Source organism: Dermacentor variabilis, chromosome 4 (genome assembly GCF_050947875.1).
Source record: "Dermacentor variabilis isolate Ectoservices chromosome 4, ASM5094787v1, whole genome shotgun sequence".
Lineage (NCBI taxonomy): Eukaryota > Metazoa > Arthropoda > Arachnida > Ixodida > Ixodidae > Dermacentor > Dermacentor variabilis.
The window spans coordinates 74,222,979-74,283,926 of record NC_134571.1 but is presented as its reverse complement, the minus strand read 5'-3'; the positions used below and the strand labels follow the sequence as shown (position 1 = coordinate 74,283,926).

At 45.0% G+C, this 60,948-nt stretch overlaps 3 protein-coding genes across 4 annotated transcripts; 2 read left to right on the top strand and 1 right to left on the bottom strand.

Annotated features, from left to right (window-relative positions):
• Nucleotides 1-316: 316 nt before the first annotated feature.
• On the bottom strand, nucleotides 317-25,754 carry LOC142579382 (elongation factor 1-beta-like). 2 transcript variants are annotated; one of them, XM_075689501.1, is made up of 10 exons: nucleotides 25,606-25,754; nucleotides 25,150-25,265; nucleotides 24,715-24,804; nucleotides 15,408-15,495; nucleotides 13,619-13,731; nucleotides 8,603-8,683; nucleotides 8,447-8,510; nucleotides 7,174-7,299; nucleotides 737-852; nucleotides 317-403 (listed from the first exon to the last, which is right to left on the bottom strand). In XM_075689501.1, exons 2-10 carry the CDS (start codon nucleotides 25,252-25,254, stop codon nucleotides 365-367), a joined length of 822 nt encoding a protein of 273 aa, XP_075545616.1. In that variant the 5' UTR covers nucleotides 25,255-25,265; nucleotides 25,606-25,754; the 3' UTR covers nucleotides 317-364. The 2 variants fall into 2 exon arrangements, with proteins under 2 accessions (XP_075545616.1, XP_075545617.1); XM_075689502.1 differs by lacking the exon at nucleotides 24,715-24,804 and having other exon boundaries at nucleotides 25,606-25,753.
• A 125-nt stretch (nucleotides 25,755-25,879) lies between these two features.
• LOC142579381 (O-glucosyltransferase rumi homolog) lies at nucleotides 25,880-31,664 on the top strand. The gene is made up of 2 exons (XM_075689500.1): nucleotides 25,880-26,679; nucleotides 26,832-31,664. Exons 1-2 carry the CDS (start codon nucleotides 25,910-25,912, stop codon nucleotides 27,388-27,390), a joined length of 1,329 nt encoding a protein of 442 aa, XP_075545615.1. The 5' UTR covers nucleotides 25,880-25,909; the 3' UTR covers nucleotides 27,391-31,664.
• An 8,445-nt stretch (nucleotides 31,665-40,109) lies between these two features.
• On the top strand, nucleotides 40,110-52,596 carry LOC142579380 (endothelin-converting enzyme homolog). The gene is made up of 3 exons (XM_075689499.1): nucleotides 40,110-40,486; nucleotides 42,463-42,872; nucleotides 49,635-52,596. Exons 1-3 carry the CDS (start codon nucleotides 40,267-40,269, stop codon nucleotides 51,570-51,572), a joined length of 2,568 nt encoding a protein of 855 aa, XP_075545614.1. The 5' UTR covers nucleotides 40,110-40,266; the 3' UTR covers nucleotides 51,573-52,596.
• Nucleotides 52,597-60,948: the final 8,352 nt, after the last annotated feature.

The following is a 60,948-nucleotide window of genomic DNA, read 5'->3' as shown; positions in this document are numbered from 1 at the left end:
AAGATTACAAAAGGTCAATTCTTATGAGTTCTTTCAGTAATTGTACATACTGTTTGGCTAGATATTGGCACTTTGTGAAAATTTAATACATAATAAAAGTGCCCACAAGGATGACTATCTTGCCATTGTGCGCCACATAACTCAAAAACTATAAAGCTGCACAAAAAGTAATTACATATTTCAAATCTGCACAGAAAACTCCACAATGTGCTGAATTTTGAGACTATAGAACAAGTAATAAAAAAAAAAGTTGTTTCGAGGAGTGTCTCCCCTTCAAACAACATGTGTTCTTTAATAAGAACAAGACAGCATGTGGTGTTGTGCAAAAAGGGACACAATTTATTAAGTCATTCCGGTGTCGGGCTTAGATCTTGTTGAATGCAGCAATGTCCACACTTTGTACCTGTAACAAACAATGATATGAGACTGCAAACAGCTGAAAAAGCCAATAATGAGTCAACACGGTTTGCACTGCAAGCTTGTTTCTTTTAAAAAACTGCTACATGGTGCTGTCATTGAATGTTGCATTTTCACCCTCCTGTATTTTTCATGTCACCTCGCAATCTGTACCCAACGACGGCCGCATAGTCAGAAGAGCACTTATGAAAGCACCAACTTTTCATGCAATTCATTCCTTTTGGAGCGCTTCTGTAGCACACACTAGAAACTCTAATAATCTGACGTTCTAGCCATGAAATTTTGCTCCCATTTCAGGGCAACAAAAGGAAATGCTCACCAAGTCTTCGATGCCTTCAATCTTCTCCTGGAGCTCATCAATGCTGACCTTGTCATCCTCTACAACGCACACAATTTGTAGCTTCTTGATTCCATAAGCCAGGGGCACAAGCTTGGCTGCAATGAAACAACAGATGCAAGGGTATGAGCAAATAAAATAGAGATGCTAAGGCAGGCAAAAGTAGAAGCAGGATGTCTACCAAGTTGATATTTCCAAATTCCCTGAGCTTTCCAGGTTTTCCCTGAGTGACAAAGAGCTTTCTTTTATGTCAAGACAGGCTGACACCGTGTTGCCCGATGCTGTCACTTTCTAGTAAGTGTGCTAAAAAAATAAAAGAAGGACTTAATCCAGTTTGAATAGTAAGGAGTAGTGCATTTTATTAAAAAGAAAAGGAGATCGAATAATATATCTAAAAAAAACATGGTAAAGCCCATTGCAAATCAAGTCGAACATTTTCAAATACGAATAAAAAGAGATGCACACAGAAATAAATATTTTCGAATATGTGCTATTTCTATCAACTGATAGCAAGCTCATTGGTATTAGGCCCGAACTTTGTCATAAGTGATATTCTCTCTCGGTAGCTGGAAAGTCAACCTCAACTGTGCTGACATACTCTCAGCCCGTGCACAATGCCTCAGTGTTGCGTTTCACTGCTTTAAAGAGTTTATTTTGGTATGGATGAGGGACACTTGTATCTCAGCGTCAGCCAACACCTTGTTAAAGCTCAAACTCCTTTAAAGAAGCGGCAGCACACTTCCTTTCCCATTCATTCCTCAATGCATGGGTCCTTTCTGTTCTCGTCGTCCTTTCGCTGCGCGTTCACCCAGCAGACCATTTTCAAGTTTATTATTCCTTCAAGTTTATTGCTTCATTCATTAGTGGCACATATATGCAGTAGAAGTTATACAGAAAGAGGTCCCACAGTTAGAAACTGCAGCGGGACCTCTTGTTCTTAGTCACATAATAATATTGTGATGTGTGGTGCGCGACGTGGCACTGGCCAGGGGAGACAAGAGGAGACGCAGGGGGAGTCTGCCGGGAGAATTCCAGGAAGCGACGCCAGGAGGAGGTCAACCACCAGACTGGGAGTTGAAGACGGGCCGTCGGGTTCAGAACCCGAGCCACCAGGACTTCACCCAACCGGGGCCTCCTGCCAACCCGTTCCTGCGCGTCGCCCGTCTACCCGAGCGTGCCGCCAGCTACTCAAGGCCGGTGAGCTTCTGTGCCCGTGGGCAGGACGAGACCAGTCGGGCTACGGGCCCGAGCTCTACACCCAGCTGCCCGGCTCGTGCCGCCAAGCCGCCTGCTTTACCTCTCCAAGCCAGAGCTGCTGCGCTCCGGTCGCCCGTTCAACCAACTTACACTACGACTTTTGGTGAGACCGGCGCAACCCCTTTCGTCAGCTTGTCACCGCGTCGCCGCGTCGAGACTGTTATGTGTCCCTGCCGTCGTGGCAAGCCCGGACTCGCGTACTAATCAGCTTCATACTAGCCCCAAATGTGTGTCTTACTGCCGTGATGTCTATTTGAGTGTTTATTTTTATTCTTTCTATTTTTTTCTATCATTTATTTTACGCTTCTAGTTTGATTAAAAGTCTTTGTGTGTGTGTTTTTCAAACCAACGGCTTTGTCTTCAATTGGGTTCTCAGAGGCTCCACCTAAGAGAACCGTTAAAACCTTTGAGCACACAAACCTTGCATTACAAATATATAAATAAAAAGGCGTCAGTGGCGGTTATAAACAAAGAATGGATTACACAATTTCTACCAGTGTTAAAGTAATAAAACCTATGGCAACACATCACAACATAAAAGAAATTACATAATAAGCAACACAAAAATACTTCAAAGAATAGATGCAGTTTACAGGGTATTAATATAAGCTCTCAGTGAACGTTGGTATGACTATAATATAGGTGAGGATTTCACGTGAGCAGGTAAATTATTCCACATTTTCACACTAGCAAAACCAACAGTTAGTTTGCAATAGTTGCTGCGTGATTTTGGAAGTAAAAGGGTATTTTGTAAAGAGAACCTGGTAGTGTTAGGATTAGCAAGACTATTCCTGTCAATGATATGATGTAATTGTGGGTTTTTAAGAAGGTGGTAAATAACGATGCTGTGGTTGTACCAGATAATTTTATTTATTGTGAGGATACTTAACTCAGTGAAGATGGGGGTAACATAAGCGTTATAAGGAGCTGAAGCGATGATACGGACAGCGTTATTTTGGATGTGCTGCAAGGGAGCTACATGACAGCGATATGCAAGACCCCAAGAACTGATACAGTAATTTAAATGGCTATAAATGAAGGCATAATACAATGTCAGGAGAGTGTGCTTTTGAAAGTACTGTCTGGCCTTTAAAAGCACCCTGATACCATAGACAGCCTTCTTTTTTATGAAGCTGACATGCAAATTAAACTTTAGAAAGGAGTCTAATTGAACACCTAAAAATGAGCACTCATTAGATGGTAATATTGGGTGAGAAGCTATGTACAGTGGTGGAAGGTTATGTCGAGGTTTACTGTGTGAACTAAAAACCACAAACTTTGTTTTCTGAGGGTTAATTAGCAATTTATTTCTTTTTGCACCAACTACTGACATTATTTAGTTCATCATTTAAACGCTCAGTTAGCATAAAGATGTCATTATGGGAGGCATAAATAGTGGTGTCGTCCGCGTACAAAAGACATTCTGTAGAAGTTAGGCAGTTTGGGAAATCATTAATGAAGATTAGAAATAAGAGGGGACTGAGTATGGACCCCTGTGGAACGCCAGTGTTAATTATTTTTGTGTCTGACAGCATTCCTGAAATGCAAACCTGTTGCTGTCTGTCGTATAAATAGCTTCGTAGTAGCTCCAAAGATGGACCTGTTATGCCATATGCGCTGAGTTTAGTAAAGAGAATGTTGTGATTAATGGAATTGAATGCTTTCGAGTAATAGATTAATACAGATCCTACGAATCTGCCCCCATCAATTTCCGCTTTGATCTTGTCAGTGAGCGTGATTAAAGCTAGGTTAGTAGAATATGCAGCACGAAAACCAACCTGTCTCTGTGTTAATAACTGGAACTTGTCCAAGTAGTTAGATAGGCGCTGTGCTATTAGTTTTTCGATTACTTTACTGAAACACGGCAAGATGGATATGGGCCTGTAGTTTGCTAGTAAGGTGACATCTCCTTTTTTGTGCACAGGAATTATTTTTGACCTTTTCAAGTCACTAGGAAAAACGGCAGTTTTAAAGATTAAATTGACGACGTGACTGGAAGCTTCACATATGCTGTCAACAATTTCTTTGATATGATACGAGCATATGGAATCTAAACCAGGACTGCAATTTTTAAGATTCATAATTGTTGCGCGAACTTCACTGGGTGTAGTTGGGAAGAGATAAAATGATTGTTGTGTCAAGCGTGGCATGCGAGTGTCATTACCCCCAGAAATATCAGGCACAGTACCAAAAAAGTTGCTGAATGCGCATGCAATATCTTCAGGGTTTGTAAGTGTGCAGTCTTTTTCTTGAATTTTCATTATTCTATTCCTAGTAGGATTCTTATTCAGAAATGCATTAAGTATCTGCTATTGTTTCCGGGAATTTTTGCCAGTTTGATTTACTACATTTTCATAGTAAGTTTTCTTCATAGAAGTTTTCTTCGCTTGTTTAAGTAGATATGTCAGTAACGTGCAAAACTTCTTGTACCGAAGCTTAAGAGCATCCTGTTGGTCAGTTGTAGAGTCAATGTCTGATTTTTTCGGACTCCCTTGGGGCCGTGAAAACATCAGAAAAAAAAAAAAAAATGAATGCATGTCCCTTAAAGGGAAGCTGAAAGGTTTTCCAGAAAAAATGAGTGAACATCTGTACATAATGGTTTTCAACCCTCCGAATTCGAATATCGTATCGAAATTGAGCGAAAGAAAGCGCAAATATATTTTATTTCGACGAAATGTGCAGCAGCGGACACGCCCAGCTCGCGCGTCTCGTTTCCGCCTGTGATTGGTCGGTGCGCCTCGTGACGTCAACTCTGCCGCTGCCGACCGCTGCCGCTACACATGAAGCGCGGTGCCAGGTAGTTTGGTGCTGTTTTTCTGAGACGGTAATGGAAAATTGAGAGAGACTGCGTTTTTCTGAGGAGTTCAGCGTTACTCCCTACATGTACGAGCCGATTGCGAAGAGCCGGCCTCTTGAAGAAGCAAACTATGCTGGTGCGAGCAGTGCTTTCGACGCGAATGAAAGCAAAGTCTTGGGATCTCCTCGTGTTGGAAATGCTCTTTGGTGAGTATGTTTTTTGCAAAGCGATCTAGTGATCTCGCCGATCTTTCGCCGATCTAGTGAGCTCGTTTCCGGTCAAACAACTGTAGTGTTGTGTTCCTGCATGCCTCCTCGTGGAACGTAAGCGGGGATGCGATCGTCGGCATTTGTGCGCTGTCCAAAGCTGTCGGCAATCTACAAAGACGGTTTAAACGCTTGAAAAGCTTCCCGGTTCATGCAGTACGTGTAGTGACCTTCATCTGTTGACTACCACTCACGTTGACTACCACTCTACATACACGCAGACGCACCAACAAAGGAATGCAGGGTCGATCGAAGCAGATTACGATGGCACGCACGCAGAAACAAGCGCGGTCAGGCACGGTCGCGGACGCTGCGAAGGAACGAAGCAGAGTTGACGTCACAACACCGCGGTTTCCGGTCTCCGCTCCGCTCGCTCACTCAAAGGGGGGCGGAGCTACAGCGCAATTTCAACCGACGATTACGTCGCTCCTAATTGAAAAAAAAAAAAAACCCAAATTTTACCTACATGGTTTATAAGGTTCCCGCATCCGTATATGAGCGTCTTATTGAATTCGACAGACTCTTCAGCTTCCCTTTAAGGGCTCAAACTGCCACAGGCATGTCCGAAAAAGCTCCGAAGACCTGCCAGCACACTTGTTAGGCATATCGGTGCTTGCACTGTGATAGAAGACAGCAGGTGCACGCATGCACAATTAAGGAATACATGTACATACTTGTCCCGTGACAATTGCCCCTTCCCACGCTTATTAAGCTTCACTGCAATACTTTGCGCATTCTTTACCGCGTGACATCGCTGTATGGAGGCGAAACTGACTTTCGGGAACCTGTATTATGCAACACTCCGTGCTTTCCGAGCTTCGAAGCCTATCGCGAATACTACAAAGGCGATGTTGGTGCCATTGCTGATAGCGGCGAATTCTTTCAGCGAAAAACATGGAACCGAATGGCAAGAAGCTTAACAGCGAACTTCGAAGCAGCTAGACCTAACGTTGCCGTGGTGGCTGCCAGCGGATGGCGAGATAATCAAAATGGCAGCAGTGGTCTTTGATGAATGCCGTTTCGGACCTGCGGTCACAGCAAAAAGCCCGGAAAATCAGACAGCAAAGGGTTCTTGCATCCGAAATTTCTGGCGTTCTTATGTGTTGACTCTATGGGGTATGTGGTGGTGCCGCGAAGCCGTCTGAATTATCGGGCATGTCCCAAAAATCGTGTCTAGAAAATCTGTCGTTGACTGTACACTGGGAACCCCTCCAGCTGACAACATGGCGTCAAAGACGATTCGTTACGATTCCTCTCTGTTACTTGAGCCAGCATTAGCGCGACTTTCGTTCCCATTCAATAAAATTACAGCTAATCTTTCCTGATAGAAGCACAAATTCCCCGAGTTTTCCCTGAGAATTTCCAGACCATTAAAAATCTCTGAGAATTCCCAGTTGGCAGACAGCCTGAGACGTATGCACTAAGGGCTCATTCACACTAGTGACTCGCAGAGGTGTGACTAAGTCTGTCAGAACTAGTCACAAATGGTCATTCTGGTCGAACAGTGACCGTATTGGGCCAGCCGCTTGCTGCTCGAGTTCTCAGTCCTGTGAATGCTTCTGAACCCATCAGATGCGCAGGAACAGAATGTTTGTATGCGGTGATGTTTATTTGATGTGGTGATAGTGGTACGAGCAGACACGAACAACATGAATCGTGAGATGTTTTGGCGTAGTAATGGGCAAGTCGCGCTTTCCGGTTTGAAAATTGGTTGCTGTGAATAGCTTTTTAGTTGCTGAATGCACGACCTCTGCCAATCACTGGTGTGAATGAGCGCTAACAGTGGCACCATGCTGTACTGCAGCACTTTCATTTCAGAATTGCTTTTTTTCCCCTCCCTTACTTTTTCCTCGTCCTCTGTTCCTATTCTAATCTAACAAATGATGTGTGCTGCCTGTCATTCAATGCTGGCTGAAGACAGCCAGAAACACCACATTTAACATCGAAACTCTGCAAGAACATTTTTTATAGTATCCACAAAGGGTTAAAAACAATGACAACTAGGACTTCTCTGTGTCTGGTACAGTAAACTGCCCTTGGATACAGTGTAAACTCATGGCATAATGCGGAAGAGACAAGACAAAGGGTCATGCACTCACAAGCTCCCCAGAGCAGTCCATCCATCTCGATGCGTCGGACGTTCTCCTCCATGGCCTTCATATCCGTCTCATCATCCCAGGGCTTCACGTCTAGCACAATGTTAGACTTAGCAACCACCTGAGGCTCTGCGTGTACAAGACAACACCATCATCAATCTGTTTCTTTCAACAGCACATTACACTCTTAGTGCCATTGTATTACAGCACTCTAGAACCCACAGCAGCATGAACCATAGCACAGTCAACAGCAAATCTGCAAACTGAAATGATACTGCTGTCCTGCATTCTTTTGTCATGTATGTAAATGTATTTGAAAGTTGTGCATAGGTTTGACCCTTATAGTTTTTCAGGCACCCCTGCTGAGAACTATGGCTTTTCTCTTCCTCCTGCAGAAGATTTGCAAGGAAGTGTCTTATCAACCACACCAAGGCATCCTGCAGCTTCATGAAAAACTTCTTGATCATTCTTGAATACAGTCAACATAAGATTTTTTGGACTTTCTGAGGGTCACGAAAACGTAAAAAAAAATCGGGCAGTCCCAAAAAATGAATGCATGCTTTTTACTGCCTCCAAGGGCTCAAATTGCCACAGGCATGTCTGAAATAGCTCGGAAGATTGCCAGTAGACTTATTAGGCACATCAGTGCTCATACTGTGACACTATACGGCGGGCACACACGTGTATAAATAAGGAATACATGCTGTGTCCTATGTCAATTGCCCTTTCCTACTCTTGGTATGCTTCACTGCATAAGGCTGCTGTATTAAGGCGAAGCTAACTTTTGGAAACCAGCACTATGCACTGCATTGCGCTTTTTATGAAGCTTCGAAGTCATTGGCAAGTATTTCAAAGGCGGAGTCAGCACCATTGCTGACAGCGGCGAATTCTTTCCATGAAAAACACGGCATCGAACAGCAAGAATCTTCATAGCGAACGTCAAAGCAGGCAGGCCTAGCGCTGCTGCGGTGGTGCCTACGGCTGCCAGTGGATCTGCGTGCGAAAGCGCCCATTTAAGGCGGCAAGATAATCAAAATGGCGGTGGGGGCAGCTTCAATAACGCCATTTTGAATCTGGGGTCATGGAAAAAAGTCCAGAAAACCAGACGGCGAAGGGATTTTGCGTTAGAAATTTCAGACGTTCTTCTACATTGACCATGGGGTGTGTGGCGGTGCCACGAAGGCGTCCAAAAAATCTGGAGTGTATACCATTGGCTCAGCTAGCCTGCGGGGAAATTTCACGCAGTTTCAGACCTGGGGAAATAAAAGATGCTCACTTTTGGACTTCTTTTCCTGGTAAGCCTTCACACGTTCTTCTTTTGCCTTGTCTGCTTCCTCATCCTAAGACAGACACCACACAAGTAATTAGAAGGCATTGAGGAATGTACATGCAATATTGTTCTTCATGTTGGTTGAAGAAACAGCCAACTTACATCTTCTGAACCAAAAAGGTCAATGTCATCATCATCATCTGCCACCTCCTTTTTGGCAGGGACATGGTTTGTAACCTTGGCCTGAAGAAAGAACACACAGTCTGATCACTATCTGAAGTCATCTATTGCTATCTTGCAACACTGCCTCAATGCCAGCAGCACTGCCTTGACAAGTGAACAAAGGAGTTTCTGCTGTTACCCCTGCCAAATGTTCACAAAGGCTGAAGAGGTGAGGATGCGTGCATGTGCAATATATGCAGCGTATACCGTATTTACTTGCATAATGATTGCACTTTCGTGTAAAAAAAATTGATGCAAAGTCAGGGGCGCGATCATTACGCGGATTAAATTTCCAGCGAAAATAATATTTTTTTCATCCCGCGTTTGTTACGGGATGACAACAGGTCAACAAGCAGGCGGCTGCCGCTGCAACAGTGCGGGACACAAAACAAATATGGCGGCCGGCGGAGCAAGCCGAACGAGCCGAACGCGATTTTTGTTCTTCCCATGAGTACATTACACGCATTGAAACAGTTTCTTCCGTATCAGTAATGAATAATACCGTTAATATCGGCAAGTTTGCGACAATACCGCAGCCATGTCCACTTTGAGGGGACAAAAACAGAGATGGGCGCACGTAGCTGCCAGTGACAGAAACACATGGCGGGCATGCTGTGGAAACTGCAGCATTTGTCTTCACTGCTATCCTAATACAGCACGTTTCCACTAAGGGTGGGCAAATATCTTAGCTGTGTTACAAGCGTCTGCGTATGAATAGGGTACACTTCTAATGTATTAGTGCAAACGTGGCCACTATAGTTGCCGCTCCCGATTTGTTCAGTGCTCACGAGTGCAGACGAGAAGAATCGAAAGGCGCCTTTTTTGTTGTTGGCCAAAACCATTATGAAGCCTACAAGTAATAAAGCCAAAGCAAGTTTGGTTGTAGCTTTTCTTTTTCATGGGAGTGCAGAAAGTGATGAAAGGAATGAAATAGGGCATCTGCTTAAGAATGTTTGGTGCGTGCAGACAGCTTGGTACGTCTTCAAGAGTTGTTCGCATAGTATTTGACAGCATTCGACAGATGGTAAGTGCGATCATCGTTAGCTAGACTTGGCACACGAAATATCGTTGCGACAAGCTCGGGGTGCGATTATTACATGGAAAAGAAAAAAAAAATGGAATTTTGACGACAAAATTCAGGGGTGCGATCATTACGCGAGTGCGATCATCATGCGAGTAAATACGGTAGGCACAGACTTGGGAGTGAGATTAAGCTTGCATTGCATATGCTTAAGGATATAAGAGCAAAGGTGTCCATAAGCTCTCTGTGTTATAAAATTAGACTAGCTACTATGCTGCTAGATATAACTTTACTCTTACTAACAGTGAGCTATTCGTAGAGGTTTCGTAGATTACAAAATGACGTAACGGTGAACGACCAGCAGCGTCTAGCTGAAGCTAGTTGACCATTATTAAATATAAGCTACAGTAATATCTAATCAATTTGGCTCTCTTTAATTTAAAACATTGATAACTTGCACTTAGTAGCTGGTATTGTAGCAAGCAGTCACTTATGGGGAAGTATTCAGGGCCACACATTAATTACCTCAGGCAAGCCCCACAGTGCAGAAATCGCGGAGCGTCACAAATGTGTGGGGCAAAGAAGGTGCTGGTGTTTAAACAAATTCTAGCACAAAAAAAAAAGCATAAAAGCAGAAGATAGTTTTGCAATGTTATAATGCACTGTACAGTTGATGACCGATAATTCAGACTCCACGGGGAACGTAAATAAGTCAGAACTATTGAATGTCCGAAAAAGACTAGTGCATCTAAAAAAGATCATTTCATTTATGTTTTAAGGCCCTTGTGCAAGGAATACGTGGACAATTCATTGCTGCACGCACTTCTGCTTAGGTGCAAACAAGAACGCCTGTATTTCGGCCAATTTTTTGCCGTCGCTGTACGCCAATGCAAGGACTGCAAAGGCTAAAGTCTGCATGTGAAGGCTCCGGAGCACACGGCACATCATCATCCGAGTTAGAGTCACTGTTTGATGGTGGGAGAACTTCCTCAATTATTTCGTTATTGCTCAGTTTGGCACACACTGCCACACTGTCAACGCCTGCAAAGTCTTCAAATGTAACGGCGGCAGAAATCAGCACGCTGCTGCCTAGCAGGTCATCAATGAGATCTGCATTTGAGCACATTGTGGTAGGCGGCAGGTTCAGGCTCTTCAGTTGTGGAGTCATTCGAACTGCGACTCGAGACTAATTCCGAGTTGGAGTGCAAAGGCACCGCCGGTGCCATTTGATGCGGCCCGTCAATAAGTTCACGAGAAAGACTTTGTGGGAGCCAGCAGAGCGCTGTCTGAAATGCAAACTGAACAAACAACCACAGAATGGTAGGGCACCGTCCGAAAGGCAAACTCAACAAACAGAATGGCGAGAGCAGGCAATGCGCGGGGTTGCCGGAATACGCTGGAATAGCATATGATGATCGTGATGTTGATGCAACCTATAATTCAGGCAAAACCTCCAAGATTGGCACTCGCAGTTAAAAGGACACTAAAGGTAAACAGTAAGTCGACGTGGTCTGTTTAACCTTTTGACAGTGAATGACGTAAATATACAGCGCTGCGAACAAGTCCGAAAATGGTCGATGCAGCATATTTACAGCGCAGTTTGTATATTTAAAAAGCGCGCCAATTTCCTAACTTTTTCCTGTCTGTCATGTGCTGCCACTAAGTAGGGATACAGGGAATTTTTTTTGCACGCCTCCCTCTCTCGGTTTTCTTCACATGGTTTGTTTTAGCGCTAGTTTGCTCCCGCGCATCTATATACTACCGCTCGCGCGCATGCGGGCTGCCGTTTGGATTTTGTTTCGCGGGCGGTTTCGGCTTTTTGTGCTTGCAAAAGTGATGGCCATCTCATTACTAATCGCTCAAAGGGCGACTGCTTGTTTCCCATTCGTTTAGTGCTCACAGGAGTGCACATAGGAAAGATGTCGCCGTGCATGCATTTCCGTTTCTTTTTCTTTTTAAAACCCGCGAGAACTAATTGCCCTATCTGGTTGGCGACAAGATGAAGATTAGCGGAAGTTTGTCACACGTGTGGCTTTTTTTTATGCGCACACAACCAAACAGCTTTCTTGAGTGCGCACACCTACACAGTTCGATTACGCTATAGACGTACGTATTGTGTAAGAGCAGGAACATTTGAGACTTGCGAAATATTCTCGTGTGCGGATTTTCAAAGCCTTGAACTATGTGCAAAAAGATGCATCAAATTTTTAATTCTGATAAGTTTATTTCCTTTTTTATTGCTGTTATTCATGAATGAAGAGTGCATATATACCAACACAAAAGATCTTTTTCGCACTTTGCGGTCACCCTAGAAAAATTATGGTAAATGTTTTTCGAAATAAGTCCCTAAGAAGAATTGGAATTTGCAACAAGAAAAATCGACCCTGAGTGGTCGCATATGGTGAAATAAATCGACCCTCAAAGGGTTAAATACCATTCCAAAAACCTCGCAGCACTTATTTTGTGCCAAGAAAAGAAAGTTTAGGAGAAAATTGCATCTGAAGGGTCCGAATACCTTTTTCAAAGTTAAGTACTCCCGCCACCCAACCGGGGAAGTGATGACACTGCATATGCTATCACCACCCTTTGCTGCCGTCAGTGAGTAAAATGGCACGCGACAGATGGCGGCACTGAGCCAAGACAGAGTGGTGGATTTGCCGCTGCAGCTGCTTTTCAGTCAAGTGGCGTAAACCGTCCGGGCATCCCGCAACATCACATGGAAGTTGAATTCTCTGCTATTTGCAGTTTGTACGAGTTTCGCGAGCCAGCAAAACTCGAGCAGCACCATGCAATAACGAAACTACTGAAACGCGAAAGCGTGGACGGCGCGGAGTCGAGCGAAAACGACATCTTTCGACTGCCCGCGTCATTGCCAAGGGAAATTTCAATGAGTTCTTTTTCTAAACATGAAATAGAATTGAAGAAGCAGCGTTTCATTTTATCTTAAGATATTATACAAGGATGGTTGTTGCAATGAGTGGTTGAGTACCAGTGAGAGAATTTAACTCAGGAGTGCTTTTGTCATCGGGCAAGTACATGAATGTTCTGGAGGAGTCCCTGATCATGTTCTGCATTTACCTCAATTTCTCTATTATTAAGGCTCTGTTCGCGACAATAGTGACGCCTTAGAGATTCTCAAGCAGTTATTTATCATTTTAGCTTCACTTAATATTTGGCTGTAGTGTCCCTTTAAATCTCTTGGGCGTAATGCTGCAACTAAGGCAAGGCCTCGGGGATTACCGTCGGATGTGTAATATTTGAGGCCACCCTTGATGCCTCGGGTCTCTAAGGCCATAACTGATGTCTTGTCGAAGTTGCCAGAGGAGATAATGTCGGCACAGTCGGCATAGGCTACAGCCACAGACGGAGTCCGGATAATCAAATGTAGAGCTGACGGTTGTCCGAAATATTGTTCATCTTTACACATTAACTCTATGGAGCCATTGGCAGCGCCGCGAAGCTGTCTGAATTATCGAGCATGTTCGGATTATCAGTGTCCGTTTTATCAGTCGGCGATTGTATGCAGCACAAAGCAGCACAATTACACACACGGAATTCTGTACAAGAAAATGCTTCACATCACACTTCTTTGTCATCTAACAGCTAGAACAAGTTGTTTAAGTGCAATGCAACAGCAAAGTACATACCGATACATAATCACACATCGGAAAGAGACAAGATGTTTTCCAAGTGCGCTTGTGCTCAGAACATGGCGAGATCAGGTTAAATCTATCAAAACTATGAAGTAACAGGGTTTAAGTTATTGCCAGTATGTCTCATTAATGCTATGATCATGCTACTTGGTATGAATACATGGTTACAGGCAGCACAGTACTGATGGAAACAAGTGTTTGTCAGTTGCGCACTGCGTATAGGCTTGGCCATACTGTTCTCACAGCTGGCTGGTCTGTAGACCCTAGAAGCTATCCACTCACCTGAGGTGCCACTACCTTGGCTGTTGGTACACTGCCTGTAGCCGGACAACGCTGCTCAAGTTCAACGATGCGTGTCTCCATCTTGCGCAATGCAGCTAGGAGTTCTTGCAGTGCTACACACAGAGGAAAAGTCACGAACCTTGAGTGTTTTGCAACACTTGCAGGATAGTCTTTAAAATACACGTTTTGTCCCAAATTCAAAGCTTCCTATTGTGCAAGGAAGGCACAGGGAAGCAAGATTTGCAGCTTGCCAGACTAAGTCTGCACAGCGCACTTTAGCTTTGAGTGAGAGCAACTAAGGAGAGAAAATATGTCCATAACCTGGCTGCCGTGAAGGAGCGCTAATGCACAATTAGCATATAGGTATTATTTATGTATGCATTATGCTACTTAGCAATGCCTCAGCTCCAGTGAAAATGGCAATATCCAAATATTTAGTACATTACTTAGCTTCATACATATATACTCTGCAGTAATCGCAGCAACCGAAGGTGGTAATTTTCATACGCAGAGATGAAGTAGCAGATACAAAACACGTTTTCAGCACTTCGGTGTGTGTAGTTTGCACTTCACACTTGAAGAACAAGTGAAAATAGTACAGTTTTATCCGATAAGAAGAAAACAGTGCTGGTAGTAACAAGGCCACCTTGAAAGGGCAGCTCCCACGAAGTGCATAAAAGGCACCACTCGTGTTTGTTTCGAGCTATTTTCTCTTAGAAAGTACAATGCAAGAGAGGATGCCTCTTCTTTTCCATTTTCAATTTTTAAACCTGAATACCTTTTGTTAATGAACACAAAATTACACAATTTTTCCTATGTTCAACATGCCACTACACTCTAAAAAATGTTTACACCCTTTGGAGCTTACCTCATCCCCAAACAACAATTATCATCTGTCTTTCTTGTGTTTCCTCTTTCGAAAGCTCTGTGCTCGCTACTTTCCTGTCGAGGATGTTGTGTCAAGCTGATAACGCGCAAGCCATTCGCAACTAGGAAGTACCGGGCTTGCAGCGTTAAAGAAAGGAAATGCGGGCAAGACAGATGATGGTTATTATGTGGGGACAAAATACAACCCAAAGGTGTAAACTTTTTTTAGAGTGTACAATGCAAGAGAGGATGCCTCCTCTTTTCCATTTTCAATTTTTAAACCTGAATACCTTTTGTTAATGAACACAAAATTACACAATTTTTCCTATGTTCAACATGCCACTACACTCTAAAAAATGTTTACACCCTTTGGAGCTTACCTCATCCCCAAACAACAATTATCATCTGTCTTTCTTGTGTTTCCTCTTTCGAAAGCTCTGTGCTCGCTACTTTCCTGTCGAGGATGTTGTGTCAAGCTGATAACGCGCAAGCCATTCGCAACTAGGAAGTACCGGGCTTGCAGCGTTAAAGAAAGGAAATGCGGGCAAGACAGATGATGGTTATTATGTGGGGACAAAATACAACCCAAAGGTGTAAACTTATTTTAGAGTGCATACAAGGAACACAAGAAAAAGAGAAAACTGAAACTAGAAATAACGTTGTATAGCCCATTTGATAACATTACTTTATAGCATTGTTAAAGAAAAGGTTTGGAAGAGAAGACTGCACATGATATCTTGGCACCCCCTCCTTCCAGTTATCTAGCGGATATTCCTTAGCCAAAATATGTGAATGTATGTTACTCTTTAGCACCTAACATATTTTAAATCCGCACATGGTTCATTATACATTACCCAAGACAAACTGGTTCAATTAGCACTGATTTATGCAACAAGAAAGTACAATGGGGCAGACCACTCACCGTTTTTCATTTCGTTGTGCTCCTGCAGAATCTTCTTCTGGAAGGCATCATCATGAGAGGAACTGCCAGACTTGACAAGTGCATCACCCTGTGTGACATTGAGGAGCACGACGCACCACATGACTCCTCCTTTCCCACAACAGACCAGCTTTAACACCAAGAATGAACCAACAAAACAGCACAACCGCCGAAGAACCGTAGGTACACACTTGGAAAGGAAAAAAATTATAGTAAGACAACCAAGGACATCGCACTTTTCTATTTAAATGCATAAGCATTTATACGCCTACCAAACAAGAAATTTGTCTGTCACTAAGACAATGTATGGCTCATACCTATGTAAGGCAGAGGCTACAAACTTTCATACAAGTGAACAGTGCATACATTAATTGAAACCACCAATAGAACACACAGAACAGATTTCAATAAAGAACAAGTTCAAAATAAGCATTCGAACCAACAATAAGGCAATGCATACCCCCCTCAGCAAATGTAATGGTGGTTTTGCAACAGCTTCACTAAATTAACATTAATTATAATTAACTATCTTAATGGTGTCTAACTAACTTCACCTTAATTAACACCAGTGGTCGTGAGTTCGAGTGCCGCAATGAACTCTACCTTTACTAAACATACCTTATATTCACTATCGAACATGATAAGCGAACGACCAATGAGAGTTAAGGGTTTATACTGGTCGGATCAAGTCCCATAACATTGACAATGACACGGGCTGCGCAAGCTGAGCAAGCTGCACAATGCTTATGCATAATTAGACAACTATGAGAGGAGTTTCTGCGTGATTTTTTCTTTTTCATTTCATTTATTCCACCTGAAAGGCCTTACGTAAGGGGGCATACAGCAGTACATGTAGATGAGCAAGATAAACACTATACACACATATTCTGGGGCGCATATGCGCACATTTCCTCCTGTTTACTCACGTAGTCATGCTTGCACATTGCAGATGCGATGATTTAGCACAGACATGGGAGAGGTGCACTACACCTATCCTGGTTCTCCCTCGCTCTCGCGACGCGCACCTTACCCCGTCACCCCCCCTTGATTTGTGGGAAAGGTATCCAAAGCATGAGGAGGACATTCCTCTTGCAAAGTTAAAAAAGTATAAAGGAGTGTCACTGCGAGAGTCTCACTTTGGCACCCCGACCTCGAACCTAACCAACAGCCTAACAGATATCTGTTGCAGCCCACGAGTGACCTTATTGCCTATCAATGACGCCAGCATATTTATTACCTATTGGCACAACTATATTGCCACGGGTATGTGCCAGTGGGGACGAGGTTGAAGTAGTGCGAGTGTCTAGGTTAAGCGTGGAGACAAAGAAGACGTTGTTGGTTTTTATTTGACTGATAAGGTGTATTTGTTGGTGCTGCTTCGCGTCCTCATCGATCCCACAGGGTTACACTGGTGGAGGTGCTGGGTATTGAGTGGCATGATAGTTGTTCCATTTGTGGCAAACTCGATAGAAGTGTCCAGCTTCGCCACAATGGTAGCACACTGGTTAATGGTGTGCCACAAATCGGTTTTCCGATGCTGACAGTCTGGTGGCAACTCTCCATGGAGCCAAGGAGTGGCGTGCACATGTCGAGTGATGAGAGAGTGAAAACTTTACTGAGCTAGAAATGGCATTGTTTGTGCTGGCGTGATCGGTGGGGCTGGTAGAGTTGACGGGGGTGACGGTATTAACTCTGTAGCCTAGCCGATGTTCTAGTTGTGGGTGTCAATGCCGTCGAAGATGCTTTGCTTGGACGGCGAACAGCTTCTGCATAAGTAAGGCGCCGCGGCAAGTTACCACAGTCTGGTGATGAAAAAGCTTGCTGTACTGCTTCCCAGACCACATCAGCTACAAAAGATAACGCAGGTGCCGGTTCCTTAGGCACAATAGCAAATCCGAGCTGCAGAAGCTCTTCTTGCACAACCTCTTGCGTAACTTCACACAGAGGCCTGTCGTTACTTGCAGCCAGTACGGAAGTGTTCGCTGCCGAGTTACTCATGTCATGCTGGCGGTATTGTTGCTGTAGGGCCTGTTCAATGGCTGTAGCCTCTTTTGTCAACACCGCTGCTATTGTCGGTGGATTTCACACAAGGCCGGCAAACAGTTGCTCTTTCACTCCCCGCAAGAGATAGCGCAACTTTCTTTCCTCTGGCATGACTTCTGAGAACATAGCAACTGAATGCAGATTCAAGGAGATGGTTTCTGAATGCAGATTTTAAGGAGACGCTGTGCTTTTTCCCTCCTGTCTATGCTTGACAAAGTGTCCAGCAGCTGTGTGCGGAAATCGTCTTATGTGGCAAAACTCCTCTTCCTGTTGACGTACCACGTACAAGCATCGTCCTTCAGATAGAAAGACACTTGGGAGTTTGTCCTCCGAGCTGCTCTTATGGTTGTACTTAGCGGCGCGCTCAAACTGGTCTAGCCAGTCTTCAACATCTTCAAAGGCATCACCATGAAAGCTGTCCAGAACCATAGGATTCTGCAGTGTTACTTGTGATGGAGCTGCGGTGGCCATTATAATTGTAGGAGGAAAATGATTTCTCGAGGTTTCTTGCAGGGGACTGGACTCGGGCACTAGGCCTAGCGGCGAAGACTCAACTGGCGGACCGGTGTTTCAATGCGCAATGATGATTCCGAGCTCGATCGTCGACTTTGCGAAGGGGTGCCAAGCATGAAGGATACCCGGCACCTCTACCAGTGTAACAACGTGACAGTCAACTTTCCAGCTGCAAGTGTTACTTACTGCACGCAGCAACAAAAATTGTTAGAGCCAAACACCACCAATTGTCTTATTTGCCTGAACCCAATGTAGCTGCGATTAAACATGCTACTGGTTGGGGAGCAATATGGAATGACTAACTAGATCCGGAGCTTGCCTTGCGGCCTAGCCTCACCCGGATCGTATCCCCACAATAGATATATTTTATGTATGTATACATAAAATACTAGGATACGTCAAAATACAGTTTGGTATCAGCTTAATTTTACTACAGTTTATTTTCGCATAATTTTTAATTTTGTACAAAAAATCAGTTTTACCTGAAAACTATTTTACACGGATAAAATTGTTGACCCATCTTCGGGAAACCACATTACAGCTTATCTTTATGTAAAGCAATTTTTGTTAATAGTGGTGTTGAAACTGTTACTACAAGATAGAGTCACATTAACCCTTTATGACGAGTTAACTCGTTGTGACTTTCTGGCAATTATTGCACATGTGTATGTGTTCAGTTTCTCGTCATTCTGACGAGAAAATAATACATAATGACTTTTGTCAATTTTACAGTGGAGCTGTTAGAACCTCGCTGAGGTTTCTCTTGAAATCCACAGCTTCGCCAAGCTGGGGGAGAGAGAGCCGAGTGAGAGTGAAAGCAGAGTATAAAATAGCACCGCGCAGTGTAGAAACGCAGCGAGGGAAGGTGGAGCCTAGCCGGGGAAAAGGAGCGGTGCGATGGGGACAGAGGTGGTATGACGTCATTGCTCTCTGACAAAAACCCGTGCGCTTGCTTCGGTAATCCTCTATCTCGCAGTGGGAGAAAAAAAAAAGAAAAGAAAAATTATGCATGGCTCTGCTATCGCAAGCACCAGAGACCAGCGGAGCTGGGGGAAGCCCAGCAAAAGTTAGACTAAGTGTGCGGTTTGGCACTACTTTACTGGCCTTAGCCCAGTTCCGCTGGTCTCTGGTGTTTGTGATAGACCCACGCATAATTTTTGTTTTGCACTTCTAAAATTTTTTTCTGAATTAGTCATGGCAGTTTAACGGGGTTAAAAAAGAACACTAAGCAATTTTACAATAATAAAGAACTTTTCGCAACTACACTCGAACCTAGTTATAGCGAAGCTGAAGGGAAAGCCAAATTACTTCGTTACATGGACTATTGCCCTTTACTGCAGCACTATATGCCGAATGGTATGCATAACTCTAAACATGAAAATAAGTCTACGGCTCTGAAGCCTGATAAACCGCTATGTGGCCGCATATGCGATGAAAACTGAATAAAACGACAAGACTCTCCGGCATGTGCAACAGGTGGCTTTTTAGCACCTGACACAACAGCCGTTACAATAACACCCTTATCTTCGAATGTGATCGTCTTTCACTTCTGGTTTCTATTTTGCTTGCTCATATTGTCATGAAACTGGCGAAACAGCGATGCTGTATCGCCAGTTTTGACTGCTAACATGTTATGAAGTGAATGAAGACTGTCATGTCCGAGCACCATGTGGCACACAACACAGTTTGACTACGTACGCAGCTAGCGCAGTATTCTTGGGCGACCTCTGACTTTTGGAGGTAGCTTCACTTTCGCAAGATCTTGCAAACCTGTCAAATTTACAGCTGACAGAACTTAGAACAAAACCAGAAACGCCAATGTCCTTGAAAAATGAAACTATCTGATCCGCCGCTTTTTCGTGGCACCGGCTTGGTTTGGACCGAATTGGGCCGGTTTCGTGCAATCTTGGAGGTCACGCCTAGCTGCGCCAGTGCAGCGCTGTGCGCCGCAGTGACAGACAGAAGTGCAGGCATTAGTTTTAAGCATCCTGCACCCAAGCATCCTTACAGATATCTGGTGTGGTGCAACTTCGCATGAGATTCGAGACTGTGATCTTGGAAGGCGCACCTAGTTATGCCAGCTACATGACGCAGCGAGAGAGGTGGAATAAGATAGGCAAGAAGTGCTGCTTGTGCATAGCAGCCATGCACGTGTCAGTGAGAAGGACCAGTGTTGCTCGATGGTGAATTCAATGCAGCAATTTTGAATTGCTGCACCGAACGACTGCGCTCAGTGTGCAATGGTTGGTATTTTTGGTTTCGTAGATGAATCCAGTTTGTTGTATCCATTGACAGAGCAATTTTACTTCGTTAAAACAAGGTCCTAAATACATGGATCTCTATGAGGATTTCAAGAGGATTTGTATTTACTTCGTTAAATCCATTATTTTATTACATCCTGTCTTGTTATATATAACGAGGTTCAAGTGTATATTTCTGTTAATTTGCGGTAAGAGGTCTATTAGTAGAAGAAAAACAAGGAAGGCCAAGCTTTTCGAATTACGCACAAAATCCTGTGCCAGTACATCAGTGCGACATCCTGAACTTCAAAAATCTATGTTCATATTTGGGCTTTGTGAGCCAGAAAATCGTCCCAAACCTTGCCAAGTTCGGTCTTTGGATTTTACACAATACAATGTAGCCCACCTTCACTCACAAATAATTAACTATGCCTGAGCAGACATGGTTAACATCTGTGATGTCATGGTGAGCTGGTGGTGCCAGAACTCTAAAGGTGGTCTCACTAAAAGTCTTGTTTTTCCTGGCTTATCAAGCTTCCTCTCACGGTATGAGCGGCTTTTTTTGGTACTGTACAAGGGTAATCTTATAATACGGTTCAACTTTATTGCGTCCCTTGGAGCCCAAAGCATGTAGCTATGTAGAGAATGAAGATATGTTAAAGCTAAAGAGTGTACTTAACTGTTGCATTGGTGCAAAAAAGGAAAAAAATTAAGAAAGTGATTAGTGAGAACCTGTAAGCTTACATAAGGACATGGCTGTAAATAATTTATAACTTTTATAGTAAGTGTTAATATACCTGATGGTCTACTTTAAATGCTTGCAAGTTCTAAGTAGAATTGGTATTGAATACATGAAGTGAGACTACTAAGGCGTCCAATACCAGTTCCTTAACTGCCCACATGTTTTCATGTTCATATGCTGCTCTTGCGATATTAAGCACTTCAAGTTAAACCCCAATTTGAAATGTGCAATTTGCAATGTTCGCAAGTGGCAAGGGTTGTGTTCTGCAGCCTTGGACAAGTGCTGTGTGGCAAAGATGAACTTCCAAGGACTTAAAGATGTTTCCAGATAGAGGCCACAGATTATATAAAACAGTTTGCAGCACAAACAGATACTTAGCACCAAACTAATGCAACTTTCACAAAAGAAAGTATTCCAATCACTTCATTTGAACACACTATTTTCTTTTCTAATACAACACAGATCCCAATTCCATCTGGCGAGTTCAACCTTACAAAGTCAGAAAACTACCTTTTGAAGGCCACGTAAAAACAAAAACTATTAGCATTTTCATCATCCTGCACTTTTCTAAGGAATACAAACGGAGTGTACATGCATGGCTCAATGTCATCAAACAAAACACAAGCCATATCACATTGCAATTTGACTTAAGCAAACATTTTACAGACCCAGAAAACTGAACTGCCACATTCATACTTCCCCAATGGTTGCCAGTGACACTTAATGGTACAGTAGGAGCTCTTCAGTCTTACTTCTAACAACTAGGCCCAAATTAATTAACACTCCGTTCTGCAGCAACTTCTTTATGCATTCACTACTAGATGAGACGCACATCAACACTTGACAAGGTGCCTTGAAAACACAAGTGAAAGCTCAATTTTCTTCAAAGCATTTGCATGCCTGAAGAAAACACAACACAAATGTCACAGACAGGTAAGCATCAAATGTGGAAACAAGGCAATAACAAATGAATGTGGTTATGTGCGACACAATATCTTTCAACACTGCAGATGCTGCAGTTTCCTTGACACATGGAATTAATGCAAGAAACTGCGCACATAAGAAAAAATAACTGTGTGTAATGATAAATAGTGAGAGAAGTGGGACACAATTAAGAAGCGCTCATTACTTTCAGAAATATTAATGATGTCCCTTTGTCCTCACTACTGATATGCAAGACAAGAAATCCAGTTTCGAAATCTTAAACAAATTGTGTACAGCTCAGTTGCTACAGTAACCATATTGGTACCTATCAGGATAAGCCTGTACACTGTACACTTGAATATGAACATCATAAACACTAGGCAGTTAACTGAGCAAGTTAACTGAGCGGTTTCACTGTCGCTGATCTTGTTGAACTCTACAAGCAGCCACTTCTATAATTCCCCCGCACAATAGCTAAATCACACAGCTCCCAGCACACGCAACTGCCAGCAAGAATTTGACTTGGTAGACTTATACAGTGGTGATTTCATATCACGTCCGATGTCACCAACTTGTAGGAACAGAAGGGCCAAAAAGAATTGCCATTTATTTATCAGGTGAATGTGTTGATGTCGCAGATACCATCGTCTAGCCTATTTGCCTGATGGCGCTAGTCCAGTCTCTTCTTCCAGTGCGGGGCTCTACGAGTACTGTTCACTACAATTTCTTGCTTAAGAGGCGCCATATCATGCTTAAGAAATTTAGGGATCAAACCGAGATCTGTTTTGCATTGGTTCCACATTGATGCCTTAAACAGACACAGCTTTCAGACAAATATTTTGACCTGTGGAGGGATCATGACACTGCCACTCACAGCACAAACAGGCTTAAAAAAATAACAAAATGAAGGAAATATGGAAAGAGAAAGAAAAAGGGGGAGAATGAAAAAAATAGCAACATCTTTGAGGTTTGCTACAAGATTTACGTGTTACAAGAAAGCATTTTTGTTTCTTTGCTGGAAACATTGCTAAATTAGGAGCATTGCTCAGAAGTATAGCACAGTCTTTAAGAAGAAATTTGCAGTTGCCTAGCAGTGACACCAGACTTTACTTGTTTACATGCGTTGACAGCACCATAGCGAATAACAGCATGCACAACACATGGACAATAATTATGGACTAATGAGAAAATGGTTGACACCATTTTTGTGTTTGATATTTCCTTCAGTACTTTAATGTTTAGCAGTGTGTGTATATATTCATGTCTGTCCGGTTTACATGAGTTGTAGGTAACCTGCTTTTCCTAGTTGCTTCAGTGCTGTTATTTTGAGTCTGCTCTTTATGGTCATGAACTGTGCCAACCCATCAAAACTGTTACATTTACTTGCAACACCACGACAAAAGTTACTTATTTGATTATTTGTCAGCCTCAAGTGTCTGGCAAAAATGCAGGCAACGCATATATAAGGCTTGCAACAGATAAGCATGAATGAATTTCATATGCTGTGCATGGATATTTGCAGTAATAAGGAAACCTATCTGACAAATACTTGTATTCTTGAACAGCTGCCCGAACAGTTATATTTGTGAGAAGCGGGAACAATCGTTTAACTACCTGGCTATCACTTCCGCTATGCCAAGCTGTTCAAGCAAAACTGAATGTGATGAGTGGTATTTGCAGGCCAGAAACTTGTCAATGTCAAACCATGTCATGTAATTGGGTTTAGGTGCAGTGAAAAAAGCTTTTCAATGACATGGCCATCACAAAGAGCTAAACAGTTGCCTTTGTGCAAACCAGGATTGCTCACATGTTGGCCCTGACCGATCAAAATGATGCTGTTTGAAATGCATTGAGAAGTGTTCCTAATCACTTTTGAAGCAGAAACCGAGATGGTCTTTCCCACTTGAAAAACTCCACAACCATAAATGCCGTGACATGACAAGGAAGCAAAAGGAAAAAGAGCAAAATTACCCTTGGCCAAACTTTCGCAATACACTTTGATAAATTGTGTAAAGTGTCTCCTAAACTGATAGTTTAGGATACAGGCCTCAGTCACATGAGCAAGAGAGCCAAAGAAAAAAGCCCTTGACATCAGTAGGCTAAGCACAACATACAGGCAAGTCCTGAGTCACTGCATGGCAACTAGTCCTCCTCCTCTGCTGAGGAAGCAGCGACCTTGAATTTTGTGACACTCTATATCAAAATAAAATTTGCAGAAGTGCAGCCTCGAGTGGCAGCAAAAGCATAGTAAATGCAGCATGCAATGACCAGACATGCAGTAAGATGAACATCACAGAAATGAAAGCAACCTAGGTTTCTAGTTCCACAAGCATATTATAAGTTGGAAAATTACTTGACTGACTGACACCTTCATTCACAGGCAAGACTTATACAGGGCACAGACATACAGCTCACGCTCAGTCAATCCCTGTAATTCAAGCTTTCAATTGTACAAGTGAAAGCTCACAGATAATTTAAAAGAATTTTGAGAAGTTTGGGTGGCATAACATGCTCAGCAAGACATATGCGGCTAAAGTTAGGGGACAAGGACATAAGAGCAAAACGAGAGGTCTAACTAGTTCGCCACCAAGGCATTTTTTTTTTGCAAAGCACAATGTTTACAGTGACTGATAAGCGCTAACAAAAAAGAAGGGCAAAATGCGTGCGCGAAAAGATATAAAGAATACGAATGGGGAGGTGGGACTCATGCCTCAGGCTTGTGAAAAAAAGACTAACAGGCCTCCACACGTCAACCTCCACACGTCAATACTTCGCCGTCCAGGCGAAGCGCATGAGTGGGGTAGGAGGCAATAAGGGTGCTACTCACTGACTGGAGAGAGTTTTTAATTTGTTGCCGAGCCTGGGCTATCTTATCGACTAGAGAGGAACTTTGGGAGCTTTGGGAAGACGCCTTAGCCTGGAGGAAGAGAGACAAGAACAAGACACGTCTCAAACGGATGAAGCGATAAGTTCCGGCTCAGCGGTATCCGCACTCTTTGACGGTGGCGAACACACGACTGCTCTCTTTTAGGATTACATTCAAGTCTGCGTTTACGGTGGCAACATTCGAAGACACAGTGAAGCCAGCGATTATGCAGACGCCTCGAGCCACAGCAAACAACGTGATTAAACAGCGAAGTCTCGGTAGGCAGCAAAAGTGACCGCATGCCCCGCCTCTTTTAGCGTGATGATTAATCGCTAGTGCGCTGCCGGAAAGAAAACGGCCAATGCTCGGGTCTCGATAAGCGGCCAGAGGCGTTACCTTGGCAAGCTGATCCCTGTTCAAGTAGCACAGGTACTGCTTCTCGGCATCGTCATACTTTGCCTTGTCGAGCCAGACTGAATCGAGGGTGAGTGGATGTGCCATGTCGTTGAACTCTGAAAGACCCAAGAAACACACAGCGGTTTTGTCAACTTGGGCAACGAAGATCCTCGCGAACAACACCTGCAGCGCGACCAGGACTTCCTACACGTGGCTGGCAAAGCGAAAAAATAGCCAACAAATGCTAAAACGAGCGCCGGCGGTATCGAGTGACGACATCTTTGTTCAGGATGGTCAAGACATATCTGTATTCTGCACATCATACGCCCACAGAACGAAAGCAAACACTGAAACTACTTTTGCCGGTAAAGCGACGACTGTCCCACACTGCATCATGAAACCTCGGGCTGTTTCAACGGTTAATGTAGCCACAGAAAGCGAAAATACAACACATACCGGATGCCGACGCACGCAAGGGGAGCAACGTGCTGCGAAAGAGGAGCGGGCACGATTTGTTCACGCCGAAGACGCTTGAAGGAGCCACTGGCGCTACTTATATCACAGAAACAACTTCAAAACCACACAAACTTTCTTCAGAGGATTGCTAAACAGTGTCTCAAACGTGTAAAAATATTGCGTGTTACGCTGACAAATTAATACGCTAAGAAAGAACATACAGCGTACGGCCTGTACAGCGTTATGGTCAAGCCACCATAACAGCGTCCTCAAGTTCGAAACTGTGGCAGTGGCTATCATCTAAATGAACAGACGACAAAAACTAAGCGAGCCGTTTTCGGGCGGGTTTTTGTGTTCTGAGCACTTTGCTTGCCTGCAGTGCATCGCCAGCCAAATGATGAAGCCATCCTTCGTCGTTTATTGCGTTTGCATTGTAGTATTGTCGCATATAAACGTGTATATAACATGTGACTGTCCCGGGCGGAGCGCCGGCACTGATGAGACCTGTCCGATTTCTGACAGTGATCACGAAAAACGTAAGTACTACAACGAGCGCTGGTCAGGTTACTTGCAGGCCATAAACAAAAGCCTGGAGAGATACGATCCCTGCCAAGATGATGACAATGAGGAAAAGTGTTCGTGCCATAGATCGGTGATCGATGACGACCTTAACCCGTGGTCTAAGTCGGGCATTTCCGCTGAGCTCGTCGAGCGGTCCAAGCCCAAGGGCGTCCTTTACCAAGTCGTCAACCACAAACTCTACAGAAGCAAAGAGTGCATGTTCCCCTTCCGCTGCCTCGGCGTGGAGCACTTCATTCTGAAGATCGTGAACGAGCTGCCTGACGTCGAGTTCGTTCTCAACACACGCGACTGGCCGCAGGCGCATAAGCGTATCGAACCACTGCCGGTGTTCTCATTCAGCAAGACGCGTGACTACTCGGACATAATGTATCCAGCATGGACCTTTTGGGCCGGTGGTCCGGCCATCAGCCTTTATCCAACGGGCATCGGCCGTTGGGACCTGCAGCGAGACATCATCACCAAGGCGGCGAAAGGAGCCTGGACTTGGGACAAGTAATACTCCACTAATTGATAATTGATTTTGCCTCCCATGCTTGTTTGCGTCAAAACATTAGGATGGAGCCAAATTATTGTTTTGTGCTTCTTGTGTCGTATCTGTATGTTTTGTCAATTCGTTGTACGATTTGTCTGTCTTTCATCTGCAGGAAACAGGCTTTAGGATTTTTCCGGGGGTCGCGAACAAGCTCGGAGCGTGACCCCTTGATCCTACTGTCCCGGAGCAAGCCCGACCTCGTCGACGCGCAGTACACCAAAAATCAGGCCTGGAAGTCGGACCGGGACACTTTGGGACGGCCGGCTGCCGAGGAAGTGCGCTTTGAAGATCACTGCAAGTATAAGTACCTCTTCAATTTCCGTGGTGTCGCTGCTAGTTTCCGTCTCAAGCATCTCTTCCTGTGCAAGTCGCTTGTACTTCACGTTGGTGACGAGTGGCTCGAGTTCTTCTACCCACAGCTAAAGCCCTGGGTCCACTATATCCCTGTCACAGTGGATCTCTACGAGGTCGAAGAGCTGCTAGAGTTTGCGAAAGAAAACGACGAAGCGGTGCGTGAAATAGCTGAGCGAGGCTATGATTTTATTTGGAAACACCTTAGAATGGAAGATGTGCAATGCTACTGGCGAAGCCTACTCAAGAAATATGCCAGCCTTTTGCGGTACAAGGTTGTAAGAGACACGTCCCTTATTAGAATCACAGAAAAGAACTAAACTGTGCCACAGAGCCTTAACTAAAATTTGAAGGCTGACAAGCTTTATGGCTGTCAAGGTGCGTAGTTCCGCACTGAAAGAGGTTCTTGCCAGGTCGGCACAGAGATAACCCTTATGCCAACTGGCCACTCCTGTTTTAATGGAGGCAACTCCTTTCAAAGTCATGGCTCATTATAAAAAATACTGGAGATATCAACCACTGTGTGAGAGCTCTCCCAAAAGTCAATTACCGAGATCTGAGCAAGGTCACTGCATGCCTGTCACCAGGATCAAACACAAAATGCTCCACCTCTCACCATCTCAACCTTGAAGAAACATCTGGGCTGGCTCCAAAAGATCCGGTTTCAATAAATATGGTTAATGTTAGATCCGCCTGTAACCAGGCAGATCTTTGCCAAACGTTTAGGTTTGGACTGCTGCTCATGTATGGGGACACGATGCCAAAAACTTGTCATGCCTCCATAGTGTTGGTACCTATACCTCCATAGGCATGTGCTATTGCGCTCAGTGTGAGTTGCAACACAGTGCTCATTGTCCAACGGGCCACAAGACTTAATGGTGGCACCACCATACAAAAGACTGGTGATGTTAGCACTGCTACAATGACTGATATTCAGTTCACAAATTTTTTGTATGTTGGTGCCACCATGCAGCCTTGGAGACTTTGCACCACAGGCACCAGGTTACAACTTACAGTGAGCATGATAATACATGGTATCTACAATTGCTGAGAAGATTTGACAAGTCTGAAGAGCAGTACATCATTTGCACCATGGACCTCAGTGATGCTGTGAAAGCTTTGGTGTCTGTGTAGTAGGCTAATTTATCAACTGCTTTGTTATAAAACTGTGAGGCACCTTTCACCAGCCACAGAAGAGGAACTGCCCCCAGGAGCATATCTTCAATTACTCTCTCTGCAAGCTTCAGATTCCATACTTATCTTGGTTTATTATGCGCACAATTGATGGCCATCTCATACTGATTTCACTGTATCATCAAGCACCAACTTGCGAGACTCTTTACAAGCTAGGCACATGAATACAGTGGCATCTTCTTTGGGCACTCTGTTCAGCACCCCTGTATGGACACTGAATGGAGTACCCCGAACAAGTTCCTTCTCCTTTCCTCTCTGTTTCATGCCCTTAGTATGCAGGGCTGGTGTTGCTTTTCATATTCATGGGTGACACACAATGTGAATGGTAAAGGAACTTCTGTTAGCTGTGTGTCTGCTTTTGGCCATCTACTGCCTCTGCTGTTTTGTGTGCCATTTGTTTTTCTGCATTTTTTGTTTTTTAGCATCGTGGATATAATGACAGCCTGAAAAAAGCTGTAATATGCAGACCATCATAAAAGACTTTTGACCAGTGAATCCACTCTAATGGCCAGTTCAAATGTCATAACTGTACACATGTTTGTGCCCTGCAAAGATAGTTCCTGGCATAATTTGTGCCTGCAAAACAAGATAAATGAAAATGATGTTGACATTGTGCAAAAACTGCTTTCATTTGTTGTGTGCATTTGGTACCATTTCTGGCACAAATATCTGTATTTCTTTACTCATGAATTAACGTAGAAGCATTTCATCATGGCATTGCTACTTGTGATCTGTTTCATTACTTGCTTAAGGTCCTGGAATTTGTTGTTTCTTGCTTATGCCCTACTTTGCCTTGTACACCTTGACAAGTTCAGGAGGGCCAGAGAAATGACACAGTGAAATGTAACACCATTCTGATTCCTTTTTTTATGTCTTTTTGCTCATTAGTCCATTTTGTCTTGAGGACATTTTCATTACTACTGGCCACCTGAGCGTACGTAAACAGACGTGACATAGATGCTTATGCAGTTCGCTGCCACTTCATCTTCAATATTAAAACGTTCTGAAAAGCATTGTTGAGCCATGAAATATTAATGTATTGTGGAGAAATAATGCTGGAAAAATAGCAGTGTTCTTTTTCATAAACATTTTCACTGTGTGTCATTAATGCATGTTGTAAAAAATAGAAAAGACCTGGTGGTCTGCTGTATTTAGTTATGTGTACCATCTAATGAGAACTTAAGACATGAAAAGAAATTAAATTACCAGCAAACCTTTCACGACGTGACACAACACTGCTGTGTCGGCTGTGGGTAGGAGTAGCATTCACCAACTCCTACAGCTATCGTATTGGAATGGCGGACTCGCCAATGTGCGCCAAGTGCAAGTGTGAAGAGACCATCAGTCATCTTCTGTGACACTGTTCTCACTTTGACAACCAACGTCAGATCTCCAGTGTGCCTTGAACAGACTGGATGACAAGCCATTTACAGAAGCAAAGATCTTGTGAGCCTGGCCTCACAGTTCATTAGCCCAGAAAGCAGTTCGAGCGCATCTTCACTACCTGAAGGCAACAGACTTGAGTGCCCGACTATAGACATCCTACACCTAACTTAGTGTATGTGAAAGTGCGGTATAGACTCATGTTTTCTCTCTCTCTCTCTTTCACTCCCCATTCCCCTCCCTACGTGTAGGGTAGCAAACTGGACTCAGTCTGGTTAACCTCCCTGTTTTTCCTTCTTCCTTTCTCTCTCTCTCTAAGACATGAAAAAGCCCTGCTATAACCACGAATGTTCAGAAGTGGTGATATTTCACTGGTGTGAGTGTATGTGAAAGGCAGGTTACACGGGCAAACATCTGGTGAAAAAGAAATACTTTGCCTATCCCACCATGATGCTGATGTATTGGTCATTCTTAATTGGTAGCATTGTCATAAAGATATGCATATACATATTTCAACAAGTTGCCTGTGTGTTAATGGAACAGAGAAGAAAAGAAATTCTACACGTTGTACTGCTGACATTGATATATATAATTTACAATGAGAACATTAGTTGATTGATTTATTTATTTAGTATGGCCAGGAATTAAAATTCTGTCCTTGAGTTAAACAGCAAAATGCCATAGTGACTGAGGTGGGTACAGAGAGCAGAGGTTCAGTCTTCCATAAAACAGTGTAAGTATGAGATGTGTGCAGTAATACCAGTTCTGAATTCTTGAGACAGTTGCCTGAGACATCACAGATTATGGCAACAACTTCTGTGTGCTCTCTTTTTTTTCTACACACGAAGGCACTTAATTTTTTTGAAAGATTTTGAATTCTGTGGCATTGCATGATAACTTCAATGGTCCTATGGATTGGGCACCAGAGAAATAAAAAAAAAGTTCTGCCTGCAGTTGTGACTTTCTCCAGTATAAAATAGTAATTTCGTCCCAAACATACAACTGAGAACGTTTGAGAGGACTATTCCACTAACGTGACTTTATACAGCGCTATTTGTATTTAATATCTTTTTAACCTGTATAGCTGTGACTATTCCACTAACGTGACTTTATACAGTGCTATTTGTATTTAATATCTTTTTAACCTGTATGGCTGTGTTAGAGTAAATTTAGTGCTGATAATTCTATGAATTGTAGATTTGTGAGCTGGAAAAGTTGGTACATGTTTACAATGTGAGAGACAAAAGTTTTGTTATGGCTTGTCATTTTAAGCTCTATAGTTTTAATGAGGACGTGAATATTATTCAGCTTGAAATTGACACTAAGTCTCCCTGCTTTATTAGCTGTATTGTATTTGTGCGCTCAACTTATTTAGATAGGTGATGCTAGTTTTTTCATGGGTGCCCCGCTATTTGTTGACCATGTCACCCTGCTATTTGTCTTATGCTCAGGATGATGTGAATAGTGAATTTATCCACTAGTAGTGAGCAAAACAGCTTTGTTGTACATGAATTTCTGTAGATGCCACACACTTATGTTGTCATCTTATCAAATTGTGATGTATAAATTCTATTTTTACAAGACATCTGTTTACAATGTCTGCTTGATCACAAGTGCTTTGGACTTTTTTTCTTTTGGAAACTAGTGCTGAAAGTTTTTCGTGCTGACAGCGATATTGTACACACAGCATTGCGAGCAGAAGCAGCTTTTAGAAGTGCACAAATTTAATATTATGGCACGATCTTCCATTGCTTACCCTTAGAAAGAGTGTCACAGTTCCACCTTTGAATGGGCCTAGAAAAAGTAGTGACCGACTCACTGAAATGTGGTAGTGCTCACATTCCTGTATTATGCTACTGCTCTAGAACAGGGCCACAAACTGTAGGTCCTGATCCGCCAAGTTCCAACAAGTAATGAAACAGGTGTGAATCTGCTGTCATTTTGAATTTTTTAATTATTTTATAGAAGACAAAGTGGCCAGTGTTGGAATCTTTCATTAAAAGTTTGACATCATCAAGTGCTGTTCCTTACCCGCCGCGGTGGCTTAGCGGCTATGGTGTTGTGCTGCCAAGCATTAGATCGCGGGATCGAATCCCGGCCGCGCCGGCTGCATTTCGATGGGAACGAAATGCAAAAACGTCCGTTTGCCGTGCATTGGGTGCTCTTTAAGGAACCCCAGATGGTCAAAATTAACCTGCACCCCCCCCCCCCCCCTTTCGCTACGGCGTGCCTCATAATCAGATTGTGGTTTTGGCACGTAAAACCACATAATTTAATTTCAGTGCTGTTCCTTTGACAGTTGATTTCTGGAATAATCTAAAAGGCTTGCTGGAGCAACTATGTGCTGAACAGTTTCTAAACCAGTTGCTTATAGCCATGTAACCAGTTTATTAGTTCATTTTGTTAGTTATACTTGCTCATGTTTCATTAACTATGCACTCACTGTATTTGTATCTATATAGTGAAAGGGGAGGGAGAGGAGATGTACTTTTTACTACAAATAATTCCACACAAACATGCACGCACACACAGTGATGATGATGATACGCCGAGTGGTAGGCCTAGGGTAGGACGTTTCAACATAGCGCGACGTGCTTCACCTAGGGGCCACATGCACGTGTGCTAGCTAGGCATGGGCGTTTGTGCGGTGAGGCTGGACATCATTGTAATAGATCGCAACACTGTACCTAAAGTCTCTACATCACCTGAATATCTGCGCAATTCCCCTTCTTCACTGAAGTGTCTTGAGGGCTTTGTTATTAAGCTTTATAATGGATAAAAGTCCAAACAGTCGCTTTTGCACTGTAACGGTAGCTTTTCTGCAAGACTTAGTCGTCTGGTGGTTGAGCTTGCGCATATTGATGCACGAAAATTGGGATGAGAAAGAAATCTTGTGTGATATTCGGAGCTATGCTCTGAATATTAAGTTACGTGCTCTGTCAAAGTGGTAACGCTTTAAAAATTAGTTTGCAACTATTCTTGTTATGTTTTATAGTGAATTCACACCTATATGTGCGTGTCTATTGCCTATGAAGTGTGTAAATCCAATGAAAATTATAAACCCTCAAGACCGAGTATTCGAAAATAAAAAAAGCGGATACCACGCATTGTGGGAATCGATGTAAGCGAAGCTTTGTGTGCTGTTTGATTTGATTGACGATAATTGCGGTGATGTTGGCGCTGAATGTGTAATTTCTTCAGCGTTGACCAATACGAGAGTGGTGGTTTGATGTTAAACGTTACCTTGCGTGCACCACTGCACTTTGTCTGCGTAGTCCACAGAACACACTGTGAGATGTGTTTGCTTGAGGCGTTGTGCGTCGTTGTTCATAATCTCTGATTCTTGAGCATTATCGTTGCCTCACATGGTACATCGCATCGCGGCAGAATTTTTAGACTTTAATTGAGTTATGGGGCTCTACGTAATTCAATCAATTATTATAAAATTGTATGTATACATCGTATAGATACATTCGCGGTCTGCACCACGTTTCGCTGCGTAGCGAAGACGCTCCTGTTCCGCGCGACGCTGAGTGCGCACTTTGGAGCCATTTTGCTGGCGCGTGTTTACGTGCTGCTTGTGCATACGTGACCAGCACGCTGTTAAGACACCATCTCTAAGCGCTCTCTTCAGGCTATGGACGATTGTAATGTTTACGCTATCACAGCCCAGCACCTGCATTTTTGTCGCATAGGAAAGCAAGCACAGCACGTGCCACGCGCACAAACTACGCATCCCGGCCTGCGGCGGCGCCGGCCGGGATGCGCGCAGGAGAGCGCCACCTGGTGGTGTTGCAAGAAACCTAGCGGCACGCGCGGCAAGACCATCGCAGCAGCGCCCGGAAAGTCGGGAGAAGAGGCAATGAAAGCTTCGCTTTAAAATTGTTTGATCATCACTTTAGGTGTGTTTCTGCACAAAGGTAAGCACGAAATTGTGCTTACATAGCTTATCCCCGAGGAATGTAAGCATTGGTGAAGACGAAGGTTCTGCAACGCAATGATTTGGGCTAATGGGAACGGATTCATATAATTTAACAGTGCGAGACACTGGAGCGATGACTGACAGCTAAACGTTTTACTTTTTGCGTGGCAAGAGAAAGAAACAAGGCAGGGAGGTTAACCACACAGATGTCTGCTTTGCTACCCTGCACGGGGGAGAGGAGATGAGGGATTAAAAGAAAAAATAAAGAGGAAGGCGAACGAGAGAGAAAGTTCAATCGCACAGTAATAGACGTAGAGTGTCTACAAGGGCATTTTCAAGCCTGTTTATTTTTATAACTGTCGAGAGCACGCGTAATTTTCTGGGTTGAGGATGGAAGTGCCCAATCACCTAGAATATTTGGCTCTGTAAAGGGTCAACCGTCCACTTGGCCGAGTGCGCTAACGTTGAACGCCAGAGTGGGTGCAGCTACAGAGGAGGTGCTCGATGGTCTCTTCACAGTTACAGGGGTTGCATATAGGAGACTCATCCATTCCAATGAGGAAGCATTATAACGAGTTTGTGAAAGCTATAGCCAATCGTAGCCGGCACAGTATAGCGTAGTGTCACAAACACAGGGAGATGTTTGATGGCGATGGCAGCTTCAGTGATGGATCAAGCATGCACAAACGACGGTGGCAATACTCCGGTGTCTTCCAAAAGAGTCACCATGATGTAGCAAGCAAATTGTTGAAGTGCCCTGTGCAGGAAGGGAAAGGCCCGGGGAAAAGGGCGGGGGAAGCATACATCATCACTGTGTTCGACGATTAAGCAACGTGTGAAAACGCCAAAACCTTTGTCTACAGAAAGCGACAGAAGTGTGGGGACTCGGGTGACACCAGCTCTCTGTCCCCGCATTAGGTCATGGTACGAAAGATTTACTCTGAGTGAAAGGTTTGCAGTATAGTTTGTCTGCGAGGTGCGCAAAAAGGCCTTGGCTTGGGTATTGCGAGGGTAAGCTCAAAATAGTAACCGGTCACTTCACCTGACGAAGGTGAACCTGCACGGGGTGCGAAAACATTCGCACAGAAATGACTAGAACCGGGAAGTGCAGTGTGCTGCTTCTCCAAGAGGCATCACATGACGCCATCACGTGAAACCGTCACTTTGCGATAACGTCACGTTTGACGTGATGACGTTATCACATAACGTCATCAGCCGATATCGTGAAGCGACGATGCTGTTATCACGTAACGTTTGACGTCATGATACCATCACGTAACCTTTGGTCTAACCTTTTGTTTAACAGTTTTACCATGGTTTCGGCACCTCGCAGTGGCTATGCATCTGATTGCATTGGGCTTTAGCATAAAGATGGCGCAATATCCCAATTCAGTGATCCTCCATATAAATTTACAGTTTATGAAAAGGAAAATCTTACATACAACTTGAAAAAAAAAAACGGCTGCAAACTTAATTTCAAAGCGTGGTTGGCTCATTTTACGCGAAACAGCTATTTAGAGGCGACGACATCTCAACCGAGATCCGCAGTTCATCGGAAGCGAGGTAAGATTAAACTTCCGATGCATCACTCCATGAAACTTGACAGAAACTCGCTTTTACTATATGGTAGCCGGAATCTAAGCAGAGGTATATCGTTCGCATTGATCGACGTCATTGAAGAGAACCTTGTGTACCAGAGACCTTCCAGGCGGTGGAGTGATTGCATGCGAAGCAGTATATGAACACGAACAAGCGTCGAAAGATAATAGGTTCCGGTGGCGCTTCATAGCGTCAAATTCGCGTAGAAAAGCCTATGCCCAGTGCACACGTATACGTACGCTTAAGTACAAGTGTACTGTGGACATTTAAAGCCTGCTGTGTCTCTGCCCAGTCTGCTCGAGACCCGCCGCGGTAGCCCAGTGGCTATGGCGTTGCGCTTATGTACTTAGGTGCGCGTTAAAGAACCACAGGATGTCCAAATTAATCCGGAGACACGCACTACGGTGTGGCTCACAATCAGATCGTAGTTTTGGCACGTAAAACCGCATAATTTAATTTTTAGGGCTACTCGAGAAAGGATGCTAAGCACAACCAAGCTCCAGACCGACCAGGCGTTGGCTCATGGAGGACAACTTCGCCAAGGCACGCGTTACTGCAATTTCCCCATGAGGAGGATCTCCACATTTTCATTTAAATGAACAACGATGCCGCAGGGCAAGGCTCACAAAAGAATAAATAAATAAATGAAACAAGTCAGCGGCGATTTAGCGGTAAATGCTAGAGAAATGCGTTAGCATTACGTTGCACCTCTGTAGCTGTGCAGATCGTTTTTTTTTTCCCACTCTATGACGCACAACCTGACTCTTAGAGGAGCGAAGTGCAACCGCAGAACACCTATATAGTGCAACTGACGTCGATGGTGATCCGGAGCAGACAGGGGGCGGTTCCTCAGCCTTGCCGCCCTTTACCTCTCGAGCTCCCATTCGCAGCTGCGGTGCTCTCTGTCCCTCCTTCCCAGATTCGACTGGCTTCTATCCCGCCCAAAAACTCTCTCATTGGTAAGCTTTCGTAAACTCTCCTATCCCCTCTCTACCTTTGTCACGTAACCGGGTTCACACACATTACGTTTACTGCGATTAGAATTCTTTGCCTACTTAAGCCGTTTCAAGCCTGCCAGCCACAGGGCCGCTCCCGCTACTAACAACGAGGTTGCGAAATTCTGCATGTCTAGAAGGCCCTTTCCACCCCCTCACCCCAAGTTGAACAGGGCGCAAGTCGTTTCTCTTATCTTACAGACCGGCAAATATCGGTGTCTGGCCGTTCTACACGAAGTTTACCCCGACGTATATCGCGACGACGCCTGCCCGTCCTGCGGGCTGATCTTCACTCTAGCACACATGCTCTGAGAGTGCGGGTCGAGATACCCTAAGTTCAGCAAGGAGGAGTGGGACTTGCCTCTGCGTAGCCCCGCTCTAGACAACCAAATTCTGGCTATCCGGCGTGCCCGCGACTGGGCCAGTGGACTAGACCTGCCGGTCCCGACATGAGACTAGCCGGATGCGCGACGAGTTCGCGTTCTCGCCGGACCTCCAATAAAGCTCTCTCACTCACTCACTCACTCACTCACTCACTCACTCACTCACTCACTCACTCACTCACTCACTCACTCACTCACTCACTCACTCACTCACTCACTCACTCACTCACTCACTCACTCACTCACTCACTCACTCACTCACTCACTCACTGCCTGCCTGCCTGCCTGCCTGCCTGCCTGCCCATCCATCCATCCATCCATCCTCTTACTCCGACCCAGCGGCTCAAGTTTTCTATCAGATTGGGTCACTAGGTATGCGTCGCGGTCGTTCTATGGTCGTCATTCCAGTTTCGTCATCTGACTGTCGTCATGCTATCGTCGTCGCGCTTTACACGCCGACCCAGTGACCCAAGTTGTCCAATAACTTGGGCCTCTAGGTATGTTCTTGTGGTAGTGATGCTCGCTGCATCGTCGTCATACCAGAGTTGTCATTCGATTCTCGTCGTGCCGTCATTGTCACGCTATATTCATCACACAGTCATCATGCATTAGCTGTCTCACCGTCTTCGTGAGGCCGTCGTGTTTGTCACTCGAGCTTCTTCACTCGACCGCAGTTCTGCTGTCGTCGTCATCTGATTGTCCCCATAACGCTGTCATGTCGTCGTCGTCACTGCCTCGTTGTCGGGCAGTCGTCGTCATGCATTCGTTGTCATACAGTCCTCGTCGTGCCGTCGGGGTCATTTCATCATCGTCATTCTAACTTCGTCGTCCGACTCTCGTCGTGCCGTCGTCGTCACGCCATCGGCGTCATACGATTGTTGTCATGCTGCCATCGTCACTCTGTCGTTTAACTCTCTTCATCATTACAGAAATGCTGTCCAATTGTTATTGGGCCATTGCCGCCAAACAGCTTTCATCGGTCCATTGATGTCCCTCCTCCTTCGTCATTCTATCGTAATCATGCGGTCGTCGATCACGTGTGATTATGCCGCCGTTGCCATGCCATCGTCGTCATTGCGTCGTCATTGCGTCGTCATCATTCAGTGATCGTCATGCATACACGGCTGTCTTCATGCCGTCGCGGTCGTACCATCGCCTTCATTTTAGCTCCGTCTGGCTGTCGACATACCGTCGTCTGCATACACTCGGTTGTCATTCCATTGTCATCGTGCCGCAGTCGCACGCCGTCGTCATTATGCCACCGTTATCCTTTCAGAATCGCCATCTCTTTGTCTTCATGCCATCGTCGTCATATAGCCATTTGTCGTTTGTGTTTGACTGCATTCTTCTATCATCATTCCATTGTCGTCACTGCGTCGTCGTCATGCAGTCGTCGTCATGCAGTCATGCTCATGGGCGACCTTAGAAAGTGAGTGACATAGAAAAGATGAGGAGGGAAGATAACCGATGGTCATTAAGGGTTACGGACTGGATTCGAAGGGAAGGGAAGCGTAGCAGGGGGCGGCAGAAAGTTAGGTGGGCGGCGGAGACAGTGTATGTTTTATGTAGGCGAAGCAACGGAAGCCTCAGAATGACCACTACTGATTTAAATAACCGTGAATTTAGCAATACGGCGTGTCGCTCATTGCTTGAATGCTTATCGCATTACCGTCGACAGCAATCGTGAGATGGGTTCCGCCGAATTTTTTTTTGTTCCACTTTGGACGCACCTAGTGCTAACGCGTTAATATAATATCACCGCCCGTTCCAGTCCCTGAAGATGGTCGAACAGCGAAGCTGTGTTAGTTACACTGAGTGTTACACCATGCAAGTCAAACTTCTCAAGTGGTCTATATTGTAAATCGTTTGTTTCACCATTCTTTCACCTCATTTTCGCTTTTACGCGCTTCGCATGGTGAGCATGCTGTAGGAGTGCCATTTTTCTTGCGGTTCTCCCAGTGTGTTTTCTCTTTTTTTTGTGCATGAGATTTCTGCCTGTGTTTTGTCGGGTTTCTCTTGTTTTCTTTTTTTTGCGTGCAAGTTGCTCCGCCCTTTTTTTTTTTGCGCCAGTAATGAGAGCAAGGTTTGGCGTGAAATAAAAATTATGTGATTTTTTAAAAATTCATCTTGTGTGTGATGGTTGTATTTGCTTGGTCCTGTGTTGTCTCTTCTAAAGCTTGATATTGAGTTGTCGTCTCTTGTGTCTGCACTGTTCGGTGTGCCTCCTCCGCGTGCAGTGCCTTGTCTGGAGACGTTGAATCTTGCATCGCTTGCTCTTGAGTCGACGGCGGATGACGGCGTTCACATTTGACAATCACCAGCCTTATGCTTCAAAATTAAATCTGTTCGTCACGTAAGACAATGAATGACTCATACCCCCTTAAGCAATGGCTCATGCCTCCGTAAACGCGGCTTCCCCATTACGACGACGGATGAGAAGTGAAATTCTACGCTTGAATGACGAGCGGCAACGGAACCAGCTGTGGAAGAAGGCGACGACGAAGGCGGGAGGAGATGGTACGCGCGCGCGCGCGAGGTAGCGCCGAGGGGCGCCAACGAGCAAGCTGTGGAGGAAGACGACGACGCTCGAGCTACTGCTGATGGTGACACAGTTTTAGCGAACTCTGACAACGACGGCACAGTGCACACAAGACAAGACAAGAGTCCGCATCAACAGCTTCGCTGTAAAAGATGCTTTGATCCTTAAGAGGAAGCTTTAGCTCGGGCCACGGAGTGGCTCGGGCCCAACTCCGACGCGGCCTATTCAAATGCATGTAAAACGCAAAAACGTTTTTCTGAGATAACCCCTGGACCGATCTTTATGAAATTTCTTGCATTTGAGAGAGAGACAGTTAAATTATAGCGACTGTTGGAAGCAGAATTTCGATTTGGGGCCTGAATTTTGTTAAAAAGATTTGTAAATATTCGACAGTTTAAAAAAAAAAATAGAAGCACGAAGTTAACAAGTTCATAGCTCTGCATCAAGAAGAGATATCGCGGTTCTGTAAACAGCGTCCATTAGATAATTCAAAGTGGACAAATTTGATACGTCATTTTACATCTTACGTGAATTTGGTATGTTGTTTACAAGGGTTCTGTAAAAGCTGTATTTCCATATTACTACAATTCTTTAGATTCATTTGTAACATATCAATTTTGTCTGCTCTAGATGTGCTATTAGATGCAGTTCACAGAATTGTACTATCATTTTTCGTTGCTGAGTTACAGAGTTGTAAACTTGATAGCTTCGTTTTTTGAAAATTTTCGACTTTTACGTCTAGCGCCGTCTATTAGCGACGTCTATAGTGGACCAAATAAAGTTGTTTCACTCACTCACTAACTTTTGCCAATTCTTAATAAAAAATTTACGACCAAAATAAAGAATTCGAAACCAAGAGTCACTAGATATTAAGCCTTTCTTTTAAATGCAACAAACCTCGTCAAATTTGGTGCAGTGGTTGCCGAGAAAAGTGAAATTTTTTTTGCATGTATTTAGAGAGGAGCACCCGAGCTAAAGCTTCCCCTTAAGACACTTCACTGTTACCTTTTAATTGCAGGGCAGTTTGCATCACCATTGCGATCGCTTCGCCTGCCGTGGGCACGCTCTCGTGGCACGCTCTCGTGGCACCTCCCGAGCTCGAGAAGACGATCGAACGCCTTTCACAGACAGCTTCATCGCGCTGCTCGTCATCGAGGCACCCGTATCTATAGCGTTCGTCCATGAAGCCAAGCGAGGCTTCTCCGCCGGCTTCTGGCACGCAGGCGAAGCAGGCCCAGGCCGCGAAGGAGAAAACTGGATCCAAGAAGGGACCCAAGCGGGACGAGTTACGGACCCGCCACTTGAAGCAGCGCGGAGCCTCCCATGGACGAGATGTCACCCACAAGCGCCCGCCGGAAGGTCACGAAAACTCAGTCTTGAGTCCCGCGGTACCACAGCCAGGTAGGGTGCACGTTAGGGCTTTCTAATGAATCCGTTAGGCGCATTCAGTCGTCATGGTCGCTCGAGCTTTTGAGGCTGCTGTTCACTCTAGTTCCAGTCCCAGCGCACTACTCCTGCACGGATCATGGCGCTACATTAAGAAGCCTTTACGTACAAGATATATCGTTGACTAAATTGTTTAGCGCTCGTCCTGAAGTCAACGCACGTACACTTAAGTGTACAAGGGGGCCTTCAGTCGTGCCTCTTAGAACGAAAGACTTGAATAAATAAATATCCTGAAAAATTCCCACAGAACCCATGTTTTACGGTGAATGCTGTCGTAAACGTGACCCGCCCTGTTAGCGCAGTGGCTTTGGTGTTGCGCTGCTAAGCCAGAGGTCGCGGGAACAAATCCCGGCCGCAGTTCGATGGGGGTGAATTGCAAAAACACCCGTGCAGTGGGGGGACGTTAAAGAACCCCACGTAGTCGAAATGAATCCGCAATCACCCGCTACGGCGTGCCTCATAATTACGTAGTTTGGCACGTAAAACCCGTGAATATTTCTTTAACGTTGATGCGATTACCACTGAAGCGATGTAGCGACATCCCGTATCGAGCTAAATAGACTTCGTTGACGAATTGGTTTGTAAAACGTAGAAGCAAACTTGTAAGAGCCGTTTGTCCAGTCCCCCTTTCATCTTGTACAGTTGAATTTTGCTTGCGCAATGAATAAAATATATGAACAAAGGTTATCTGATCAGCTGTTGAAGTGCTAACTAGAGGAATGTACCTGTGCTGTCAAGTTTTCATTGTTTATCGCTTCGTTGCCACTCAAGCCCTCAGTAAAACTCATACAGTAGTCCACGTGTGGTCCTTTGTAGTATAGGACTTATTAGGCAAGCCTAGGAGGATGTACACTGGGAATATTGGACGGGCAGATCTCGAAAGCAGTGTATATGTCCCCTGACGATGCATGATAGGATTATCAATGAACGCATCCTTATATCACGACAACCTTTGTACAGCTGCGTTAACTTTCGCAAATAAGGTCTAACAGTCTACGTTGAGCGACGGAGGCCATGCTGGTCCTGGCGTATTACAATTCATCACATGCAAAGCTAACATTGATACCGAAGGGAAATTTATCGGAACAACTTGAAACTGAATGTGCGTGGCGTTAGGCGTCGAGTTATGCACGTTACGACGGCAGAACGTCTGCTACTGCTACTTTGTGTACAATATTACTATATATCTTATTGCGATCATTCTTACTTTTAGCACTCACCGACGAAAAGTAACTAAGACATCAAAATCAGCTTGGCTGAAGCATGGCTGTTATATTTCAACGTGAAAGCGTGCACGCTTATAAGTTCTACTGCGCAGCATTGTAGTAGGATCTCGCACTAACGAAACTATCGGCTCTAGCTGCTGCAACTTGCCACAATAAATATGCTTATATTACACTTCCACGATGGTGATACGTGCAGTGGCCCTGAACTATAAACAATATCGTGATTAAGAAGTTGCAGCCGCTGACCAAGTCGAGGCGGAAAACACACACACACACACACACACACACACACACACACACACACACACACACACACACACACACACACACACACACACACACACACGCGCGCGCGCGCGCGCGCGCGCGCGCACACGCACACGCACACGCACACGCACACGCACGCACGCACGCACGCACGCACGCACGCACATACATTTTAGCGACCGTACGGGCTCCGAAACGGCTGCTTATCGTTTTTTTTTTCATCTCGACTTGGTCAGTGTCTGCAACTTCTTCATCATGTTACCTGACCTGACGAATTTTCGTCGAACACTTAATTATATCACGCTATACATGCACAATATCGTCCCTAAACTTCCGCCCGTTCTCTGTCAATCGAGGCGCTGTTATATTGAATATGGCACCAGCCTTCATTTCGCTTGCGGCCAACTACTGTGTCTTGCGTGCGTCTTCCGCACGCAGACCCCAAAGTTCACACCATCCGGCCACCGTCCCGCCACGCAAGCAAGAGCTCCAAAGCGCCGAACGTCGCGGAAGCTGCGGCCACTGGGCATCACCGACTTGAGGCTCGCGACACCGGCGCTGACCGTGCCGCCACCGAAGGCGCAGCCGTGGCCTCGTTGCCGGTGTCGCAGGCCGGCAGCGCTGGCGTGACCAGCACGGTGTCACCTAATAGCTCGGTCTCGTTGCCGGTGCCACAGGCCTGCCACTCGGTCGGGGCCGGCGCGGGAAGCGACCAGCCCAGTAGCCCGCCCGTACTCAAGTCTCCCCTGATAAGCGGAAACATCGTGGCCTTCCCCATGGAGGCGGTCGTCAATCCACCCCATCTGCCCGGCGATAATATCGCCGAGGAGGGCCCGAAGCCGCCCCCGGTAAGGCTTGCGGGCCGTCGGCGGTGTCGTGACGAACACGCTTGTTGTCCTCGCCATATCGGCAAAACTGAACAACATTGTCCGCTCCATAGTATACATACCTCTCTGGAAGGTGACCCAGGAAATTTTTGTGGCCTCTCATTCACCCCCGGGTTAGTTCGCATGATACGAGGGGGAAACGCGCACGGACAATTCTGCCAGACGCGACCCTTTGCCCCCAGAGAAAAACAACCACCACCACAACGCAAGCCAGTTATTTTTGTTTCGACACTTCTGGATGCTAATGATTCACCGGAAGATATCCTGGCTGGATCCACTGCTGGGCTAAAAGCTAAAAAGGAACGCTTGACAGGGCCTATAGGAGAACGATCACAGAGGTGAATGATGAAACCTCATATACACAAAATATATGTTAATTGCACAATAATAGCCATATCTAACACGTCTTAATAAATATCTGCCTGCTCTGATTTTTTTCTGCTGTTTACCTTTATGTATTCAATGTATTATAAATTGTATTTTTTACTTCCCTGACTGTACTTCTACGGTATGTTTTGCAGTTTTGTTCAAATCATTCAAGTTCACATGTCTTTATGTACCCCCTTATGTAATGCCTTCGGGCCCTTAAGGAGAAATAAACGAAATTAAATACTCTTGTAGATCAGTTAAAACGTGTACTCACTTGGAGCAAAGAAAAAAGAAATACAGAGCGCATTCGTATTACAAATCAAACACGAACAGTGAGGCAAAAGAAGTAAAATGAGACAATATTATACAATACGCTAATAAAATTAAAGTGCACTCTAACTATTCTAATAGAATAAAAAACAATAGAATAAAAAACACCACTGGTATAAGGAATAAGACCAACAGACAAAATACACACAGGATGTGAGAAAGAAAAAGTACCTTGTTACATGGAACATAATTGTTACGTGCTAAAAAAGCACGCATTACATTAAAAAAAATTACGCTTGAGAAAGTTCTCACGAAATATAAATTACACTGGTTAGTCTAAGTGTTTGTTTATTTAAAATAACAAATATTCCGTTTAATATAGGTACGAAAACGGGGCATAAGAACGCATTCGTCCATGTTACGATTATTTATATCTTGAGTGCCTCGCTGCAGAATCGCAGTAGTCTGACTGAAGTTTAAAAGCAGAAGAGGAAATGTAAAACGAACGCAGATCGTGAAACTCGTACATATCTTCGATCCTAAGCATTCTTTGAGTGCGGATAAATATCACTGAGTTGTAAGACAAACCAAACTGCAGTAGTTAAAGTGCGAGGCTAATATTACGTGATAAATGCGGACCTTTATTTGCGTTGGGAGGATCGAGTCAACGACAACGCGATAAAGATCCCGTCGAGGAAAGCTTATCGAGATGTTATGTATGTCAGAATCATAAATTACATGAGAGAAAAACGTGAAAACAAGAAATGTTGTCTTGATCGACAATTTAGATTTTATGTCCTGCGCGCATATCCACTTTAAAGCTAAATGTCTTGTTTTCGTCTGAAAATTATCACCTTCGTTTCCGAAGAATATATACTGATTCTATTTAATTCCGTAGAGAGTGACCATAATTTATTATTGCCTAATATTCGATTACATCTTTCTGCCAACCATATGCATATGCGCCAGATAGCAACACTGTGGTATCGTCAGCAAATACTATGAATTGCACTGTTGTGCCGGTGTTTATAATATCACTTATACAGACGTTAAACAAAAGGGAACCTATAAGGATCACCTTCGTCAGACCGCTACTAACTAGCAGTGAACATAATCGATAATTTTCGCGACACACCGTGACGTATCTGTTAAATTACGACAACTAAAGCTAGAGAGTTGCCCCGCGAACGCCATACATTTCTAACTTATGCGTCAATATATTTGGTCAAAAGAACCTGAAAACTTAGTGAAATCATGTATATACCTAAAGTATCGAGTCTGTTCTGGATGCTTAGACGATGTATTCCTTAGGTCTTAACAATTACTCTGTAGACCTTCCAAAAGGACTTCTTGGACAAGTTGATGCTTAGATTTCCTAGGTACATGATTGTGGCGCGAAATACGTTTCGTGAAGAGGGGACAGAAAAAATCACCGCCCAAGCACTCCGTACACATGGTTAACCAGCGAAGCTGAAACGTGCGGCCCCGGTGTTAATCACTGGGTTAATCCCGACGGTTCATTAAACGACGGCTTGGTATAGGCTGCCGGATCACCGGCACGCAGTTGCAGCTTGCGCTCGGCTGCATCAGCCTGTTCTTGTGTTCGGGCTGCAGCACATAGGCACGGAGTAGACGAGCTCGTTCCTGGTTCTTCTCGTGGTGTTGATGATCGAAAGCTGCCTGCTCCTCAGGAGTACGTATGACGCGTGGCCTACCCATTTCGCAGCCGGAGAGAAACTGCTGCGCGTGCGCTCGGCTGCGACGGAGAGCAACGACGTCACTACTGGCGCAGCCAATCGCGCGGGTCTCTCTTTTTTTTTTCGGGCATGCGGAGTTGTCGGCGTACAGGCGACGGATGGATGGACGAATCGGCTAGCCATATACAGCTTCGCTGTAAAAAGAAATCAGTGAAGCGCCAGGCTACCATCTGTTTACTGACATCCTCAGAACCATACAGAAAAAAAGGACAACTTCCGCGCGCGCGCGCAGAACCAAGGTCTGACGTCGACACCTTGACACCTTGACAGGTGTGACGTTGTGATGTGGAGGAGTTATCGGCGTACAGGCGACGGATGGATGGACGAATCGGCTAGCCATATACAGCTTCGCTGTAAAAAAAAATCAGTGAAGCGTCAGGCTACCAACTGTTTACTGACATCCTCAGAACCATACAGAAAAAAAGGACAACTTCCGCGCGTGCGCGCAGAACCAAGGTGTGACGTATAAATACATGGTCATGATAACATATTTTGAGGAAAGCACATTTCTGCAGAATACAACATAATAGATGTATCGCTGACACAATCAGACCCTTTCTTTTTAATATAGAAAGCTTCCAAAAACTCCCTGGAAGTTTGGTCCCCACTTTTGCCAAGAATCAATACTTGCTCAAAGCACCGTTACAGTGCGCAGGAAAATGCGCATTGTCACACTTACCAATAATATTAGCATGTTTCGTTAGTCTGTCATTAATACAACCTCACGTTTGTCCAATGTAGGAACTGTCGCAGTCTAGAGTTATCTCATAGACCTCACCTTCAGTACAACGTCTGAAAGGTTTGGCGTGCTGCTTCCGTCAGCTCCGCGGCCCATCGCGTTGGCTCAATTGCGCCCCGGGATCACACGCGACGAGCCGCGGGGCTGCCAAAAGCAGCACGTGCCCTGTCACGTGCTGCTTCTGCCTTTATGCGCGGAACTTTCTGTTGGCATGCAGAACAGACACCATTTATCATAATGATCTCAACACTGAATTATCGGACCTAATTTAGATCTTAAAAGACATTTTAAAGAATAGCCAAAGTGAATTTCTGAAGCGTTCCTATGATAATGCGTCTGCCCATGGATGACAAATAATATACTAGGCCTACTAAAGGTGAAAGACTACTGATACCATAAATGAACACACAGCAAAGCCAGTAGTTACGACTTAAGTGTGTATAAAAAAATCCCGTAATATAACAGTATCGGTGCTGCGTAAGCGAAAAAAAGAAATATTACTCAGGGCTGATTGAACAAGCTGCAGGCAACTCCAAGAGGATATGGCAGATTACTAAACAAGTTATTTCCCACTCTAGCAAGCAGAGAACTTAGGCCCTAGTCTAGAAGAAATGCTTACCGATCCTAATTTGCCCACATATTCCGTCACTTCTATTGTTAATTGTTTTGTTAAGAGCGTCACTGATCCGGATGAAATACTTAATACTGTAAACAAACTAAACATTGGGAAAGCATCAGGACGTGATGGCATAACCTTAAGGCTAATCGAAGAAAACATTGATATATTGGGTTCAATGCTATTCCGCTCATTCAATCACTCATTGTACACTTGAATATATCCGTCATTATTAAAGGCTGCTAAGGTCACCCCGATTTTTAAAGGGAGAGACAAATCTGACTCATGATGCTATCGCCCCACATCTGTTCTGAGAGTTATCAATGCCATCTTCGAAAAATTTCTTGCTAAGCGTATGCATTCTTTCTTCAAGAAGTATGATCGTACTTAGCTTTCAACAACATGGTTTTTGACCTAATCACTCTACGTCTACAGATAGTACTTTCATTAACACAGGCAATAAACAACGCTCTTCATAACAACGAACTAGTAGCAATTGTTTTTCTTGATTAAAAAAAAGCCTTTGACACCACTGATCATAATATCCTACATAATAAGCTAATCGCTTATGGGTTTCGCAACAACGTACTTGAATTTGAAAAAGGGGGTAGCAGTGAAACACAAAAGACGCGCACACAAGGAAAAGGCGTCAGACACGGACGGACACACATGTCTTGAGAGGAGTTGAACATGCGCATGCATTGGAGGTTATGTGCGGCAATGTGAATTCCAATAAACTACAATTGAAAGACCTACGTCCGTCCGTGCCTAACGCCTTTTCCTTGTGTGCGCTTCCTTTGTGTTTCACTGGAACCACCCTTTTCAACTTCATCATGCACCGACTGGCCAAAGAGCTTGCGATAATGTACTTGAATTCTTTCGTAGTTATTTTCAAAATCGAAAACGAATCGTTGATATAGACAAGATAATCTCATCCTCTCAGCATCTGAGAACAGGAGTGCCACGGAAATCTGTGCATGGTTCGTTTTTTTTTTTACAATTTGTATCAATGGCTTGCCCCAGATTTTAACGCCCGCTAATGCATTAATGTATACCGATTACACAGCTTTGATAATTACAGGTAACAACACCAAAGAAACAGTAAACACAAATAGAGGTTTCTAAAGTTTTTGAATGGTTTACGGCGAATAAATTGACAATAAATACTAGAAAAACTAAATATGGCTCTTTTTCATTCACGTTCCAAAACCATCAGTAGTGATTCTGTCTCATTGTCCATTAATCAGTGTCCACTCGAACGCAGCGACTCGTATACCTACCTCGGCGTTATTCTCGAGAACCATCTAAACTAGCAATGCCACATAGAAGCCCTTTGCTCCAAGCTAGCATCTGGCTGCTATGCTCTTCTCCACGCACGGGAACATCTTCAAGCAAAAATTCTCGGAATTTTGTATTTTTCGTTTATTCAATATCATTTAATGTATTGCATTGAGTCATGGGCATATACTTTCACAGCGTGCCTATAGGACCTATCCGACGCCTGCAAAAACGAGCCTTCCGCACGCTTACTTTCTGTCAGCGAAATGAAACAAGTAAGCCAATTTTTGTCAAATTACAAGTACTGCCGTTCGATTCTTTACGCTAAATAAATATGGTCGAATGCGTTAATAGCATAATAACAGACAATCATCCATTTCATGTATCAATATTAAATATGCCAGCTGGTCCAACACGAAACAAAACATTTGGAAACTCCAACATATCGCTGACAAGAAATATATATTGTCAGAGATTAGTAGAATTTATCGGTATAAATACATGGAACATCTTACCATTGGAGGTAAAACAAAGAGAAATGTATCACATTAGTTGAAAAATAATATATTCAGCAAATGGGAGCGGAACCTGTCTGAAAATGTTCATCCCACGTACGCGACCAACAGTATGCACTTGTATATAAGTGTTTTTATGTTAAGTCGGAAACGACATTTTGTTTAGCAGTAACCTCACTAACCAAGTGTGCTTTTTAATCTATACTGTTTTTCTAAGTACTGTTTTCCTGACATTTCTTCAGTGCATTAATGTGTTACTAACAAGCTTACTGCCAATCGCATATATGTAAGTGGCCCCACTACTTGCCTTTGGCTAAGGGGACGTACAATGTTTGCGTACAGTTTGTGTTAACTTTCCTGAAACCTTGAAACTTGAAACTTGAAAAAAAAAAATCTTCCATGCGCTGTGTTGAAGGGGTAGTCCATGAGATTCCCCTCCATTGCGGCTTGTCCTACATTGGACAAACGAGACGTAGTATTATTGACAGGCCTATGGAGCATGCTAATAGTATTGATAAATGTGACAATGCGCATCTTCCTGCGCACTGTAAAGCCTGCCGTTATACGCCATGATTCTAGCAAGTATTGATTCTTGGTAAAAGTGGGGACCGAACCGCTATGAAGTTATTAGAAGCTTTAAAAAGAAAGGGCCTGATTGTGTCAGCGATACATGTATCATATTGTATTCTGCAGAAATGTGCTTTCTACAAAATACGTTAACACGACCATGTAGTTCTACGTCACACCTTGGCTCTGTGCGCACGCGCGGAAGTAGTTTTTTTTTTTTCTGTATGTTTCTGAGGCTGTCAGTAAACAGTTGGTAGTTTAGCGCTTCACTGTCTTCTTTTTTTCTGTCCCCTTTTGACGAAATGTACTTCGCGCCACAATCAAGAAAAATAGGAAATCTGTTGACATCCTTTCCGGAAATCGAACTGGACATTACTAAGAGGTCAAATTTGTTGGATATTTCTTTTTGAAAAATGCATCATTTCTTTCGAAACCTTGAGCAAAGATTGGTGTAATTGATTGCGGTCGCAATTTCCCCTATACAACTTATACCCGAGACCACTTCATATCACGCCGAAATACCACCGACTGTACTGCTAAATTAAATATAGAAGAAAGGCATATATATCGAGATCGTTTTGTTCACATAACGGCTAATGTTTCTTATTTCAGATTCCTACATCGCTGAAGTTGGGTCTCATGCTCTCGACGTGCGTGCTAACGGTCATTCTCACATCTGCTTTGGTTGCGCTGGCGATCATGGCTGCCTTTTTCGCGGAGGTGCCCTTTTCGAACGCTTGCAAGACTCACGCCTGCCTCGCCTACTCACGTCGGCTTCGTTCGTCCATCGACGACTCCGTGAACCCGTGCAAGAACTTCACGCGCTTCGTCTGCAGCGGTTGGCAGAAGTCGAACGAACTCTCCGTGTGGGCGGACCAGTTCAAGAGCGTGCTGGACAGGCTTTCCAAGGCGCTGAGCAGCATCCAAGTGCCGCCGTCGGGACAGAACGAGGAGCAGCGAGCCGCCGCCGTGTACCGCAGCTGCATGGCCATACTCGAAGGCAGCAGGGACGAGCTGGCAGCCGTGCGGAAGGCCCTCGACGACGCCGGCATTGTGTGGCCGCAGCGTTCGAGAGACGCGGACGTCCTCCGCTCGCTTCTCTACGTCGCCCTGAAGCTCGGCTGGGACGTGCTGCTCGATTTCGATGTCGTGACGCACGGCGAAGGACGCGCGGTCGAGCTAGTCGCGAGTATCGGAAAGCTGCTCCTGTTCGTGGTCAAGAAACACGAGCGCCTGCGCGCGAGCCCTGGCGGCCACGTGTACTTCGAGTTTCTCAAGGAACACTTCGGGCGCAACGACACGGACAGCGTCACGTACGAGCAGGTGAAGAACTTCGAGACCTACGCGCTGCAAGTCGTCAAGTACTCTCGCGCCCGCGCGGCGGCCGCGCGTCGCGTGGAGAGCTTTCTCGATGCGCCGGACTTGGGGCTGACCGAGGCTAGGTGGAGGGCGGTGCTTCAAGAACTCGACGTGAGCGTGGCCGCACGTGTGTCGGTCACGAGTACGACTCCCGAGTATGTGGAATCTATACTGCGCGTCTGGAGATGGAACGGCTCGGATTCGTTCCACACGTTTGTCTCCTGGTGCACGGTTCAAGCGGCGGCACTCTTCGCGAACGAGGCCCTCATCCACAATTACTATGACAAGGATTATGAGACGACGAAAGCGTACCACGGACTGTTCTGCGTCACCAGGGCCATGTACTTCTCCATACAAGCACCGTTCGCCAGATACAACGCCGACGTTCTGAAGGGAAACGCAGGTGAAGTGGCCAGGAATATGACGCTAGCAGTGCGAAGTGCCTTCTCGCGCCGCCTATCCAACTGGACGTACTTCGACGAGAGCATAACCGTGGTCGGCAACTGGTCCTCCGGTGCGACGGTCTTCTTCAACTTCGAGCGACACAGCGGTGAGGGCGGAACCGAGAAGCGACTCCAGCTGCCGGACGCGACAGACTCGTTCGTGGACAACTGGAAGCTGTCGGCTGTCATCAAACAACCACAGGAAGTGGAAGATACCATGCAGTCCGTGTACAAACTGAATTACCACATCATTTTATACGGCAAGAGGGATTTCCAGCTGATGCCGTACGCCCTGTCCTATCCGCTCTTCGACTCGAGGCTGCCTTCGTCGCTCAACTACGGCGGCTTCGGATCCGACGTCGCCAAAGCGCTGGGCAGCTTGTTTCTCTACTCTTACAGTAACGTGTCCGAGTCGCAGTCCATGATCGAGTGCATGCGGGAGGGCGGCTCAATCGGCGCAGGTCAACTGCATGCAGAGCGCGCTGTCGGCCTCGGCGCTCTCGTGGACGCTTACGACAGTGTGGTGAGGCGTGCATCGGATAGCACGGTGCATGGGCTGGAGAAGTACAGCGGACTACAGCTTGTCTTCATCGCGCTGTGCTACGTCCATTGCAGAGGCAGTGCCTCCAAGGGACCGGGAGAGCCGGTGTGCGATATACCGCTGCGACACGTACCCGAGTTCGCTGAAGCGTTTGGCTGTGCTCCCGGCGACCCGATGAACCCTCCTAACCGGTGTCCGCTGCTTTGAGTTACCTCGATGTGGATGTTTTTATAGTGCTTGTGTGGGGTGTGCGCATAGCGCACGAAGTGTATAGAAGTTACTCTGCTTCTTTTTTTAAATAATTAGACTTATTTATTCGCTATTATCTCTAGATGCACGAAAAAAAAAAAGTGGTTGCAGTCGTGTTCTTCCGCTTCGATAGACTTATGAAAAACGCGCCTCTGACAGCGCGTCAATGTGTACAAACGGAGCGAGTGGAAATCAGAGGATGTTGCCTTTACTCAATTACGCAGTTGTTAGCCCATGATTTTCCTGTGCTTCTTGAGTTTCCGAACTGTAGACGCACCCTTGGTTCACGTGACTGTTGTGTGTTTCGGACTGCACAAGTCTCCCTTCAGTGTGGTTGTGCCGAGTCTTACCCGCGGCAACATTGCAGATTAGAACTCGCTGACCTCTTCTCGTGTTCTTTGATTCTCGAGCGGCTCTTGCGGCGAGTTGATCGTGCTCTTGCCTATGCTACTTGAAGAACAAGGTGGAGGTTCTTCGCATGCCTTGGCGGAAGGTTTGAGCTAGTGTTGTGGCGGGGTGGCATCATATATAGTCGCCATGATTCGAGCTAATGGCTGTGTAGGGTGACTGGCCTCCGACGCATCCTCGTCCAACGTATAGGTGAGAGGCTTCGCGGACACGGTCGACTCGCCCGCGATGCCGGCTTTATTTTTTTTTGCGCTGCAGTTCGGCTTTAACGGAGCTTTGCCAGAACTTTAAAAGCACGGATGTCAACTAGCCTCAAGAACCATCTTGCCGTTGAGAAGTGTGCAGTGTGGGCGAGTAAATTGATGGTGTTGTTCTGATACCGCAGTGTCTAACGCCACCTCTCAATGTGTAATTAACACTCGTTAAAGTAGAAATTCTCGTTTGTGAATTGAAGTTTGTCCTTGACCTTGGTTCTAATTTCCTGAATAGTAGAAGGCAGACACTTCGCCGGACGCTTCGTATACCCGCCGATACACGGCATGGCGCCTTTGATAACTCATGTCAGATACGCGTCCAGTGCGCTTAAATGATTCGTTTAGCGTTAGGCGATCTACTTTAAGGAAGCGGGGTGCAACTCACGAGGTTAATGGCATCCGCCTACGTTACCGCCCATGCCTGATTTAAATGCACGCTATTTTCCTGCGTATAAGCCTGGGATGCTCGGTATATAGAAACTGACATGCGTGGCATGGCTAGGACGGGACGAAATTGGAAGGGCATTGTCGGCCCAGCTAGGGTGCCTCGATATCTTGGAGACCGCGCACACATCGAGGAACCAGAGATTGAGCGTTTGCAGGTTACGCGCCAGGACACAAAACTTGTATTCACCGCCATTTTGCCGAACGTTTGTATATCGCCTACGTGCTATCACCACGAAAAAAAAATCGCTGCGTGGGAGACGCCCACTGCGCGCTGATGTGCGTCCTGCAGGACCTTTATTAAAGTTTGTCCAATCCAATCGCGAGAGCCTGCCCTTTATATCAAATTGTGTAGGTAAATGGAGAAGACTCCCGAGAGACCTTAAAAGGAAGTTCTCAAGAGCGTATTTTATAGTTGCTTGTGTGTACTGCATATAAACTTTATAGATATGTTCAGCCCCTCTCGCAATACTCAAATTTGCAGCAGGAAGTGCAGGTTAGGCTCTACAACGAACAAAAAACCTGTATCAAGTCGGGGGGTGGGGGGCGACTTCGGATGGCGACGGCGGTTGACAGCGGAGCCCGTTCCGCCAAGACGGTCGTGAAAGTGCTGCGGATGCTGACGCATTAATACATTAAAGAAAGCAATCAGCACGTTTGCATCGCTCACGAACACGTCGCGAAAGCTCGTCGCCAACGTGTAGTGACTGAAAAAAAAATTTTGCAAGCACTATATATCTTGGCTTCGTCTCATTTGCGTTTGCTTCGTTTAATTTGGGTGCCTGGGTACAAAAGTTTGCCTTCGAATGAGTGTGACGGCTCATGAGCAAAGGCTTCCCTGGGTGACCCTTTAGTTTCCCAACCGCCTATAATACTGTTGCTAGATTTAGATTTACAATGATGAATGAGCTACGTAAATCTGGTGTGGCTTCGCATTGTGGCTATCACCACCTACTTAAAGCCGTAAATTCTGCCCAGCACGCAAATGAGAGATTACATCAACAAGGCTACATCCCGACACTAGATTTCCAAGCACGCAGGGCTGGTTCGGCGGCATCTCCTTTGTGTATACAGTGCGAGGCACCAGAAATAATTGACTCCTTTCTTCTTACATGGCGACGGTTCTCCTCAGCAAGAAAAAGGATGCTCGAGGGCCCTTTAAATAAGGTTGGCCTTAGCATGAACGTCCCAGCCTTGCTATCGTTTGGAGCTTCCACATTGGGGTACGGCCACGAGAATGTTTGTAGATGTAGATGTAGAGTCGAGACGTTAGTGGCACCAGAATATTGGCACTGCTATGTTTGCATCACTACGAAAAACTTCATCTTTTATTCCAACCGGCTGCCTTCCCAAACCAGTCAGCTGTAATAACTAATTAGAACGCCGAGCAGAATACACGTTCCTCTGGTTTCTTTCTTTTTTCTCCTAAACTTCTTTTTCATTAGTTTTCTCCAAACAGCCCAACTCTTGGCCGATCCCCCACGGTGGGCATGTGCCATTTGTACAGAGAACCATCATCATGAGCGCGAACGAAGCGGCATCTGAACGCCTTGTGCGGCAAAGCTCGGTGTCTGTGGCGCTGAGAGAAAAGGTTCTTTGGACAATTTTCGCCATGGGAAAGTGAACGGACTTTGAGCTGGTGCCTTCGACAGAGAGCCGTGAAAATGCGAAAAATAACTTAAACGTGCCATATGTTGCAGTATGCCTTAAATAAGTGATCCGACAACGATTTGAAAGATATCGTTTGTGCCCTTTGTGTGCCTTGCGTTTTCTTAGTTGGTTCGCGTTGTGCGCCGTCTCTTAGTGATATCATTGCCCATGTGCAATCTTTGCACCTTGCAGATTAGGCACTGTGCGCACTAAAGTTTGATGCCCGTTATCAGAAACACATTTTTAAAGCTTTTGCCTTAAATATCGCTCGTTGCAGTGGCTCATACCCGAAAAAAGCGGTGTCTAGTCCACTGAGACAAAATATCATCAGGAATGGCTCATACCCCTATCAGCAAGTCAAGATGCGATGACTGAATATGGATGAATAAACTAAAGAAAAAGAACGAAGCAAAGAACGAACGAAAGAACAAAGTAAGAACAAAGAAGGAAAGAATGAAAGACAGACAGTCAGAAAGAAAGAATGACGGAAAGAAAGAATGAAAGAAACTTTAGATGGTGCATTGGCTGCTCGCATGTGTTGTTGAGGAGGTCGACCTACAGCGCCGTACGTTTACTGCGCACTGCGGGTCGTTATGCCTTGCAAGAAGTCTGACCTCTCCGATCGTATAACTTAATGCACTACCACGTGTGCAGCAGGCTTTGGCCTGCACGTGTTACAGGAGTGCAACATGCTGCCGAATTTTTGCCAACGTGAACACCGTGGGACGCGAAATATAACAGTTATCGTTTGATGGGGCACTGGGCCTCACCGAAAGACTGTAGTTAACTGCCACTGTGTGTTTCCTTGTGTACGCGCAGTGTGCATTTGTTTTATGTAATGGCGTATGTGTGCTTTTTCCTGTGCCACCCTTATCACCTGTAGGCGCGTGTTCTATGACCACGCAAACATCTCCGATATGTACATAATTGGAAATGAGGCCTGGCGCATTGGTTTATTGACAAAAACCTCTCTCTACCTGAGCGCACCGGGGACCTTAAAATAATGATGATGATGATGCTCAATTGAGGAACATATACAAAAAAATAAAAATAAAAGGCGGGGGTTCGGTCAAGAATCGCGTGGCGGGTGGACACGTCAAACAAATGAATGCTCGAAGGAGAGAAAAGAATTATGCAAAGGGAAATGTGCGAAATAACGGAAAAGAAGAAACATAACACGCAGTTGTGCGGTCAGATTAAGCGAAACAAAATATGGATGATGTATCCAGGAAAAAAATATAAGATATCTCGTTGATAAAGAATTTGAAGAATAAATTTAATTCACTTAATGATCAATGAACACAAGGAAATAAAATAAGAATCTAAAGATAGAGAGAAGATGTGAGAAAAAAGCTTAGAGAAAAGCTAAAGAAACTAGAAATGAACACAGTAATCACTTTGTTTCACTTAAGAAACATACTGCGTGACAAACATCCCTGTGGCTAATGCCTAGTTTTTTTTTTGCTTATTACCCTTTTTTGTTGTTGTTTCATGCACATTTCATTGACTCCAGTGTGGTCAATCCCCCCGTGGTTATGAGCCATGTGTTGAGACGACGACGGCGACGAAAACAACAACAACAACAACAACAACAACAACAACAACAACAACAACAACAACAACAACAACAACAACAACAACAACAACAACAACAACAACAACAACAACAACAACAACACTTGTGTGCAGTGTTGGCATTCATGCGCCCATCAATGTCACAATGCCTCATTGTTGTCGACGGAACGGCGCTCGCTTTAGTCACTCACCACATATTTCTCGACGTCATAATAGACCGCAATCTTTCTTGGACAACACGTGTTGCTGCGCTCTGGACTAAGCTCACAAGCTTCATACACGTTCTCCTTGTTATACCGCGACTGAAGGGCGGCTCTTCCGAACGAAGTCTGCTCCAAGTGTATCAGACGTTTTTTTGTGGGCTACACACGTTACAGCGTGCCTGTGCTATGAAACGTCGGGTCATCGTGTCTGCTCACGCTGGAGAGCCCTCAGGCACAGACTTTGCGGATACATGCCTTGACCTGCTGCACTTCAGCCAAAGGCACAAGAGCGGAAGCACGGGCTTGCCCAATGTACAGGCGCCGACAAAAGTGGTATACTCCACGCAGCGGGAGCCGGAGCAACGACAAACTGCATCGCAGCGCCATCTACAGGCAGCATCTGGGATCGAGACAGCCAATGGGTGCCCTTTATTATCTGCAGGCATGTCGCTTGACTCGTGTCAATGTAGATGGCGTCACAATGCAGTGTGCCGCTGCTCCGGCTCCCGCTGCGTGGAGTATACCATTTTCATCGGCGCCTGTACGTGTACAGATCTTGTGAACCTGTGGGAACCCACCTTCACCTGCTGACCAGACCCTCATACCATCCTCTGCCATCACTTCCAAGAACATCCCTGAATTCTCTCTTTATTTTCCTCCCCCTCCTCCACTTCCAAGAACCAACCTGGACTGCGAGTTTCCTAAGGCAATTGCATGTAATGCAGTCATTATACCGTCCAGGTTCCAGGCCACCGACATCCCTGAAACACTTCCCCGGACAATACCGAGGCCATTAGTGAGGCTTGAAATACGTGGAAATATGAAGAAGTCTCAAGTTTCTTTCATTGGCTTGAAACAGCTGAACCTGTCCCATATATTTATATAGTGGGACTGCAGAATTATATACCGATGTTTCAGTCACACCATTTGCCAAAACGGCTGCGTTTGTTATCCCGCAACTTGGAATCACCTGGCGATTTCAATTGGACCACAAATCGACATCTAGGGCTGCGGAACTGACTGCTGTACGGGAGACTGTCCGTTTTATGAGAACTCAGATACCTCATAAGTGGACGGTGTTCTGCGAGGCCAAATCAGCGTTGCAGGCGCTAAGATTCCTTTTAAAGACAGGACCATACTACCTGCTCGTGCTGGAAATCGTTGAACTTCATCACAGTGCCCAGCGAGGTGACCACTTTACCACTTGTCAATGGGTGACTAGTTACTGTGATTTGATTGGCAATGAACTCCCTGACAGTGAGGCAAGATAGGCATTTTCTTCATCTGATGAAGTACGAATTGCCTGCTCGCGACCTGACACTAACTCAGTTATCAAAGCACTCATGCAGGACCTTAAAAATACATACAGAGCCTACCCTAACACCCACAGACGCTTACACGTGATCGACCCAGATGGAAAATTCCGATGGCTCGCGAAGGTTACGCGGAACAAAGTGCCACTGCTATGCAGGATTAGGTTGGACGTTGCTTTCACCCGCCGCTACGCGCACCAAATCGTCCAGTCGAACCACCCTGATTGCGAAGACGGTCAGACGACTGAAACACTTGAACACATATTATGCGATTGCCCAGCGTATATGCTGGAGCGACAGACGTTGAATAATTTCCTAGCTACCGTTGGCAGGCTACCACTGTCGGAGGACGCTATTCTCGGCGCTTGACACCGCAACTTCAGCGCGGACAACTAAAGCGCCCGTGTAGTTCCTGCATGACACGGAACTAGACGAACGGCTCTAGTAAGTAAGCAACCGTCTATTGAACACAAGCACTCACTCTTCTCGTCATCATCCATCCCAGTACTTTCCCTCCCCTTCCCTCTTCTCCAGTGCTGAGTAGCAGACTAGAGCGCACCCGCTCAAGTCGACGTTTCTGTCCTTCATATCTATAAAATCTCTCTCTCTCTCTTTCTCGTGCTTTTGTCTATGAGCATATTGCAACGCTGAAGCAATTTTACACGCGGGAGATATTTTTCTGTGCGCGGTTATGAAATATCGGGAACTAAAAGCGAAAATCGCCACCCACCCAGCGTGAAGCTCCAAAAGAAACCCATACAGACTCTCCGTGGGGGCGTAGAAGATGGCGTTGCACTGCTTATAAGCACGACGAGGTGGGATCAAATCCTGGGGGGCGAAATGCAATAACTCCCGTGTGCCGTGCACTGAGTTCGCGTTAAAAATCGTCAGGTGGGCCAAATTACCCCAAGTACCCCACTACGACATGGCTCATAATCATATCGTGGTTTTGGCTCGTAAAACCCTATAATTTAATTTTTGATACCCATAGGAGCTTTCCCAGAAAGAAAGCTTCGCGTTTGATGACAAATTTGCCGAGGTCCGAGGGCGGCTTGCACGAACATTTAATAACGAAAATAATAGCGAATTTAAGAACGTGTTCTTAGATGCTCCATTGACAACGGAACATTTAAGAACATCCGCACAAGGGCGCGTTCTTAAATTCGTTATTATTTTTGTTATTAAATGTTCGTGCAAGCCGCCCCGGGTATCGAACTCGGAAACAACACTTTTTCGGGGTGGTTGCTCTACCACCTGAGCTAACCAGGAGGCTAGGAGATCGAAAAACAATGCCGAGTTTATCTACGACTAAATCGCAGGCTCAGTAAATGTGGCAGAATATTGCAGATGGCAGGGTGACCGTCCTGGAAAGGCGTTGGACTTGGGCTCGATCTCTGGAAAAGTATGATTTTTTCTCCAACAGCGATGTTTCCGTTCCGAGAAAGCCAAATTAGGTTTTCGTTGTAGCTTCGTGCTACCCTCAGGTGGATGACAAAAATTTGCCAAATATAGTGAGAAATAATCGTCGTCCATAGTGCTTCCGAGCCATCCCGTAAAGCGGAATTCTCATTTGCTATGCCCTAATTTATTTTACGTGACTTCTGAAGGTGCACGTTAAATACTTCTCGGCGGTAGCTACGAATAATTAAATGCTTGTGGCCGTGCATATCGTGCGTATATGTAGTAGATATATTTACATGAGCGTAGACACAAGGGGCATGATTGGGCAGCTGTTTGTCCTTTAGTGAAAATGGGGCTACCAAATCTGAGCTGTCGTTCAGCCATGAATAGAGTGAACGATAATACAAAAAGTTCACGCACAAACTCCTCTGGAAGTTGTCTAAGTATGCGTAAGCAGTCTGTCACTGGCTAATCTACACACAGCCAGGTGTCATTCTCAATGTTATGAAACTTGATCCGACCAGTATATCATCATGCTCAGTCTGGCTACGCCCACTGCAGGGCAAAGGCCTCTCCCATACTTCCCTAACTACCCCGGTCATGTGCTAATTGTGGCCATGTTGTCCCTGTAAACTTCTCAATCTCATCCGTCCACCTAACTTTCTGCCGCCCCCTGCTACGCTTCCCTTCTCTTGGAATCCAGTCCGTAACCCTTAATCACCATCGATTATCTTCCCTCCTCATCACATGCCCTGCCCATGCCCATTTATTTTTCCTAATTTCAACTAAGATGTCATCAACTCGCGTCTGTTCCCTCACACAATCTGCTCTCTTCTTATCCTTTAACGTTACACCCACCATTCTTCTTTCCATAGTTCGTTGCGTCGTCCTCAATTTAAGTAGAACCCTTTTCGTAAGCCTCCAGGTTTCTGCCCCGTACGTGAGTACTGGTAAGACACAGTTGTTATACACTTTTCTCTTGAGGGATAATGACAACCTGCTTTTCATGATCTGAGAATGTCTGCCAAACGCACCCCAGCCCATTCTTATTCTTCTGATTATTTCAGTCTCATGATCCGGATCTGCAGTCACTACCTGTCCTAAGTAGATGTATTCCTTTACCACTTCCAGTGCCTCACTACCTATCGTAAACTGCTGTTCTCTTCCGAGACTGTTAAAGATTACTTTAGTTTTTTGCAGATTAATTTTTAGACCCCCCTTCTGCTTTGCCTGTCCATGTCAGTGAGCATACATTGCAATTGGTCCCCTGAGTTACTAAGCAAGGCAATATCATCAACGAATCGCAAGTATAAGCCCTTATCAACCGTTATCGGTCGTTACCAACCTTAAAGTACTAGATCCGGCCTTTATGAACCCTGATCAGTTGTTATAAACCTTTATCGGACTTGATTCGAGCCTTATCAAACCTTATCGGTGTGTATCAACCTTATCGCAATCGATCAGATCCTTAGCAGCCTTTATCTGTCCTTATCAACATTATCGGACATAACCTAACCCTCATCAACCTTTGCCGTTTTTAATCAACCTTATGGGACTTGATTCGACCCTTCTCAACCCTTATTGGTGCTTATTAAGTGTATCGGGATTGCTCCGACCATTATCAGCCCTTATCGCTCTTTAGCACCTTATCCGTCCGCACTGAACCATTATCAACCGTGATGGGATCCATATGACCCCTCATCACTTCTTATTAACTCATTGACTGCTTATCGGTCTGTGCTTATCTGTCTGTGTTGCGCGACATAAAGCGCAATAATCCTCAAAGATCGGTGGCATTTCGGTCAGTGAAGGAACAACCCGACGCAAGGAGAATCCCGGGACCACCGAAACGCATCGGGGGTATTGTGTTTGGCATTAAATTTTCGCAAAATCGGAATTTTCCTGACGTCTGAAACGACCCAAGTCGGTTCTACATGGGGTCCTAGATATGGATTTTATTCCAGCATTAGCAAAGCTTTCAACAAAGCCTTCATAGAAACTGTTCTCCTTTGACATAGGTTTGGTACCGCCGGTACAACACATTCATATGGTTCAGATAAATTCATGTTCTGAAAGCATGGGTTCT

Excerpts from the sequence above, each read along its gene's own strand:
- LOC142579381 (XM_075689500.1), top strand. The coding sequence starts at position 25,910 with ATGAACAGACGACAAAAACTAAGCGAGCCGTTTTCGGGCGGGTTTTTG. Across the intron at positions 26,680-26,831 it reads GGAGCCTGGACTTGGGACAA|GAAACAGGCTTTAGGATTTT; the intron begins GTAATACTCCAC and ends TTTCATCTGCAG.
- LOC142579382 (XM_075689501.1), bottom strand. The coding sequence starts at position 25,254 with ATGGCACATCCACTCACCCTCGATTCAGTCTGGCTCGACAAGGCAAAG. Across the intron at positions 24,805-25,149 it reads ACAGGGATCAGCTTGCCAAG|GCTAAGGCGTCTTCCCAAAG; the intron begins GTAACGCCTCTG and ends CTCTTCCTCCAG. Across the intron at positions 15,496-24,714 it reads TTAAAAACTCTCTCCAGTCA|GGTGATGCACTTGTCAAGTC; the intron begins GTGAGTAGCACC and ends AATGTCACACAG.
- LOC142579380 (XM_075689499.1), top strand. The coding sequence starts at position 40,267 with ATGAAGCCAAGCGAGGCTTCTCCGCCGGCTTCTGGCACGCAGGCGAAG. Across the intron at positions 40,487-42,462 it reads TCCCGCGGTACCACAGCCAG|ACCCCAAAGTTCACACCATC; the intron begins GTAGGGTGCACG and ends TTCCGCACGCAG. Across the intron at positions 42,873-49,634 it reads AGGGCCCGAAGCCGCCCCCG|ATTCCTACATCGCTGAAGTT; the intron begins GTAAGGCTTGCG and ends TTCTTATTTCAG.